The 70,552-nt window shown below is 49.5% G+C and overlaps 3 protein-coding genes across 3 annotated transcripts in view; 1 reads left to right on the top strand and 2 right to left on the bottom strand.

The window, feature by feature from the left end:
- Nucleotides 1-28,634: 28,634 nt before the first annotated feature.
- LOC311202309 (dnaJ homolog subfamily C member 9-like) lies at nucleotides 28,635-29,312 on the bottom strand (the record flags this gene model as incomplete). Its single annotated transcript, XM_084276877.1, has 1 exon — nucleotides 28,635-29,312. One exon carries the CDS (start codon nucleotides 29,310-29,312, stop codon nucleotides 28,635-28,637), a length of 678 nt encoding a protein of 225 aa, XP_084133003.1.
- Nucleotides 29,313-33,839: 4,527 nt separating this feature from the next.
- LOC311202158 (ATPase family AAA domain-containing protein 2-like) lies at nucleotides 33,840-47,027 on the top strand (the record flags this gene model as incomplete). Its single annotated transcript, XM_084276700.1, has 13 exons — nucleotides 33,840-33,843; nucleotides 34,139-34,234; nucleotides 34,338-34,449; nucleotides 35,701-35,833; nucleotides 36,069-36,184; nucleotides 37,424-37,598; nucleotides 37,869-37,957; nucleotides 38,299-38,458; nucleotides 38,937-39,027; nucleotides 39,465-39,779; nucleotides 44,862-44,923; nucleotides 45,543-45,671; nucleotides 46,977-47,027. The coding sequence occupies 13 exons, from the start codon at nucleotides 33,840-33,842 to the stop codon at nucleotides 47,025-47,027; spliced, it is 1,533 nt and encodes a 510-aa protein (XP_084132826.1).
- Nucleotides 47,028-61,224: 14,197 nt separating this feature from the next.
- LOC311202308 (olfactory receptor 14A16-like) overlaps nucleotides 61,225-70,552 on the bottom strand; it is a gene marked incomplete at both ends in the record, with an annotated part of 148,050 nt that continues 138,722 nt past the window's right edge. Inside the window, one exon of the mRNA XM_084276876.1 lies at nucleotides 61,225-61,997. Coding sequence (XP_084133002.1) covers nucleotides 61,225-61,997 — 773 coding nt within the window. The remainder of the gene's footprint in view (nucleotides 61,998-70,552) is intronic.

The following is a 70,552-nucleotide window of genomic DNA, read 5'->3' as shown; positions in this document are numbered from 1 at the left end:
TCAGGGCTCTTCCTTAGAATGTGGGGAGTGTGACACCAAGGGAAGGACAGGGGAAGGACACATGGTGGCCTCCCCTGGGTTGGGTGCAAGGAGTCAGCCATGCTCCATGGCCTTAAGGACAATGTGTCTTCCCTGAGGCCTCTGTGGCAGGGACATCAGCCACAGCCAAGGGGGCAAAGACCTATCAGGCACTTGTAGCCTGAATGGCACCCTTGGCCATCTGCACCACAGCCATCCCACACGGCCTCACCCCTGTACCTGGTTCTTTGTAGGCTGCAGGGATGCAACACGCTTTCCCACCTCATTATCACCTAACAATGTCCCTGCCTGTACTACTGTCTTTGTGTCCTCTCCAGCTGTTCCCACAAGCACAAAGCCACCAGCTCATCCACACTTCCTCCCAGTGACTGCTTGCACCACAGCATTACCCTCAGAATGACATTTCTTTATCCTCATGTCCACCCTGGCCTTCAGAGCCGTCAGTTCACATGGACTTCCTTTCTTACGTTCTTTCCACGTAGCACAAAGAGGGCTTCCCTCAGCCTCCCCTTCCCCAGGCTAAAGAAGCAAAGGTCTCTTGGCAGACTTTCCCTGACCACATACATGTTCCTCCTCATTCCTCCAGATCAGGGAGCCCCACACTGGGACTGACTGCTCCAGAGGTGGCCTCACCAGTGCTGAGTCCAGATGGACCAGAAGGGCCCTTGTCTGTGCAGCCACACTCCTCCCAGTGCAGCCCAATGTGCTCATGGCCAGATTCCTGTTCAGCAGCTCTGACTGCTATGGCAGCCCCTGCAATGCCCAAATTCTTCTCATGGTGTCCGGTTCTCCACCCATCATGTCTGAGCTGCCTTGATGTGTGGGTGTTGTGCTGGAACCTTTTCTCATGGTTTCACCCCAGGAGAGAGCTGAGCACCACGCAGCCGCGGAGGGAAAAGGAAACCAAAAACCCCTAAACCTCATGGGCTGGGATAAGGACAGTTTACTGGGACAGCAGAGAGAGAGAAACAACAACAGGATTTTGTAGCAAAATACACACAACTGCTGATGCACAGTGCAGTTTCTCACTGAACCCCACAGCTCTGGCCGCACAGCTCACAGCTGTCCTGAAAACACGTGTGTCCTGGAGCTGAGTTTTCCTGCCCCCACCACACTTCTTTATGCAGATCATGGTGTAATTTGAATGGAATATGCTTTTTTGGGCAGTTTGGGTCACCTCTCTTGGCTGTGTCCCCTCCCAGCTCCCAGGGTGCTCCCCACCTTCCCGTTACTAGTAGAGAATGAACAACAGAAAAGTCTGATTGCTTGGACACATCTAAAGCCTCCCTGTTACCAGCACTGCTCTCATCCTAACACCCAAACGTGGCACCACATGGGCTGCTAGAAAGAAAGACTAATGTATTCCTCCCAAAATTAGGCCACCTTTGTAGACAACAAGTGCAACACAATGGTGGGCTCACTCCTGTGCCCTTCCAGGCACTTGTGCACTCCCAGTTGACTCATTTCTGGAGCAGAACTAGAAAAAAGGCCTTAATGCTGTGCAAGCATTGCTCAGCAAAGAACACACATATTTATTTAGACTTTATGGCTTACAAATCACCAGAACTATGGGGGCCACCAACATGAGAATTAATTCCAGAAGCAGAGAAAATATGGGCAGGAGGAGAAGATCTCTTCTGCTTGGAAATCTTCCTGATGTTCCTGTTCATCCAGGTCCATTTGAAGGGAAGCTCGATTTTACTAATGGTTCACATGTGCTTGCTGATGGCTCCTTAACTTACGGTGCTTATAACAAAATGAAAGCAATAGGTGCTAAAGAACCTGGGACTCGATTGCTGATTGTTCAGCATGTTTGAAAGTGAACGATGTTATAGCCTGAAAATGACATTGTTAGGGCTGTTCCCATGGCTGGGAATACCCTGAGCCCCAAGGTTAATGGGGCTGTTAGTGGGCTACCTGGCGAGCTTTCAGGCCAGAAACCTTTTTCCGCCCTCGCACCTTTTGCCATGGAGCTGGTGCTGGACATTGAGCAGTGTCGAATGTGGACACTGTTGAAGCTGGAAAATTATGTTGGGCAGAGTTACACCCACTCCCATGGCTACAAAAGCCCTGACCCCCATGTTCCTGGTGCTGTTAGTGGGCTACCTGGGGATATGTAAGGCCATGAACACCTTTCATCCCTCACACCTTTAGTTTGGGATGTATTACTGGGCATTTAGCAGGTTCAAAGGTGGACGCTGGTATAGTCAGAAATGACAGCAAGCAATGTTAGGACCCTTCTTTTGTCTCTGAACACTCTGAGCCCTAAGGTACTGGGGCTGCCAGTGGTCTACCTAGACAGGTTTCAGTCCAGGAGAATCTTTCATCCCTGACACTTTTGTTAGGGATCTCTTGCTGTTCGTTTAGCAGTTTGAAGGTGTATGTGGATATAGCCCCAAAATGACATCAGACTGTTCCCTTTCTAAAGAAAACCTTGAGCCTCAGGGTTACGGGGGCTACTAGTGGGATACCCAGGAAGTTGAAGGTCAGAAACATCTTTCACACCTGAAATTTTGTCTTTGGGAGTTATAGCTGGACATTTAATATTTTTGAAGGTGGACACTGTTAGAGCTGGAAAAAGACAACAGGCAAATTTCATACCATTGCATTGTCTATGAAAACCCTGTGCCCCATGGTTACTGGGGCTGCTAGTGGGCTACAAGGGGAGTTTTCAGGCCAATAAGCATTTTATGCCCTTGCATGTTATGTTTGAGGTTTCAGCTTTACATTTAGTGTGTCAATGTTGGATGCTGGGAGAGCCCGTAAATGTCCACAGGCATGTTAGGACTGTTCCCTTGGAAAGGAAAGCCCTGAGCCCTAAGCCTACTTGGGCTGCTAGTGAGCTACCTAGATAGGTTTCAGGCCAGGAACTTCTTCCAGGACTCAAATCTTTTGCTTTGCAGCCCTACCTGCACATCTAGCACTTCCTAAGGTGGACACTGGTTGAGCCTGAAAACGATAACAGGAGCTTTTAGGATCATTCCATTGCATAGGAACCACACAATCATAGCGCCACAGAACGGCCTGTGCTGGACTCTTTCAAGGAGTTCCCTGTCATTCTTGAACTGAGAAGCCCAGAACTGGACACAACATTCCAGGTGCAGTCTCACCTGGGCAAGGGGGAGAAAGGCCTATCTTGACCTACTGAACACACCCCTTCCAATACACCCCAGGATGCCATTGGCCTTCTTAGCCAGGAGGGCACATTGCTGGCTCATGCTCATCCTGCAGCATATGAAGGGGGTCAGCTTTCAGAGGAGATTCTCTCCAAACCAACTTTTGTTCAGATAGATAGAAAGGTCACTTATCAACACACTGAACTTCTGAGAGAACTGTTTATTAGACATCTGAAAGACGGGAAGTTTTCCAGGTCTTGGCAGACACTGGAGAGCTGAGCAGCATTGAAATGACCAAAGAGCAAGCAGAGGTGGAAACCTGCTGAGAAAAGTGAAGTGCATACATGTCTCTAGGCTACTGAGAAGACAAATAACCCACCAAAATTCATACTAAATACAGACTGGTCCTAATGTGAGTTCCATGGCCAGTAATATGCCAAAGATGAGCTGCTTAGAAATATCCAGTCCTCAGTTTCCACATGGCATCCTTGAGCTCCTGGTTCCTCATGCTGTAGATGAGGGGGTTCACTGCTGGTGGAAACACAGAGTAAAGAAATTATGCTACCAGGTCCAGAAATAGGGAGGAGATGGAGAGGGGCTTCAGGTTGGCAAAGAAGGCAGTGCTGAGAAACAGGGAGACCACAGTCAGGTGAGGGAGGCAGGTGGAAAAGGCTTTGTGCCGCCCCTGCTGCGAGGGGATCCTCAGCACAGCCCTGAAGATCTGCACATAGGACACCACAATGAACACAAAACACCCAGTAGCAAAAGACGCACTAACCACAATGAGTCCAGTTTCCCTGAGGTAGGCATCTGAGCAGGAGAGCTTGAGCATCTGGGGGATTTCACAGAAGAACTGGTCAAGGGCATTGCCATGGCAGAGGGGGAGTGAAAATGTATTGGCTGTGTGCAGCACAGCACTGAGAAACCCACTGCCCCAGGCAGCTGCTGCCATGTGGACACAAGCTCTGCTGCACAGGAGGGTCCCGTAGTGCAGGGGGTGGCAGATGGCAACGTAGCGGTCATAGGCCATGACAGTGAGAATATAGTACTCTGTGGAGATTAAAAATAAAAGGAAAAAGAGTTGAGCCACACATCCTGTGTAGGAAATGGCCCTGGTGTCCCACAAGGAACTGGCCATGGATTTGGGAACAGTGGTGGAGATGCAGCCAAGGTAAGTAACAGAGAGGTTGAGGAGGAAGAAGTACATGGGGGTGTGGAGGTGGTGGTCACAGGCTATGGTGATGATGATGAGGCCATTGCCCAGGAGAGCAGCCAGGTAGATGCCCAGGAAGAGGCAGAAGTGCAGGAGCTGCAGCTCTCGTGTGTCTGCAAAGGGCAGGAGGAGGAACTGGCTGATGGAGCTGCTGCTGTTGGACATCTGTGTTGAGACCTGTCCAAGTAGAAAAAGCACAGGGAGAAGTTAGCAACTCCTCCTTGAGAAAAAACACTTCCAATTCTTAGAGAAGACCCTTTGATTTTCTTTTTGTATTCAGGAGGATGTTTGTCAGGTCCCTTTTGGGAGGTCTGCTTTGTGCTGACTTAAACGTGCCACTGCTGGGAGGAGGGTTGGTTGTGGGCTCTGGAGAACTCAGTCCTGCCTTGCAGCAGTAAGGAAGTAAAAGGAGTGTGTGATCCTGTGGATAGGATGGAGCTGAGGAGTGTTTCTTCTATCAGGACTCCCTGACATTGCTGCTGCAGTGCCAGTGAAACCTTCCCCTGAGTGCAGAGTTGGGAGAGCTGCTCTGTCCATCAGCCCTGCTCTCAGCTGCTCTGTGCTGGATGCTCTGTGATCACACCCTGCTGTTCCCTGCAGAAGAAACTGGACCCCACAGAGAGCTGAGGAATCCAGTCTCACAGGGCAGAGCTCCAAAGCCCTCCTGCGGTCTCATCCTGCCCAAGGAGGATCTCAGCTCCCCGCTCCCAGCCAGGGACACACAGGGCTCAGTGCAGCTGCCCACACACAGGTGATGAGTGGCATTGCCACGGCCTCTGTGCCGAGATGTCTCCTGCATGGGGCTCCTCTCTGGGGCACAAGAGTCCCTGGGAGAGCGGTGCCATTGTGGGAGGCAGCTGCAGCCCAGCAGGAGCCCCTGGGAAATCCTCAGTCCTACAGATGGGGGTCCTGGAGTGAGGGTCAGCACAGTGCCCACAGCTCCAACAATAAGGGACGTGCTCAGAGCCCCAAGTAAAGGTGGGACAAAGGCAGCAAGGACAGGAGGGGATACAGCAGGAAATGCTGCAGCAAAAGCTTTATGGTCAGGAACAGACAGACAGGCACTCAGAGGTTTCTCCTCATTGCTGGTCGGGCTGCCAAGGAGAAGACTCAGCCTGAAACCCTGGAACTCTGGGTGCAGAGTCTGTGCTGGGTGGCAGAAACCAGGGGGTGGGTGTTGTGAACTGTCAGGGAGATCCCAAATCCCCACTGCCAGGGCATTTCTGGGAGCAGCTCCTCCCTCCCTGACAGTGTCTCTGCTAACTACAGCTGTCCCTGCAGATCTTTCTTTTTGCCCATCTCACCTCCTGCTCTGTGCTCACAGACCTCATCCAACCTGCCCTGTGCTCAGCTCTGCTCTGCAGACCCCTCCTGGCATCAGGGCACTGCCCCAGGGAACCTCTGTGTGTGCAGGGCTCAGCCCAGGCTCCAACATCTTCATGAGAATCAAGTTTTCACTGCATATTCTCAAGGGGAGAAATAAGTTCTCATCTACCACACTCAGCACAGCCCACAGGAGAGGAAAAGTCAAAGCAAAGACTCTGCCTTTGGAGAAATATTCTCTTTGGCATTTCTCAAGGATCAGCTCTGTCTGGGAGCAAAGCTGACCCATGCAGCACTTTCTTACAGCAGAAGGACCTTACATTGCCCTTCCCTGGGTCACTGCTTCAACCCAGAGGTGCTGTCTATATCCCTGTGGAAAACCCAGAAGGCAGGCTGAGTGCTGACCCTGGCAGCAGCAGAGTCCCTGCCCCAGCACACAGACCCTGGGTCACAAGGACCCTGCTCACAAGGACAGCCCTAGGCACCCCTCAGCCATGCCCAGGAGAAGACAGCTGTCCTGCCCTGTCCCTCTGATGGGGCACAAGGGCATCCCTTCCAGGCAGCACTTTCTTGTCCTATAATCTATCTTCCTGACAGACCCCACACACTGTCCCATATCCCAGCTTTAGGAGATCCCTCCAGGAACAGAACCTGCATTGCTCTGCACCCACAGACATACCACGGACATACTCACAGGTATGGTGCTGAGGATATTTCTCCTCCAGTGAGCTCTCAGCATCTGTCAGTACTCTCAACCTCTCAGGTCTCCCCTTGATGCCTACAGGCAGTGTCCCCAGCCCTGTGTGCTTGGCAGAGGAGCTACTCTGTGGCAGAGCTGTCCCTCATCAGTGCTGTAATGTTTCATCAGCTCCCACTGTCCCAGGAGTCCAGCCCAGCAACAGCAGAGGAGCAGGTGAAGGCGTCACGTACTCCTCGGCTCCTCTGAGGTATTCCCGAAGCTCCAGGGAACCAACTTGGAAAGACACTGAAGTCCTCCCTGCCATCTGCTCTCTAGGCTGGGGAGAAATCCTGTCCAGCAGAGTCCTTTCTCCTGATCAAACACGAGCTGGTCAGAAGAATCACTTTTTCTTGTCTCCACATGAGGCAGGACCCCCAGACAGGGACAGGAAGGGGACTCTTTCCCCTTGGGGAGAGTAAGGAGTATGACAAGTGACTAGAGGCACCTCATCCTTGCTTTGCAATGAAACTGGTCATCAAAAACAATTTGATATCTGTTGGTCTAATACAAATCCTATGGGAGTTGAGATATTGAGGGAATCCAACCCTTTGTCTTGTGGCAGAACCTGGTTGCAATAACCAACCAGGAAGTTACCATTCAGTGTAACTACAGCAATCGGGTAGGAGCACGGAGATGCCATTTTTGGAACAATAATTAATATCAAATAATGAAATTAAGCATCCTTTGGGTTTAAAAATCATGATATATTTTGAAACTCCCTGTAGTTCCAATTTAAGACTCAAAGTGTAAGGCCCATTTGGCTTTAAATGTCATTACTGGATTGGTGGCCAACATGCTTATCGAAAATGACCAAACAATTGGAGCAGAACATGTTACATGGGTTATATACACCCTTTCTGGTTTTGGGCTGTTTTTTTGCATCCAGACCAGAGTGGAAACAGTTTGGGAATTAAGGTCTATTACGACCTCAGTCAGTATTGAGGGTCCATTGATGTTTCTATAGCAGGTGTGAGTAGCCAGTCCTGGGGAAAAGACAGGTGGACCCTCCAATGTGTCGTACAACATCTTGCACCTGCAGCCTAGAATCCTAAGGAATGGATTAGGGCTGCTCGAGACCCAGTCTATAATCTAAATCGCATTATTCGTCTACAAGCCATCGTAGGAATTATTACTGATGACACAGCTCATGCCCTCCTTCTATTGGACAATCAGGAGGCACAAATGTGAAGAGCAATATTAACACATCACATGGTTCTCAGTTACCTGCCAGCCAAAGGAGGAGGCATTGGTGGTAATAAATGATTCTAATTGTGGTTTGAAAATAGATGACAACGGCAAGATTGTTAAACAAACCACAGCCAGAATACAGAAGTTAGCCCATGTCCCCGTTCAAACATGGGAAGGCTGGGACATTGATATGTTGTCCTGGCTCCCCGTTGGGCCATGGGTTAAGCGAATCCTATTTTATTTGACATGTGGATTCACCACATTGTTGTTTTTACCACGTATTATTCCATGTTTTATACAATTGATTCAACATGTCGTAGCCAATAGGCAATTTGTAACTCCTGCTTCACCTGAGGGCGTTAAAGAAATGCCCAACAACACTGTCAGCAGTATGGATCATATTAAATAGGGTGTTTTTACTTGCCTTTGCTTAAATCTAGAACAGAAGTTTTGAGACCCCAACAAAACATGTGCCTTAGACTAAGGGGGTGTGGAAATCCATTTTCCTACTGTGTATGCCGACCCCAACCAGAATAGACCAGGGCAGCAGACCACATGAACCACAAAGGCCACAATCACTCTGCTTTGTATCACCAAAACCACACAGGTACCAGAATGCATAGATGTTCTGAATTGATAATAATAGAATCCCAGACTGGTCTGGGCTGGAAGGGACCCCAAGGATCATACAGTTCAAACCCCCCTGCCACAGGCAGGGCCACCAACCTCCAGGCCTGGAGCTACACAAGGCTGCCCAGGGCCCCATCCAGCCTGGCCTTGAACACCTCCAGGGATCAGGCATCCACCACCTCTCTGTGCAGCCTGTTCCAGCAGGAAGAGATTTACATTTTAAGAAGTAAAAATGCAATAGTTAATTGGATGTTGTTAGCTATTGTGACCATGCTGTCTCTTTTCCTTCTTCCTCTCTTTACCTCCTGTCATTCATGCCACCGTGGCGTAACATGAACGAAACAGCCATGTGGAGCCATAGGGTGGTCTAGGGGACTGTGTCAAACAATGAAGAGACTGTGTCAGGTGTTTGTCTCAACACTGCTGGAACATTACACCACCAGCTCTCACCACTGTCAGCAGTAGAGCAACGGTCAGACTGCAAGACCAGATGCATCCTGCCTTCCTGTGGACCTGAATGCAGAGCTGATTAAATTTAACCCAACCACTGTGCATGTGCCTGGACCCGGGGTCTGGGAGAGACAGGGGCCAGAGACCCCTGAAGACCACCTAAAACGTCCCAGTGATGGCATTGGGCAGACACACCACCACTGAGTGGAGGGTGCAGCTAAATAAAGTAGCTCTTGGAATATGCTAATTGATTCCTGGAAGGAGTGAATACAACACAATAAAAGAACAGAGGTGACCGACATGGAGGGAACGTTGCCCCACCAGACCTGAAGACATTGGCCTGACAGGACACTGCAGCTCCATGGTGGTAGATATCGCATTTCTTTCCCCCCCCTTCTCTTGCACACTTGTTGTTGGCCAAATAAAGTGACTTGACCCTTGACTTGGTTTTGAGTCTTAATTCTGTTCCTGAAAATTGTGAAGACCTGGTCATGACAAAACTCCTAGTTGGGAATTACTCAGGAGTTAAGCCCAGGTGCCCCCAGCCACCCAGAGCAACCTGAGGTCTTTTGGAGCACAATGGTGTGTAACCTCTGCCAAATTAGTCTGGTTTTGGATCCTGACAACTACTTGGGGAGGTTTCGGACCAGAAACATCTTTCAGCCCTCACACCTTTTCTTTGGGAGCTATTGCTGGACGTGTTGCATTTTGGAATGTGGATGCCTGTAGAGCCTGAAAATGACATCTAGCATTATTAGGACCATTCCCTTGACTAGGAATGACCTTAGCCCCAAGGATACCAGGGTTGCTTGTGGACTACCTGGGGAGGTTTCTGACCAGGAAACTTGCTCAGCCTTCAAACCTTTTGTTTGCCACCTACAATAAAGGAGGGATATTCTCCCTGGCCCTACTTATGTTATTAACTCTATAATAACACATAGCAAATTAATTAAATCTATAATTACTTAATTGTGACAGAGGATGAAGAAAAGGCTGAGGCCTTTTTTCCTCAGTCTTTAGTAGTAATACCATTTGTCTACTGATACCCAGACCCCTAAGTGAAAAGATGGGGACAGAAAGTGGATGGAATCCCCCAGGACAACCTGGACGACTGGCCCGCTGTCATGGATGGCTATGTGCTGTTTAGGAAAGACAGGCTAGGGAGGCGAGGTGGAGGAGTTGCTCTTTATGTGACTGAGCAGCTGGAATGTATTGAGCTCCACCTGGCTGTTGCCTCTCTAGGCGTGGCGACCTGGTTCAGGAACGGCACGGCGGCCACACTCTGGCCGCTCGGGCCATCAGCTCACAGACACCACCGTGGGGGACGGCAAATGGCGTTTATTAGTGAGTGGCACAGTGTTCTATAGCCGAGGTTTACGATGTCATTTCCGCCCGCTTACATCACCGGCTGCCTACTACTGGTTACCTGAGGAGAGGGGGGGGGTCCTTCCTTTCCGTACAGCCCGACATCTCCCGACCGCCAGGCCCTGACTACCAACACCTGGGGAAGGATGAACCATCCGTCGAGTGCTTGAGAGTTAAAATCAAGGGGAAAACTGGCATGGGTGACATTGTTGTGAGAGTGTCTACAGGCCACCTGATCAAGAGGAGCAGGTTGATAGCCTCAAGATCCCGGGCACTGATCCTCATGGGGAACTTCAACTATCCAGATATTTGCTGGGCAAGCAACACGGCCAGTCGTATGCAGTCCAGACAATTTCTGCGGAGTGTTGAAGACAATTTCCTGCTACAGATGGTGCAGGTGCCTACAAGGGGAGGGCGGGTGCTGGACCTTGTTTTCACTAACAAGGACGGGCTCGTTCGGGAAGTGAAGGTCGGGGGCAGCTTAGGACAAAGCCACCATGAAATGCTTGAGTTCAAGATCCTGGGTGGAGGAAGCAAGCCAAAAAGTAGGATAGCTACCCTGAATTTTGGAAGAGCTAACTTTGATCTCCTCCGCTACTTAATAGAGGCTATCCCGTGGGAGAGTCCAGAGAAGGGCTACGAAGATGATGAAGGGCCTGGAGCATCTCCGCTATGTAGAAAGGCTGAGTAAGTTGGGATTGTTCAGCCTTGAGAATAGTAAGGGGGAATCTAATTAAAGTTTATAAGTATCTGAAGCAGGGGATGCAGGGGGAATCAGCCTGCCCCTTTTCAGTGCTCTGTGGGGATAGGACAAGGGGCAATGGCTGCAAGTTGGAGCACAGGAAGTTCAGCACCAACATGCGGAAAAACTTTTTCCCAGTGAGGGTGAGGGAGCCCTGGGACAGGCTGCCCAGGGAGGTGGTGGAGTCTCCATCTCTGGAGATATTCAAGAACCGCCTGGACGCCTATCTGAGTGATATGTCCTAGGGAGCTGCTTTGGCAGGGGGGTTGGAACCGATCATCTCTCGAGGTCCCTTCCAACCCCTACAATTCTATGATTCTATGATTCTATGATTCTGTCCCTTGTAGTTCAGGGGCTGGAGCAAAACAAAACAATGATACTTTACATGAACATTTACAAGATGAGTATGTGTGAGGATCACAAGGACACATGAAGCAAAAGTTAACAAAATTAAAAATGCATCATAAATTGGTACCATCAAATTAATACATTCCCTTGTTTGTTGTGATTTTGGAAATGAAAAACCAATCAGCTTTGGAATATGCAATGCAGGCAGTCCACAGCTTTCCCACCCCATCACACATTGCTCAGCAAATTAAGCTTTAGGTGGGTCCCCAGGCCCTTGTCAAAACTGGCTGGAGTCTTCTTTTTTGTCATGCGCCATCATCATGGCAGAACTACTGGGTTCACTGGATTCCTTTTCTAGTACTTTCTGTGGGGAGGTGGGGAGGGAAAACTGCATATGCGCATTTCCAAAAGCACACAGTCAGGTGAAGCAGCACTGGAGCAGCAGAAACTGGCTGGCGTTGGTGAGGATGAGACCCCAAATTCCTCCTTGGTATTTAAATACAACGCGCCAGTTATTCCTTTCAGAGGCTTTTTCCTTCCCTCCCTCCCTCCCTCCCTCCCTCCCTCCCTCCCTTCCCTTCCGTATATCCCTCCTGTTTCTGGAGCTCTGGATGCCTCGATGTGCCGTCGCCTCCGCGTAACATCTTTTCTCCACGATGCTGAAGAGCAGCAGCTGAACTGGTGGAAGAGCTGCTGATCAAAGGGAAACTGAGGCAGGGAGCGGGAAGCTTTCGGGGTTGTCTTTTATCCTTCCCCCAGTTCAGGCACAGCGAGACTCGATACCGAGTGCAGCCTCATCCCCAAGTCGCGCTCTCAAGCAGGATTTTGGTGCTGCTGCTGGTGGTGCTGGTGCTGCTGGTGGTGCTGGTGCTGCTGCTGGTTCTGCTGGTGCTGGTGCTGCTGGTGCTGGTGCTGCTGTTCTGCTGCTGGTGCTGGTGCTGCTGGTGCTGGTGCTGCTGCTGGTTCTGCTGGTGCTGGTGCTGGTGCTGCTGCTGCTGCTGCTGGTGCTGCTGTTCTGCTGCTGGTGCTGGTGCTGCTGGTGCTGTTGCATCTGCTGCTGGTGCTGGTGTTGCTGGTGCTGCTGGTTCTGGTGCTGGTGCTGCTGTTGGTGGTGCTGCTGCTGCTGGTGCTGCTGCTGCTGGTGCTGCTGCTGCTGCTGGTGTCTCTGGCACCCCTGGGAGCTGCCTGCACCGTGCCAGGGAAGAGGGGGGATACGAGGAGGCTGCTGGGGCGCTGAGGGACGCCCCTCCGGCCAGGCCGAGGTCTGCGCTGTGACGCTGTTTCCGTTGGGAAGCCAAAATCCCCATCGCTGCCAGTTCGTGACCCAATCACTCCCCAGCCCCAGTTCTTGTTCAATGACCACGTAACAGCTGGAGGATCCCTCTCCAATCGCACGGGCAGCCAACAGTTCACCAAAAACCCCCTGGCATTTTTACCAACCACTTCCTTTCCTGTCACCCCCTCTCAGCCAGAGCTTTGCCCGAGTCCCTTCTTCTCATCCTTTCGGTAAGAACCTGAGGGGGAAATCACCTACCAGGCTTTAATACCTCAGGGAACAGTCCTAACAGTGCCCTATGTCATTTCTCAGCTCTACCTTCCTTCACATTCAAACATGCCAAACGTCCAGAAGCAGCTCCCAAAACAAAAGAGTGAGGACACAGAGACATACCTGGCCTGAAACCTCCCCAGGGAGCCCACAAGCAGCCCCTCTGGCGCTGCGGCTCAGGGCTTTCATAGCCAAACTCCTGTAGGTTACTTTGGAGTATTTTCATGTCACACAAACCAAACTTTGTTCAGCAGCAGCGCTGACATCTCACCAGGGCATATTCCTTCCCTGCACTGTCTCTTCTGCTCCTGCCCACAGGCAGTGAAAGAGCCAAAGGGGCACGGTGAGAGCCCCGGACCTGCCGTGCCCTGAGCGAGACCCAGGTATGTGGTTCTGCTGCTCTCATGGATCTGTGCCCCCCCTGCAAGGGATGAGGGGAGTCCTTGCGGGGATGGAATTTGTGGCTGCTCTGCAACATGTTCTCCTCCTGACAAAAGTGGGTTTTTATGACCTAATTAATCCTCCTACTTTCTCCCAGTGATGGGTGACCCAGCCTTGACCCTATGTGCAAGTTTGACTCAGTTGATGACAAAATGGGTTTCTCAGCAGTGCTGGAGAAGGTACCGGGGTTTCCCCAGCACCCCCAGCTGTGCGTGGCACCTGGGGACAACTGGCCCTGTCTGTGCCTGGGCGTACTGGAGCACAGGAGCCAGCAGCATCTGTGGGTGATGCTTTGTTCAGTGTGTATTGGGTAGAAACCAGTGGGCCAAAACCCTTTTGCCCAGTCAGACAGGCCTGCGGGGTTCTATATTTGGGGTGCTGACACTGTGGTGGTTTCCCCTTCAGCAGCTTTTGAGGCTCTCGGTGTGGCAGAGGTGATGCTGCCTTGCTGGGGCTGTGCTGGGTCCCCTGAGCTGCAAAACTCCCAGCTGAGATGGTCTTTAATGTGGGTAGGGGTGAGCAATCCTGTCCTCTTAGTTCCTCAGGGCTTTTGGATCAAAATTCCCCAGCTGCGTGTGCTGCTGTGTGTAGGTGCTGGGCTTTTCTGGCCAGAGGAGCCAAGAGGGAAGGTGTGTGTCACAGCGCAGGACAGGAGCAGAGCCTGTATTGGCAGGGACAGTGCCCGGGCTTCTGCAATTACGATGTCCTTCAGAAAAAGGGACTCTAGACATTTTTAATCTTCATGGGGATTTTCTGTAGAAGAGAAGGAGAAGGAACTTTGAACATCTAGTGCACATTTATTCTCTGTTATAAAACAGGACTCCTAAGAATGGCATGTATTAAGTGGGTAGTGTAAATACAGATTTGCTGCAATTTGATCATTCTGTGGCTTTCTGTATTTTCTGTCATATCCACCGAATTAAGATAGAAATTGCAGCCAAGTGTTGGATGGCTTTACATGAGCCCAGACTGTTCACAGTGATCCTGCTTCTTGCTTCTCTCCCTGTCAGAAAAGTGATGCTTGAACCTTGCCACCACAGTCTGTGTTTCCAGTGACCTGAAGTACAGTGTGATCTAAACCAGGACATGGGGAGAGCTGTGCACCTCTTCAAGGCTGGAAATAGTAATCACTGGCAATTGGCAGCCTTGAAGAGATGCAGAGCTTGTAACAGTGCCTGCGTGGCTGAAACCGTGCTGCCAGACAGCACCCCCACTGACATGGCTGCCAGGCAGCACCCCCACTGACATGGCTGCCAGGCAGCACCCCCACTGACATGGCTGCCAGACAGCACCCACACTGACACGGCTGCCAGACAGCACCCCCAATGACACGGCTGCCAGACAGCACCCCCACTGACACGGCTGCCAGACAGCACCCACACTGACACGGCTGCCAGACAGCACCCCCACTGACATGGCTGCCAGGCAGCACCCACACTGACAGGGCTGCCAGACAGCACCCCCACTGACACGGCTGCCAGGCAGCACCCACACTAACACGGCTGCCAGGCAGCACCCACACTGACAGGGCTGCCAGACAGCACCCCCACTGACAGGGCTGCCAGGCAGCACCCACACTGACACGGCTGCCAGGCAGCACCCCCACTAACATGGCTGCCACACCCCCTGTCTCGGGCTGTGCTGCTGCTCCTCGGGCTCTCACAGCTCCCCTCCCCCCAGCACAAGGTGTCTTCTTTCCCGGGCGGCTGTTCCATTCCCCACAGGAGGGGGGTGTTTCTCCCCCTCCAGCCTCTCCCCACCCCCGGCACCCCCTCTCCCTGCAGCTCCGCTCCCCCGCCCAGCCGGGGCTTTTGGTATCTGCCACAGCCTGGGCAGCAAGTCCCTGCCGGAGCCATCTGGGCCTCGTGTGGAGTCGGCAGCCCCAGAGCTTCAGCCCCTCAGTCCCCGGTAAGTTCACCCCTCTTATCCACCCCCTTTTCTTTGTGCTGGCAAATTCTTGTGCAGATTTGGCAGTGTGCCACCTGTCTGGAGGGTGTGAGCAGAGTATTTCCCTGCTCCCACCCGATGTGCAGTTTGTTTCCCTCCCCTGCAGCTCTGAGCTGAGCTCTGACAGAGCCTTAAAAGCTGCTGAACATGACCCAGACTGTTCTGCCTGAGGCCAGGGACGTGCTGATGCCTACAGACACCTGCCAGAGCCAGCTCAACTTTGGGAACCAAGACAAGGTACAGCTTGGAGATTTCTTTCTCCAAGTACATTTTCTGTGGCTACTTGAGTGTTCTCATTTCTTCCTCCTGTTCCTATTCCTCATATTCCTCCACTGGATATTGCTCCCCCTCGTATTCCTTCCTGTATTCCTTCTCTAATTCCATCTTGTATTCCTTCTCCTCTTCTTCCTCATCTTCCTTTTTGTATTTCTTCTACTATTTCTCCTTCAATTTCTCCTCCTCCTCCTCCAGCGCCTCATCCTCCTCATACTCCTCCTCCTATTCCTCCTCCTATTCCATCTTCTGTTGCCGCTTCTGTTCCTCCTCATATTCCTCCAACTCCTCTTACTCTGTATTGCTTCTTGGATTCTTCTTCTTCCTCCTCATCTTCTTCTTCCTCAGCCTATACCTCCTCATACTGTTCGTTCTCCATCCTGCACCTCCTCTTCCACCTCCAAGTATTCCTCCTCATATTCCTTCTCAGTTCCTCCTTGCATTCCTCCTTCTCCTCGTATTACTTCCTGTATTCCTTCCTATGTAACTCCTTGTATTCCTCCTCCTAGTCTTCCTCATATTCCTCCCTGTATAACTGGATAATTCCTGCTCCTCGTCCTCTTCTTCCTCATTCCCAAACTCTTCTTCCTCTGTACTATTTTCATCATCATATCATTACTCCTCTTGGATTTAGTTCCTTATTCGTATTCATGCTCTTATTCTTCATAGTCTGTCTTCCTTCTACACTTCCTCCTCCTCCTCCTTGTATTCCGTCTTGGATTTTTCTTCCTCTTCTTCCTCCATCTCATCTTCCTCCTGCTCTTCGGCCTCCTCCACTTACCTCTATTTGTCCTTATTATTCCTCCTAATACTGTTCATTGTCTGTGCTCCTCCACCTCCTCTTCCTCCTCATAATATTTTATGTATTCCTTTAGGAATCTTCTTTCTCCTCGTCCTCTTCTTCCTCTTTCCCAACCTCTTCTTCGTTAGTCTCATCCTCGAATTCTTCCTCCACTTACCTGTTTTCTTCCTTTATATTCCTCCTCCTACTGTTCATTGTCCGTCTTTCTCCTTCTCCACGTTCTCCTTCACCTCCAGTTGCACCTCCTCCTCCTTTTCATATTCCTTCTTGGATTCTTCTTCCTCTTCTTTCTCTTCTTCCTCCATCTCATCCTCTTCCTCATCCTCCACTTCATCCTCCTCCACTTACCTCTATTCGTCCTTATTATTCCTACTAATACTGTTCATTGTCTGTGCTCCTCCACCTCCTCTTCCTCCTCATAATATTTTTTCGTATTCCTTTCTGGAATCTTCTTTCTCCTCGTCCTCTTCATCTTTCCCAACCTCTTCTTCGTTAGTCTCATTCTCGAATTCTTCCTCCACTTACCTGTTTTCTTCCTTAATATTCCACCTCCTACTGTTCATTGTCCGTCTTTCTCCTTCTCCACCTTCTCCTTCACCTCCAGTTGCACCTCCTCCTCCTTTTCGTATTCCTTCTTGGATTCTTCTTCCTCCTTGATCTCATCTCCCTCCCTCTCATCCTCTACCTTGTCGTCCTCTACTTACCTGTTTTCTTCCTTAATATTCCACCTCCTACTGTTCATTATCCGTCTTTCTCCTTCTCCATCTTCTCCTTCACCTCCAGTTGCACCTCCTCCTCCTTTTCGTATTCCTTCTTGGATTCTTCTTCCTCCTTGATCTCATCTTCCTCCATCTTACGCTCTTCCTCGTCGTCCTCTACTTACCTGTTTTCTTCCTTAGTAGTCTTCCTCATACTCTTCATTCTCCGTCGTCCACAACTTCTTCCTCGTCCTCCTCCTCTTCTTCATGTTCCTCCCTGTGTTCATTCTTGGATTCTTCTTTCTCCTCGTCGCCTTCTGTGTCTTTCTCAACCTCTTCTTCCTCCGTCTCATTCTGCTCTTTGGATTTTTCCTCCGCTTACCTGTATTCTTCGTTAGTATTCCTCCTCACACTGTTCACTGTCTGTCTTCCTCCTCCTCCTCATACTGTTCATTGTCGGTCCTCCTCCAAATCCACCTCCTAATCCTGCTCTTCCTCATATTCCTCCCTGTGTTCATTTTTGGATTCTTCTTTCTCCTCGTCCTCTTCTTTCTCTCATCGTCCTCCTCCTACTCCCCTTCCTCCTCCTCTTACTCTTCTCTGTATTCCTTTCTGGAATCTTCTTTCTTTTCATCCTTTTCTTCCTCTTTCTCAGCCTCTTCTTTGTCTGTCTCATCCTCAGCCACGTTTTCTTCCTCCACTTTACCTGTTTTCGTCCTTAAAATTCCTCCTCATACTGTTCATGGTTTGCTTCCATCCTCCTCGCTTCCTCCTTCTCCTCCAGCTCCACCTCCTCCTTTTCGTATTCCTTCTTGGATTCTTCTTCCTCCTTTTCCTCATTTTCCTCCATCTCATCCTCCTCCTCTTCCTCCTCCTCCACTTACCTGTATTCTTCCTTCGTATTCCTCCTCATAGTGTTCATTGTCCATCCACCTCCTCCTTTTCATACTGTTCTTTGTCAGTCCTCCTCCAAATCTGCTTCCTGATGCTGCTCTTCCTCATATTCCTCCCTGTGATCATTCTTGGATTCTTCTTCCTCCTCGTCCTTTTCTTCCTGCTGCTCCACTTCTTCCTCTGCTTCATACTCCTCCTCCTCCTCATATTTCTTCTTTCTCTTACCTGGCTTCCTCCTTAGTATTTCACCTCTTATTCTTCATAGTCTGTCTTCCTTGTCCTCCACCTCCTCCTCCACCTCCACCTCCTCCTCCTCCTTGTATTCCTTCTTGGATTCTTCTTCCTCCTCTTCCTCTTCTTCCTCCATCTCCTCCTCATTCTCCTCCTCCACTTAGGTGTATTCTTCCTTAGTATTCCTCCTCACAGTGTTCATTTTCTGTCTTCATCCTCCACCACCTCCACCTGCTTCTCCTCCTCATATTCCTTCTTAGATTCTTCTTCCTCTTCTTTCTCTTCTTCCTCCATCTCATCCTCATTCTCCACCTCCACTTACGTGTATTCTTCCTTAGTATTCCTCTTCACAGTGGTCATTTTCTGTCTTCATACTCCTGCATCTCCACCTGCTTCTCCTTCTCCTTCCAAATCTGTCTCCTAATGCTGCTCTTCCTCATATTCCTCCCTGTGATCATTCTTGGATTCTTCTTTCTCCCTGTGTTATTCCCGTGTCTCCTTCTCGTCCTTCTGCTCCTCCACTTACCTCTTCCTCCATCTCCTCTTCATAGTCTTGCCTGTATTCCTTTTTGGAATCTTCTTATACCTCATCATGTTCTTCCTCTTTCTCAGCTGCTTCTTTGATTCTCATCCTCCTCCTCCTATTTATACTCCATTTTTCTTTATTCTTCCTAAATTTTTCTTTCTCATAGTGTGCAGTATCTGTTATCTTTCACTTCTGCATCTGCCTCCACCTCCTCCTCCTACTCCTCCACATGTAATTCTCTGTTTTCATTTCTGGAATCTTGTTTCTCCCTGTCCTCTTCCTCCTCCTCAACCTCTTCTTTGTCTGTCCCTTCCACCTGCCTCTCTTATTTCTTCCAGCCCTGTGCTTTTTTTAGTCTTTCTATTTGGATTCCAACTGCTCTTTCCAACATTGGGATCAAAAAGGTACAAGTTGTGTGACAGGGAGCCCTGCAGCGTGCAGGAGAGCACCCAGCATGCAGTGCACAGTGCGCTTCCGGACGTACCCGCGCTGTACATTGTACAGTGCAACACCATCCAGTGCAGTGCAGCGCCTGGAATACAACACAAAGTGCACTGCAGAGAGCAAGAGGACAGCACGGGACTTACAGCGCAGTCCCAGCCCGTAACATACAGACAGGGCAAGGCTACACCCAATGGGAAATACACTAAAGCCCCACAACACAGACAAGGTGATGTGTACAGTGCACACAGTGCCGGGCATCAACCTTCCAATACTCTCACACTGTGTGTGTAGATGTGTATATATGCCAGAGCAGAGATGGGTGCCGTAGCTGCCAGTGGTGCCTGGGGGCCCTGGGGTGCCCCCCACTAAGGGTGCCTGGGCTGCAGGGAAGGGCTGCTGCTGCTGGGCAGGCGGTGGGCACAGGTTACCCTCAGCCCCCCCCAGCAGTTCTTGGGGGCTGTGAGGGGAAAGAAATGTCCTGGCAAACAGGCGAGGGGCCTTTAAAAAATGCAGGGGCTGCTCAAATGGCCGAGAAATGTCTGGACACATTACTGTCCCTCACGAGGATCCCAAAAATCCAATCCCTGTGGCTTTTTGGGATGGCCTGGAGCAGATCACCGGAGCTGTTGGGGAAATCTGGGGTCTCTCCAGGAGTCTGAGGCAGACTGCCTGAGGGGCTCCCAATGCTCCCCGACACAGAGCTTCTCCTCGCTGTGCAACCAAAGAGGCCTGGCCACCCAGAGCTGCTCGAGTGGCCCCCACAAAGCCCTTTGACACACCCATAAGCAATCGACCCCCCACATCCGCCTTCTCTCCTGATCGTTCCTTTTGTCTTTTTCTCTTCACACCCTCCACCCACCCACCTCTTCCTCTTGCTCTTTCTGTTTCTCTTATTTCTGATTTTTTCTTCCTTCCGCCACCCCCCTTCCAGCTCCTTCCTCTGGCTCTTCCTTCATCTTTTTTTCTTGGGTTATTTCTTTTTCCCTCCCTACCTGCCCCTTTCTCCTTGTCTTTTCTTGGGCTTTTAGGACTGGTTTGGTTTGGGAATTTTTTCTCCCTGACAGTGAAAGGAAACAACAAAACACCCCCACTGCGGGACCACACGTGTCAGACACATCACACCAGACAGTGCCCACAAGAGACTGTACAGAGCACTAAAAAATACAGGCAACAGAATGATGGAAACTACAACAGAAAGTCCCCTGGGGAGCAACACAAAATACACTGAGCAATAGGATGGAGAAATGAACAGCGTGTGACACAGCACAGTGCAGACAGGACAGTGCACACTGTCCAGGGCAATACAGGCCCTGCTGCCTATACCGTGCCTACCTGACAATAACATAAATATAAAAAGATGTCTCTATATGCATTTAAATAATAATATATATATAAAACCATAAAGCATCAGGCAAGTAGACAGCAACACATATTTGGGCTCAGTGGTACACGCCACCCGCATGTCATCGATGCCTTCTGCTGTCTCCTCAGGTTTTGTTTTTCCAGTTTTCAGCTGTTTTTTTTTTTTTTAAATCTGCTGGTTTTTAGATTCCAGCTTGCCCCTTCCACCTGCCTCTTTTATTGCTTCCTGCCCTGTGCTTCTTTAAACCCTTTTATTTTTCTTCCAGCCTGCTGTTGCCATCTGCTGTTTCTTTGGGTTTCCCTCCCACCGCTTCCACCTCCAATGGTTTTTCTTTTTTGCCGCCTCTTCATCTCCTTTATTTTCTGCTGGCAGCTCCCTGCTCACACCTGCACTTCTTACTTTTGCTTTCCACCCACCTGCTTTCTTTTGCCTTTTAATTTTTAGTTCCTTCCTTCTGTTTATTCCTATTGTTTCACTTCCCCATCCAACCCCCTTTCCAGGAGTTTCCTTCTCATTTCTGGTTTTGTGTGGTTCATTTTTCACTTCCTCCCCTGCCCGCCCCCTCCTACTTTTCGTGTCTTGTTTGGTTTTGGATTTGTTTTCATATTTCTTTGCCTGATGCTTCCTGCTCGTTTCTTTTTCTTTTGAATTGTTTCATGTTCATTTTTTCCCCTGCCAACCCCCCCCTGTTTCCTGCTGTTTCTGTTCTCTCTTTGGTTTTCCCCTGGTACCTTTCCGGTGATGACAGAACTTGGGTGGTGCCGTGGCCAAAGGTGGAGCTGCCTATGGAGGCAGGTTTTTGCTTGTCCACTCCCTCCTGTGATGGAAGAAGCAGCTGCCTGGAGCCTTCTCCAGACCTGTGTGAGGGAGAGGGAGCGGTGATGGCTGGGGAGACTCGCAAGGACCACCAGCAAGCGGGTCCTGATGGCCAAAGGCCCCCAGCTCTTTCCTGAGCACGCTGGGAGTTTGTGTCTTGGCTCTGGGTACCCACTGAGCTGCTGCGACAGCAGGACGGGCTTGAAAAGCAGGGAGGAGCCTTGTTTGTGTGAGGTGACCCGGGAGAGCTGGGCACAAGGAGCTGGGAAATGCTGTGGATTCCCTGGGCAGGCGTCAGCCAGGCGAGAGCCGGCACGCTGCCCGGGCTTGCTGAAGCCCTGTGCCGAAAGCGCCCTGGGGACAGGGGTGAGGGGGATTCTGGCAGCGCCCGGCGTGGGCGATGCGGAAGGTGCCTGGGGGCCAGAGCAGAGCGGGGTGCCATAGCTGCTGGTGGTGGCTGGGGGCCCTGGGGTGCCCCCCACTAAGGGTGCCTGGGCTGCAGGGAAGGGCTGCTGCTGCTGGGCAGGCGGTGGGCACAGGTTGGCTGAGCCTGAGAGAGAGACAGGAGCGCTGGGCGGTGGGCAGCTCTGCTTCAGCCCCCAGGAGCGCAGTGTCCCTGGGCTGAAGGCTCGGGCTGGGTCCTTCCCTGGGGGTAGACGCTGTGGGGAAGGACAGAAGTCTGCAGGGGCCAGGGGGCCCCTGGGCCGGGCTGTGGCAGCACCATTGTCCCTGGTGATGGTTGGTTGCTAAGGACTCTCTGGAGTCTCCAGGAAGTGACGTAGGGGCTGTCTGTGCTCTGCCCTGCCCCATCCGCCTCCCAACCCCTCCCGAGCAGGGAAGGGGCTTGGGGGTGCCCTCAGCCCCCCCCAGCAGCTTTTGGGGGCTGTGAGGGGAAAGAAAGGTCCTGGCAAACAGGCGAGGGGCCTGAAGATCAGACCAAAGCCCTTGTCACTCCAGCCTTTAAAAAGTGCAGGGACTGCTCAGATCACCCAGAAATATTCGGACACATTATTGTCCCTCACCAGGATGCCAAAAATCTGATCCCTGTGGCTTTTTGGGAGCCCCTTGAGCAGACGACTGGAGCAGTTGGGGAACTCTGGGGTCTCTCCAGGAGTCTCCGGCAGACTGCTTGAGGGGCATGAGAATATCCCCAGCAGTGAGGAGCTTCTTGGGGGGCTCCAGAAACCGTCAGGGGCTCCCAGCAGCCACACAGCTTTTCCAGAGCAACTCGAGCAGCTGGCTGGCATGTTCTGGGAGATCTGGGGTCTCTCCAGGAGTCTCAGACAGACTGCTTGAGGGGCTCCCAATGCTCCCCGACACAGAGCTTCTCCTCGCTGTGCAACCAAAGAGGCCTGGCCACCCAGCGCTGCTCGAGGGGCCCCCACAAAGCCCTTTGACACACCCATAAGCAACCGACCCCCCACATCCGCCTTCTCACCTGATCGTTCCTTTTGTCTTTTTCTCTTTACACCCTCCACCCACCCACCTCTTCATCTTGCTCTTTGTCTTATTTCTGATTCTTTCTTCCCCCCTTCCAGCCCCTTCCTCTGGCTTTTCCTTCTTTTCTTTTTCTTGTGTTATTTCTTTTTCCCTCCCTACCTGCCCCTTTCTCCTTGTCTTTTCTTGGGCTTTTAGGACTGGTTTGGTTTGGGATTTTTTTCTCCCCGACAGTGAAAGGAAACAACAAAACACCCCCACTGCGGGACCACACGTGTCAGACACATCACACCAGACAGTGCCCACAAGAGACTGTACAGAGCACTAAAAAATACAGGCAACAGAATGATGGAAACTACAACAGAAAGTCCCCTGGGGAGCAACACAAAATACACTGAGCAATGGGATGGAGAAATGAACACTGTGTGACACAGCACAGTGCAGACAGGACAGTGCACACTGTCCAGGGCAATACAGGCCCTGCTGCCTATACCATGCCTACCTGACAATAACAGAAATATAAAAAGATGTCTATATATGCATTTAAAGAGTGATATAAATATATATATAAAACCATAAAGCATCAGGCAAGTAGACAGCAACACATATTTGGGCTCAGTGGTACACGCCACCCGCATGTCATCGATGCCTTCTGCTGTCTCCTCAGGTTTTGTTTTTCCAGTTTTCAGTTGTTTCTTTTTATCTGCTTGTTTTTAGATTCCAGCTTGCCCCTTCCACCTGCCTCTTTTATTGCTTCCTGCCCTGTGCTTCTTTAAACCCTTCTATTTTTCTTCCAGCCTGCTGTTTCCATCTGCTGTTTCTTTGGGTTTCCCTCCCACTGCTTCCACCTCCAATGTTTTTTCCTTTTTGCCGCCTCTTCATCTCCTTTATTTTCTGCATTTGACCTACCACTTCCACCTTCTTTCCTGATCGTTCCTTTTGTCGTTTTCTTTTTACATCCTCCACCCACCCACCTCTTCCTCTTGCTCTTTCTTTTTCTCTTTGGTTGGGTTCTTTTCACTTACCTGCCTCTCGCCCCTTCCTCTGGTTCTTCCTTCTTCTCTTTTTCTTGGGTTATTTTTTTTATTTCTCTTCTCCCTACCTTCCCTGTTCTCCTTGTCTTTCCTTGGGCTGGGTTTTTTTTTCTGTTATGGATTTTTTTCCCCATTTCCCCTTTCCCTGTCCCTTCCTCCATCTCTTTTCTCTATTTTTGTTTGGGGTTCCCCAACTTCTCCAACGTGAGTCCTTTCCCACGGGACTCCAGCTCTTCCCCAGCTGCCCCAGCGTGGGTCACTGCTATTGGGTGCAGTCATAAAATCCCAGAATAATTATCAGGCCCAGACTTCTCCATTGTGTCCTCCACAGGGTCAGAAGCCCCCCCTCTCAGCAAACCTGCTCCAGCGTGCATCTCTCTGTCCCTCACTCATCTCTGTGTCTCTGTCTCTCTCTGTAGGCCGCAAGTGCTGGCAGGGGCTGGATCCAACGTGGGTCACAGCAGCTCCTGTCTGTCTGCCCCTGCTCCAGCGTGTGGCCTCTCCACGGGCTGCAGGTGGGGTCTGGGCCTTTTCCCTGGGCTGTGGGGGCACACCCGTTCCACCATGGGTTTCTGCAGGGGCTGCAGGGGCATCATTCTCTCCAGCACCTGGGGTGCCTCCTTCCACCCCCCTCACTGGCTTTGGTGCCTGCACATTTTCTTACATCTTCTCACTCCCTTTTTCTGGGGGTACAAAGCAGCTGCTTGTGGGTTTTTCCCTCCTAAGTGTGATTCCCAGAGGAACCCTGACCATCACTGATGGGCTCAGCCTCCGTCAGCATTGACTCCAGCCTTGAGCTGGGTGGTGTTTGCTCTGTGGAGCCTGCAGAGAGCTGCTGGCTGCTTCTTGCAGCAGCCCCCTCTGCAGCCCCCCTGCTCCACCTGAACCCAGCCACACAAAACTACAACAAGCACTAATGAACTTTGCTATAAAATGAACGATGCCTCAGTTCACTTCTCTGATACCCAAACAGCTCCCAGTCAGTGAGCTCAGGTACTGTATTCGATCAGGGAAGAACAAATACCAGATGTGTTTAGAATATATTTCCTTTCCAGTCTTCACATCTCCCTTCTTGCCAAGTGTTTTCCTTTTGTCCTAGGAGCAGGTTGCTGTTGGGGTGATTCAGTGCTGTGAAACCTGACAGTCTCAGTGTCATTTATTCCCTTTCAGTGCTTGGCCTTCAGCTGGTGCTGGTTGTCTGCTCTCTGCCTCTGGCTGTCTGAGAACCTGAGAGGAGCCATCGATGGTGGGAGGATGAGTTCCTGCTGTGAAGAGGACAGTCGCTGTAGGAAGACCCTTACCTGGTGTCCGGTCAGTAGCCTTGGTGAAGTCTCTGCCTGTGTCTTTGTGCCATGTCACCTGTTCCCAGAGAATTGTACCATGGGGTTTAATCCAAGAGTTGGCTGAAGGGAAAACTCCAAACCAAGATCACAGCCCTTTTCCCAAGGTGCTGTGATTGGAGACCTGGAGAACGTGCTCCTTAGTTCCCAGCACCGTCTGATCCCTGTTCCTTCCTTGGTCAGCAGGTGGCTACTAGTGAGCTGGCTGCATTTATGGGACCACAACTTCCTCCTCAGGTGATGAAGGTCATTTGTGGGGGGAGATAATGGGAATCAATTGACAGCGGTGTAGGGGTTTACTGTGTGGCTCAGGCTTTGTTTCTTGAAGTACAGATTGGCTTTGAGTTGTCTCACCTATATCCTTATTCTACAGAAATCATTGGTTAACTTCATTGATTCCTTTGAATATAAAGAAGGGAGAGTAATGCTCAGCGTATTTATGTTCTTTCCTGAAAGTCCTTATCATGTTTTTTTGAGTCCAGGTCCATAGCCAGTACCCACTGTTTTAATACAGAGCCCATAAAGCTTCCCCCAGAGATCAAGGCACACACTGTCCTAGTTACCTATTGCTAATGGCCTGAAGGGGCTTTATACTCTCAGAGCTGCTGTAACTCCTTTAACATCAAAATCATCTTCTAAGTTACAAACAAAACCTAGAATTTTTTTAGGGTGGCTAAAACAAGCCCCTACAGATGCTTCTGCATTTTTCTGTAGCCTTTTGGTGTAGCTGGTTCCGTTGCTGAAGTTGTTCACAGCCTGGAGGCAGAAAACATTGACAAAAAGGTACCGTGACATTTGAGGAGCTGCATGAACAAAGGCCCCCCCCCCCAGAGTCTAATATGTCTGCTGCAGGCTGGGCAGTGTCCCTTGTGGCACAGTGTGACTCCTTTCTGGGCAGTCAGCAGGTCTGGTGCACTTGTGGTCCATGGAGACTGAGTGCCAGGTGAGCCAGAGCCGGGTCCGGGAGGGGTGAGAGGGCTTCTGGCCCATGGGTGGCAATTGCCAGAGGACTCAGTGTAGCTGGGAATGTCCGTGAGCTTCCAGAGCCAGGGTCATTTCTCCTGCTCTGTGGCTTTTTGGTTCTTGCTTGGAAGGAAAGAACAAAGCCGAGGTACACATGAGCTGACCCCCTTTCTGTTGCCAGCCATGAAGGTGCCTCTCGGCAGGGTTCTTCCTCCAAGGGAGCCACGTGTCTGGGCAGGGTCGTGGTCCATCCAGCTGTCTTGTGCATCTGTCTGTGAAGCTGTCTTTCCCTGGGAGCATTGTCTTTTGTACCCCAGTCTGCTGGCTGTCTCGTTCAGCAGGAATACTTGACAGCCGACGCAGCAGGATGTAACCACTGCCTGGCAAGTTGTCTGTACATCCCCAAGGAGCTGAGTGGGGATAAGGCCATTTCTAGCTGAAAGGACTCTAGGAAGGGCTGACCCCTTTCTGTCACTGAGTCTTTGCGCATACACACACACACAGACACACACACACAGACACACACACACAGACACACAGACACACACACACACAATCACAGAGACAGACACACACACAGACACACACACAGACACACACATAGACACAGACCGACACACAGACATATACACAGACACACACACACATACACACACACAGACACACAGACACATACACAGACACACACACAGACACACACAGAGACAGACACACACAGACACACACAGACACACACAGACATAGACACACACAGACACACACAGACACACAGACACACACAGACACACAGACACACACACAGACACACACACACTCTCTCTCTCTCTCTCTCACTCTCTCTATTTCAGGGGGTCCGTCTTGAGGTTTTTTCAATTTTCTTACAAGTGTGTCAGTACCTGGTGTTTTTCCTCCAGCATCTCTGCTCTGCTGTGACTGCTGGGTCTCATGGTCATCCTGGTGTGGCCCCAAGTGACTCAGCTGTGCTGCAGAATGTGTCTGGGCTTGAACTGCTGTTAAAATATCAGATGAGGGAAAAGCCTGGATGAGAACTAACAGTTTTCTTTTCCGTGCTGTGTCCTTGCTTACGTTGAGCAGAGTGACTGTTCTCTGTGTCTGTCAGGGACATCTTTCCGGTGTCTTTCTGGTCGGAGCTGTGCAGTCGTGTTGGGCAATTTGATGGGGACAGAGAGGGCTTTAAGCTGGGGACTGTGAAACCAGACCAGGTGTTTGGTGTGGCGGTGAATGATGCAAATATCCTTCTCTCTGCAGAAGGGCTGAAGGATTTGGTTCCCAAGGATATGCTGTCTGACATCAAAGCACTTGACAGGTCTGAAAGGGGGTGGGTTTGGCTGAGCAGTGGCAGCTGCAAGTCAGAACTGAACACGGCAGGGATAGAGCAGTGCGTAGGTGTAGTGTGTGGCCATGGTCAGCCGTAGCTGTCCTTACTGCCACGGGAGCTGATCAATCCACCACCTCTTGTCAGCCTGTTCCAGCACCTCACTACTCTCTCTGTAAAAAAACTTCCCTCTAATATCTAATCTAAACCTTCCTTCCTTTAGTTTTAATCTATTCCCCCTTGTCTTACCATTGTCTACCCTTTTAAAAAGTTGATTCCCCTTCTGTTTGTATGTTCCTCTCAGGTACTTGAAGGCCTGAAAAGAAAGAAGATGGAAGTCTTCTTCATGCTTTTAGCAGAAGAATGTAACACCTTATTTTTGCAAAGAGGAGGAGGGACATGGAAGTGGAAGCACGATTCATTGGAAACAAAGAGTGCCTGCAAATCTCAAATAAGATCACAGCACAACCCCAGCTCGCTTGCATCCCTCCTTGCTGCAACACTTCCCCCCCCCATGTTTAACAGCAATAGTATGTTCAAATCCTCAAAATGTGGGAGTGGGCTTAAATGATAACCCATTCCTGAATTTAGCATTTATCTACTAAAACTGTATCCTTTGGAGTAAGAGTGAAAAAACAGGCAACAGTGGATAAAGCAACATTGCATCAAAACAAAAGGACTGTTAGTTAGCAGATGCAAAGTACCTGCTGCAACTCCAAAGGTCAAATCCACAATTCAATGAAACTCTGATTTTCACACCGGACAAGCTGCATCTGAATGAATGTAACAGAGGTGGCAATGAAACATTTGCTGTACTAACAGCATCCTTTTAATGCCATTCCAAATTTCATAGACAGAAGGTCACAGCATAAACATCCCATTTCTCAAGAGACATTTTTTTCCCCAACATAAATAAAAAAAGAGAACATCAGCAACCAACCAAAACATTACAAGCAAGAATAGATAAAGACTGAAAAACAATGGGGAAATGACAATATTTTGTTATATAGCATACAACAAGCAATTCAAATAATGGTAAATAACTGATAATGAACATCAGGAAACACTGCAAATGTCACGGGGCTTTTTGCACCATGGGATCACATGAGGTACTGCGGATAGAGAGCACAAGGCATTAGTTGTCTAAGGAAGTCAGGATAAGCACTGGCTTCCCAGGCACGGCAGTGAAAACAGAATTTCAGGGAAGAATTTGAGGAATAACAAGGGAAGGAGACACTTCAGGGAACTCTCTTACTGACAAGTGGAGGAGACAGCACACAACACAGCCAGCTCCACAAAAATTTAATTATTTTTTCTTCTTTCCTCCTTTTTTAGCATTGTTGCTGTATTTTGCCTCCAGTTGTGCCAAAAAGTCCTCCGTTTCCATTTTTCAATGTTGATTTCTGCTTTGAATCAGCGATTTCACATCATCTTCTCCACTGAGGCCCGCTTCATTCTTCATCTTTTCTGCCTCTCCAGCTTCTTTTTCTGCCCAGCGTTTTCTTGAGACCCTTTTCTGCTTCGACTCTTCTACAAAGCCTCGGTGGGATGGGACTTCTCCGGAATCGATGGCGTTTTCTATGATTTTCCATATTCTGGGTTTGTCTGTATAGTCCAGGCACAGCCCAGACTCCATTACCCTGTCCATGTCCCCCTCAAAATCCACGTACGCTGCTTCAGTACCGGCCAGCTCTTCTTGAGAATTTTTATAGCTCTTTTCAAAGTCTTCAGTGTCTTTCAGAGAGACCTTCTTGAAGAGCAGCCGCCAGTCCTCCTGCCAGTCCCGCTCACCGCGAAGGGCCTCGCCCTCCTCATCCCCCGTGCCCTGCTCATCGTACACCGCGCGCTGCTCCGCGTCGCTCAGGACAGCGTCCGCCTCACCCAGGATCTGGAACCGCCGCGTCACCTCCTCCTTCGCATCGGGCTCAGCGCGATCAGGGTGGACGCGGAGCGAGGCGCGGTGGGAACCGCGGTGGATCTCCTGGGCTGAGGCCTCCCGGCGGACGCCGAGGACGCGGTAAAGGTCCGAGGAGCCGAAGGCAGCCTCGCTCTGCTCCAGCAGCCCCATCCCACTGCGGCGCCGGCACCGCCCCCGCCCGCTAAGAGCGCACCAACAGCCGCTGCTGTTAGAAAGTCTCTTAGTTAAAATGTCCTCATTTCCAAGTGCTGCATGTTCGGTCTGGCTGAACCTTGTGGACAGTACAAAGGACCTGGGTCCCCTGGCTAGGGGGGTGAAAAACCATTAGAGGGAAAATGCACACAGAGGTGCGTATGTGCAACATGCATGTCTGTATTTTTTGTTCTTGGGCACCGGTTTGCCTGTAGTTTGCTCTGCTTTCCCCAGAGGTACACAACAGCCCTGCTCTGGTTGTTGGCATTTTGATCCCATGTGTGTGCACGTGTGCGTGCGTGTGTTCTGTATAGCCCTCTCCCTCTCCTTAGATGCTCAGTCAAGCCACTAACTGGCCCTGAATGACCTGTCCTCTCAGTTACATCATGTGCAGACACAGATGGGCCCCAGGCCTATGGCCTCTCCAGTAGCTGTGCCTTCTGCCCACCAGCCCAGCCCTTGGCTCCGACCTCCCCAGACTCTCCTGTACGTGGCCCGGACTTGTGGCCTTTCCTGGTTCCCACAAGTGAAGCTACTTGTCATCTATGCTGGCCTGGTGTCTTAGGGATGGCACGGGCTGCAAGGAACTGCAGCCCCTTCTCCTGCTGCTGCCACTTGGAGCAGGACTCAGAACCACCATTACATAAATAAGCCAGGACAGACTAGTGATCAGCATCCTCCAGTGAGTCCTATTCCAGGCAGAGGCACTTGCTTGGACTGTTAGGTGATACTTGTGGCCCTGTGGGGTCGCTCACCCTGGAGCCAGGCCTTGGGCTGAGCAATGACCTTGCTTGGAGCAGGGCCGGGCTGCTCCCCTGGCACTGCACTCCTGGGGTGTCCCAGTAAAGAGACAGGTGATTGGAGTCGTCCTCGTCAAAAGGCCTGTCTCATGAAGATATGTCACCAAGTTTTCTGCCCTTTTCAGAGCGCAGATTAGCTTGGTGCACTCCCAAAGAAACTTTAGCTTGTGAACTGAACAAGAGCCCCCTCGTTGTCATCACAGCTTTCCTCGTGTAGTCAGGGTGATAGGTTCTCCTTGCAGAAATGCCAAAAGTTCAACAGTCATATAAAAGTTTTAGCTGGAATTGCCTTTGGTTTTGTAGAGAAATGCCATCCCCTGAAGGAAATTCTGTAATGTGCCTCTGAAGGGTGCAGACCTTGAGGAGCAGGCTGCTCAAGAGTGAGTCCCCGTGTAGCCGTGTGTTGCCCCCCTACCAAAACTTTGCCATGCAAATCCCATACACAGTTCAAGGAGGGAAGCAGTGAGAGAGGATGCTGTGTGGTAAATACTGGGCTGATCTTTCGTTGAAGCAGCAAGCGATGGAGCTTTTTGGCATTTGGGAGTTTAGCTGGAGCAGAAGGGGCTGGAATAATCTTGCCAATGAGCATAAACTTGTATATAGGAAGTTCCACCTAAACATCAGGAGGAACATCTTTCCTGTGAGGATGGTAGAGCACTGGGACAGGCTGCCCAGAAGTTGCGGAGTCTCCATCTCTGGCGCTACTCAGAGCCCACCTGGATGCTGTCCTGGGCAGCCTGCTGTAGGAGATGTGGCTCTGGCAGGGGCGTTGGACTAGATGCTGTGAAGAGGGCCCTTCCAACTCCCAGCATTCTCTGCTTCTGTGGTAAGTCACAATGGTCAGCGTGACATGTAGGTACGTGTCATAATAGAGCCTGATTGGGATTGGGCCTGGAGGTGCTCATTAGCATTCTGTAACTGCTGAGCAGGTAGGGTGTCCTCCAGTAGGTCCTGTAATCACTCAGTCTTAATATACCCTGAGTTGGTTGAGGGCTGGCCTTTTATTCTTCACAGCTACACCGACTAAGGGCCTGGAGCATATCCCCTGCGAGGGGGATCTCTCCTTCTCTGGAGATACTCCAGACCTGTCTGGACACCAACCTGTGTGACCTGTCCTAGGTAGGCTGCTTTAGCAGGGGAGGTTTTACACGATGATCTCTGGAGGTCCTTTCCAACCCCTACAATTCTGTGATTCTGTGTTTAAAAGGAGTTTTTTGGGAATAGGTTCTGGTGGCTGTTTAAGGAGGACGTATTTGGAAAGATGCTTCATGTGTAGAGAATTTGGGTACAGACAGTGTTCACACTGGCCCCTGGCATCTTCCTTTTGGATTGCCAGTTGCGGAAAGATCCTCATCTGAGAGGGTCTTCTGTGTATGTGCTGGGTGGGTTTCTGTGTTGCCTTGTGAATCAAAAGGACCACTTCACCTTGTGAATTTTGGTCGACGTAAGTTGCCCTCTAAATCAGCGTTCTTAGCATTGGAAGTGCCTTCATTTCGAATTAACTTTTCTTCCATACTTAAGAGTATTTTTATAATGCTCATTTGAGTTGAGACACTGAGGAAAGTTGGATGCAGCCAGAGTGGTCTTAGTGTTTCTGCCTGTCTTTCATTCTGCCAGTGACTCTTGGCTTGTGCATGCTATGTTCAGATGTTGATTTTGTGTACTGTTTTCAATGTTTTGGTTTGTATTTGCCTGTCCTTGCTCTTACATCAACTTTTTGTCTTAGTACTGCAGAAGCAGTTCAGCAGAAAGTGGACGACATGGGGAAGAGGCGCAGAGGACAAATGGGAGAAGACCCTGGGGTATTCCACAGCGTGGGCGCTGCTAATCTGTTCTGTTCTTTTTGTATAACTGGTGTAGTCCAGATAGGGAAATGAATTAGTTGTGATTTTAATTTAGCGGTTCCAAAACCCACTCTACTCTAAAAGAATGTGAGGTTTTGCCCCCTAATTGGAATGTAACATCTTCCTCTTACGGTTGGGCTACAGAGAGAGTCGTAAGGGTGGGTGGTGGAAGACTCTTCTTCAAGAGATATGAAATAGCAGTGTTATGCTGAAATCCATGTCTTCTACTACGCTTTCTGAACTGCCTTGTGAGTTTGAATGCATGCTCTTTGCATACAGCTGTTTCAGGGCTTGGGTTTTCACTTCACATCTTAGTTTTGCTCTATGAATTTAGGTTCTCCTGTCCTTTTGAATGAGGGGCACTTTGTTTTTGAAACATCCTCATAGGCTGCTTTCATAGGTTTTTCTTTAGATCTGAGTTACCTTTTTGTTTTTAATGAAAGCAGAATTGCAGGTAGTTTCATAGAATGATACAGGATCCTGAGGTGGAAGAGACCCCTAAGGATCAGCGAGTACATGGTCCCTCAAGTGCCCAGATGCATGTTTTATCTGCTAGACATTGTTTTTCCTAGGTTTTGCCTGGGTTCTTGGATTATTGATCTGTGATTAATTGATAGACTGGGCTTTGTATTCAAGTGTCACATGTACAAAGCGCCATTATAGAGCAGGAATTCTTGTCACTGCTCCTGGGTGCCAGTGCTGTACCTGTTCTCTCCTCCTGTACCTTACTTCAGTCGTTTGTCTATATGGAGCACGGTGATGATGTTACTACAGGGGCACCCGATAAAATACGCACGTCAGGTTTTCTACATGCCTGTGACTGATCTTTCTGGTTTGGGGGTTGGTTTTTTTCTTATTTAGGAGAACCTCAATGGGACCTCCAAGGGAAAGAAAGAAGTGCCAAGAGCTGGCAAAGAAATAACTGATGAGCAAGGTGGGATTGTGGCTTAGTTCTGGTTTAAGTTTTCTTTCCTATGCTCGAGCCAAAAGCCTTGTCCTAAACACTTGACACAAGCTGAACTGTGGGGCATTTTTAATCTCTTTAAAACAATGATCCGTCTTGCTATTGGCATTACAAGCTGTAGTCAGGGCTGCACTTCAGGGCTGTACTGTAGTGAGCTCAGAACAGGTATTCAGAGAGGAAAAAAATCATTGGGCTTCTCCAAAATGCTTCCAAGATAAAAGGCAGCAGATGGCTGTGCACAGGTGGGAATACAAAGAGAAGTTATTCCTCAGAATGAGGAAGAGCAATCTCACTACAACAGGAGCGTGCCAGATTCCCTGCTTGTGAGCAGCAGGGAGAGACTTCTCAGGAAGTAAGGCAGGTTGCCAGGTGTGTATGGAAAGCTCCTGCAGAGTGTGAAGATCAGCAGGGGAGAAGAGAGTGGTGTTCCTTTCTGTGTTTAGCTGGTGATTGGAGGAAGCTGCTGCCCAGGCCTGTAATTAGGAGCTGTCACTCCAGAGCTCAGCGGGCAATTAAATGAGCAATGAGGTTATTTGGTAAAAATGTAAAAGGCCATATTGACTTTATGCTTGGAGCGAGGGGGGAAATGTGAAGGTTTAGTGGGAATGATGGTTGTGATGAGGGCAGTCGGCCCAGCGATCCTTGTAGGAGATTTCTGGATGGGACAGAACGAGGCAAGAGGGTGCTTAAGGACAGGAAAGGATGTGGTGGTAGTTGAGCCAACCAGTGTTAGGTTTTGTGATGGACCAACCCTGCACCCCCACAGCGGAGCTCAGAGACACAGTGGCAGGAGGGGGAGCCCAAAGAAGACCCCAGCGGGCTGCTCCCAGGGCCGTCAGCCCATCCAAGCCCCACCTGCACAGGCCCAGACGAGCGCATGGGTACGCAATGGCAGGCACCCAAATCAAATGGAGGAGGAACAGCCACCTGGGCCCCTCCAGGGCTCTCCCAGCAGAGCAAGGGGAAGGACACGGGGAGCAGAAAAGCAGAGAAACTGAAGCCTTTGTGCCTCAAGCCTCAGCTAAAGAAGATGACAGAACTGTTGTTACTAAGACCGATGAGAAGCCACCCAGTCATCTCAGCAAGGACAGAACCTCTGTGTAGTGCATTCTGAATTTAATTTACAAGAGTACTTAAGAAGTTCAGTCTTATCTCAATGTACAGTTGTTCTGCCAGAAGAAAGTGTTGAGAAGGATGAAGAAGATACTCAGAAGCTTTATCACCTTCGAGAGAGGAGGAAACCTGTTGAGGACTATCAACCACCACTGAAAAGTAGGCTCTCTGCAGGGTTTTTCTTCAGAGCTGATTTCTTTCAGTGAGATGGTTTTGGAATGAAAATGCATACGGGCACTCAACTTCTCTTTGCTTTCAACAGAACCAAGGCAAAGTAAGAGCAAAGTTTCAGACTGCTCTTCAGATGCCAGTCAGAGGTCCCCATTTGGAAGTCCTCAAAGACTAGAAGACTCCTGCAGCCAAAGAACTGACAGGTTCGTGAATGTTTGGTGATGGTCCTTATTTCTCAGTAGTGCTGTCAGTGACACTGCTGACTAATGCTTCCAGAGGTTTTGGATTGGTGGGAATTAACAGATGAACGTTAGGATTACTGCTGTGGTAGTCCAAGGGTAGAAGGAAAGCAAGTATTGAGGGGGGAGGCCATACTTTTTATTAGCCATTAATTATTTGAAATGCAGCATTTGTTGTCCTCGATGAGGTGATTATGGAGGGTGGGGCTGAGATGATGTAACTGAAATTCTCTCCTTCTTGACTTGAAGCCAGAATGTCCCTTTGAAAAAACATTTTGCTCTCAGACTTTTTAAGCTTGGAGGATACCAGTTACTTTCCTAAAACTAATTTAGGAAGAGGGAGACCCTGTGTGGATTTACTTAATCACTCAAGTACTGATTTTGGCTTCTCTTTGGAATCAGTTCGTGTTTGAGTAGGAAACTGTCCTTCACCAAGAAAAAGGCTAAATGAAATTAGAAATTCTAAATGACCACAGTCATGACAGAGGGGGTTTGGATCCTGCAAGCAGCGAGAGCATGGAGCACGCTGTCTCTTGCTAGATATGAGGAGCACTTTGCTCAGCATCCTCAAGAGCAGACAGAGAAGGACGAGTTCATGAAACTGTCTTTTTAAACCGGTTTAGAAGGTTTGACTTTCCACAGAGTGGATATATGACATGAGGTGAAACTCCATTTCTATGTGTGTGAGAGAGAGAGGACACCATGAATCATTTGTTTATGCCATTTCTTTGCAAAACAGTTAAACATTTTACCTTCCTAAGAAACACGAAATTTCCCTGTCACAAGGGAAATCGTGTAACGGCTTTGAAATGAGATTCGTCAGGAGAACAATCGTCTGAAACTAATAGATCTCAAAGGAAATTCTGAGATGGAATTCATTTAAATGTTGATATTACTTAGTGTGTACTTGGAAGTGTGCTTTGGGGGGTTCTTCTATCACCCAAGTCATGGTCAGTTCACAGTCTGCATCTGTGGAACTCCTTGTTCACAGCTTGCATTCATCTGTGTGTTGTGTGGTCTGCCATGGATATTCGTAAGCGCTAAGAGTTGTCAGTTAGCCTGGCTTCATGTCTGGAGTGACCATTTTCCTTTGTTTACTCTTGGACATTAAATGTAAACCAATTTGAACAAATATTTACCTCTTTACGAGGTTGATCTCACTTAGGTGGTCTTCTGGGTTCACCTGCTGTCACTATAAATGTAAAAATCTTCTAGCTTCATGCTAACAAATGCTTTCCTCTTCCTCTCCTTCGTTCAAATCAGGTGCCTTCCACTAAACCTCAAGAAGGATCGAAGGAAAAGGGGAGCAAGTCAGGCTGATGTTGATCCAATGCAAACAGGCCATTCAGTAAGTAATGCTAGATCAGCGTGCCAGCGAAGTGTTTGCAGTGTTTCTGAAAGCTTCCAGTCACGTGCTGCCTATGGGTAACCCCCCTAATGGAAAGGGGGTTTACAGTTCTACTCTCAAGCAATTTGAAAGCTGCCCAGAGCTCTTTGTGCTGACACAGACTTTCTGATGGAACCTTGTCAAGGTCGTAGCTTTCTGTGATGTATGAGATGTGCTCTGTTGACTTTCTCTTTAGGTACGATTTGATGGTGTGGGTGGTCTTTCTGACCACATTTCAGCTTTAAAAGAGATGGTCATTTTACCGCTGCTTTACCCAGAAGTCTTTGAGAGATTCCAAATTCAGCCTCCAAGGTAACAGATACTGTGTACATTCTAATTAACCCATTTTCCTGAGAGTATTCAACTGAGCTATCAATATGTTTCCATGCTTCAAACTCTTCAGCCGTGTTGGTGGGGTTTCTTAGCAGTAGTAAAAAAGAATTTATTTAAAATGGGTAGAATCTGGAATCCAGGTGCAGCAAGGGCATCCTTTGTCACTGCCTTGCCTTTAAAAGGTGGGCTTGGGTGTTCTTGTTTTGAGTTCTAGGTACAAGCCAACTTGATTAGTTTACAAGCAGGAAGGAATACTATACCTGTAGTCAACTGTAATTCATTGCTTGCAAGTCCAGTGTTCTTTCTCAAGAGTCTTTTGTTGCAAGTGATCAAGTAAGACTTTGAGAATTGCAGCCACAGCGTTGCAGTGGTGGTTGTGGTTGGGGTAATATAAGAGTCTGTCCACTTTTTACGCTGCTAAATTAGTTCTGTGTTAGGAAATAAGTAAAGATGTAATTGTTAGCTTTGTATGTGTTTGGTCAGCAAAGTTCAGTCGTGCTACAGTGAAATATGACTTCAGATTCTTTGCTTTCAGTCACTTTGAAAGTATTACAAATAACAGAAGGAAAGTCTTCCAGGGTTTGGCTTCTTTATGCACTGAAATTCTTTTTGAAACAGCAACGTTTCAGCTGTTCTCACTGATGACTGTATCTGGAAATGCAGTTTTCTCTCCCAGCCTTAGACCTGCACCTTGTTTAGCATCAGCAATGCATGGTCTGGGAGACCAAATTCAGTAACTTAGAGCTTTTGAGGGGACAGTGCAATGCTTCACTGTCAAATCTTGCCTTCTGCGAGGACAAGCGTTTCAATGCAGCGTATCACTGAAGAAGGAACTGGTGATTCCCAAGTTATGCCAGTCTGGGATTTTGTGCTAAGGTTTATTCTTGCTTGGCTGTGCTGTGCTGTAACCTGCCCTGCTAGTTTGTGGGCAGTTTTGGAAGTGTCCTTCTGGGATGCAATGATGTGCTCTCAGGGTTTGTACATCTCCACTCTCCTCTCTATCAATTGCACTTCCTGCCTTGTTAAATTGCGTTGGAACCCAGAACTTCCATCTCTTTTTGCCTTCTCCCTCTTCAGCTGTTGCCGCTAGTTCTGGTTAGGAGAGAAGAGGTGTGTAGTTTCGGGATAGGGGTTGTAATAGGTATTTTTCCATTAGGGGGGTTATCATATGTGAATTTAATGGGGGTTTTGTGGGGTTGTGTTTTGTTTTCATTGCAGAGGCTGTCTGTTCTACGGTCCACCAGGAACTGGGAAGACACTGGTTGCTCGTGCGCTGGCTAACGAATATAGCCAAGGTGGCAGGAGAATAGCCTTTTTTATGAGAAAAGGTGCCGACTGCCTGAGTCAATGGGCAGGGGAAACTGAACGACGGCTCCGTGAATTGTTTCATCAGGTAAGGTTGGAATGTGCCCTGTGTTCTGTCCGAGGGGTAACTGTAAACTTCTGTGGTCAGTATTTTTAGGAAGAACTCCCTGCTTTTTCGTGTTTTGTCAGTGTTTCCTTTTGCACTGTGTTATTTAGGGGCATGAGGTCTTGACCTGTATTGGGAAAGAGAAATAGAGCAAATGAGAAAACCCTGCAAAGCAAACCCCTGTTAAAGGATTTCTTTCTCCTTAAAATAGTGCTTGCTTTATGATGTCAGGATCCTGTGTTTCCATTCTAGGCCTACCAGATGCGACCTTCAATCATTTTCTTTGATGAGATAGACGGCCTTGCTCCTGTGCGGTCCGACAAACAAGACCAGATTCATAGGTAGTGCCTTTTTTGCAGCTACATAGAAGCTGCTCGACCTCTGTGAAAAGAAGACCAGAACCTGTTTAACGCTGTGTCACGGGAATTGATCCTGCAAACCAGTAATTGCTGCTAAATTACAGAGTATTTTTCAACAAGAATTGAAATCAATTCACTAAGCTTGATAGGAGCACACGGCCTGTGTTAGCTTATTGGTTTCTTTATGTCTTCCAATGGGTCTTTAGCTAACCAGTGTCTCACTGATAAAAGCTTGTTCTTTTTGAGTCATCATTGGAGAAGACTGTGTAGAATATCAGAAAATGTTGTAAACCAGTGACTGGAAATTCTGTTTTTTCCCTTAGCTCTATCGTAACAACTCTTCTGGCCCTTATGGATGGCTTTGACAGCAGAGGAGAGGTGGTGGTAATCGGAGCCACCAACAGGCTGGATTCTGTAGATCCTGCTTTACGAAGACCTGGACGCTTTGACCGCGAGTTCTTCTTCAGCTTGCCAGATACGAAGGTCAGAATTGAAACTCAACCTTCATGTTGATGTGACAAAGTCCTTCTTGAGAACAGAACCAGGGTCACAGTGCGGTATTGCAGAGCAGTTCAGGTGAAAATCAGTATTGACAACTTGGACAAAGCCACGCTGCATTGGCAGTAAGGTCGGGTACTGGGTCTCTGTGATTGTATGTGACTCTGGCAGTAAATGTCTCAATTAACTATAAATTACTGCTTTCACATCTTGAAAAGGAAAGAAATGTTGTGCACACAAGCATTCCTTTTTTGCTAGGAAAAACTTTTACCAAGGCTGGTGCCAGAGTGAATGAACTTGTTTTCATTCCCAAAGACGTTCCTGTTTGTTTATGTACTGTATCCACCTAGACACTGCTCTCTATTTGTATTCATGTGAGGATCTGGGGCTTTTTGTGTTGGTTGGTTTGGTTGGCTTTTTTTAAGAGAAAACGTAGGACAAACCACAACCATTTTCTTTCCAGGCTAGAAAGGAGATTTTTGAGATTCACACACAACATTGGAGGCCTCAGCCACCAGGCACGTTCCTGCAAGAGCTCGCTGACAGATGTGTTGGTAAGTTTGAAAACAAAGTGAGCTTCTGCACGTGGCTGAGTCCGAAGGAATCTGAGCTTCTACCAGGCAGTACCCAGGCTCTTGCACCTTGCTGCACAGCGTGGCAGTGAGGCACCTGGCACGGCGTGGGAGAAGTGAAGAGATTCTTTTCTTTTCGTGAATGTTCTTTTTGTGTCTCTGAGAACGTTGAATGGGTTTGGGGCATCTTCCTCAGGAGCAAAGTTCTGATGAGGAGACTGCTTCCTAAGTGTGGGAGACCAGGCTGCGAGCGATGTAACAAAACTTGTCTGCAGCGCGGTGCCTCTTGAAGTGCTCTGTTAACCTGTGAATTGTTGGCTGCGTGCAAAGTCTTTCAGCACTGCACTTCAGAAGCCTGGGCTTTGACTGGTGTGCTGCCTGAGACTGATGTCCCATTTGGCTTTTGTCTTGTTTCTTAGGGTATTGCGGTGCTGACATTCGAGCCTTATGTGCTGAAGCTGCTCTCTGTGCTTTGCGCCGCCACTATCCTCAGATCTATGAAAGTAACGAGAAGCTGCCGATCGATGTTGCTTCTCTTGAAATAACAGCAGAGGATTTTTTTGTGGCTATGCAGAAGATTACTCCAGCTTCACAGAGGGCTTTGGCTTCCCCTGGGCGAGCGCTATGCCCTATTGCCAAACCACTGCTTGAAAACTCCCTCGCAAGGATTTTACAGGCCTTGCAGGGAGTATTTCCCCATGCAGAGTCTGCGCTACAGAAGGACCACCAACAAGGTACAACAGTAGCATTCACTTCTTTAACATTCTGCCAAAGCAAAAGCTGCTCATTTGTGCCATCACCATCCACCAGCCTCTCCAGCGGAATGGCAGCAGCACTGTGTAACAGGCAGGGGCACACCTTCATTGCAGGAATACCACACACAGTTTGTGTTCTGGATTCTAAACTGAAGTGTGGGATGGGAGCTGTGGATGACTTGCAATATGCAGTCAACAACAGCCTTCTCTACTTCAGCATCCTGTTTGTGGCAGTAGCTAACATCCTATTTCTCAGGTGTAAATATGGATCTAAGATTGAATGTACAAGGTAGCTCTTCAAAACATTTAACTAGGGGCAGAAGGGAAGGCTTCTAATGCCTGTCTGAGGAATGTCAGGCCCACAAGTCACGTATAAGTGGTTTAAGCTAAATACTGCTTTAGCTACCATGATTTCTAACCCTAGGGTTTTAGCCTGACTGGCTGTGGATTGCAGTGCACACTTGTACATGAGATCAGAGTGGTTTAGCACTATATACTCTGGGGCTCGGCTTGCCCAGCAGATGTGAGGTCCTGCCTATGACAGCCTCAGGCCTGAGCCGGTTTAGTCTGTCCGTTGGTGAGAGTCTGTAAAGTGATAAACTTGCTCCACCCCAGACAAATGGAGGTTTGTTAACAGCTATTATGCTAATCTCTGGAAAATATCCTACCAGGATCACCATCAACCTTTGAAGAAATGCCACCGCATAAAAAGCCCAGAAGAGAAGAGAGGCAGTTCCTCCATCCTAGAGGGTAACTGTTTATGCTGATCTTCAGACATTTTAATGTGCAGCTTGTATAAGCTAACAGCTGAAAAGTTTTCCTGTTGCCACTACTGTTGGGTCAGTTCTTTTTCTCAATCTCTGTCGCTGTGCTGTCCAGAGAAACCTGACCTGCTGAGCTTGGTTATGTCTCTGGGATCTTGGACTTCAGCCAGCAAAGGCACAACAGTGTAGCACACAACAAGGGCTCTTGACAAATGTATTTCGGGCTAGTGCAGAGTGATTACTAGGAAAGCCAAACACAATTCAAACAATGAGAAGGACTGTGTAAATCTTACACATACTTTGGGTACAGCTGTAATTTAACCAATCAATTGTGCACTTCAGATACGGGGAACGTGTTTCAGTGCCCACCTCAATTGTTTTTTTACTAATACTGTTCTCCCTTCCTCCCTCCCTCCCTCCCTCCCTCCCTCCCTCCCTCCCTCCCTCCCTCCTTCCCTCCTTCCCTCCTTCCCTCCTTCCCTCCTTCCCTCCTTCCCTCCTTCCTTCCTTCCTTCCTTCCTTCCTTCCTTCCTTCCTTCCTTCCTTCCTTCCTTCCTTCCTTCCTTCCTTCCTTCCTTCCTTCCTTCCTTCCTTCCTTCCTTCCTTCCTTCCTTCCTTCCTTCCTTCCTTCCTTCCTTCCTTCCTTCCTTCCTTCCTTCCTTCCTTCCTTCCTTCCTTCCTTCCTTCCTTCCTTCCTTCCTTCCCTCCTTCCTTCCCTCCCTCCTTCCCTCCCTCCTTCCCTCCCTCCTTCCCTCCCTCCTTCCCTCCCTCCTTCCCTCCTTCCTTCCTTCCTTCCTTCCTTCCTTCCTTCCTTCCTTCCTTCCTTCCTTCCTTCCTTCCTTCCTTCCTTCCTTCCTTCCCTCCTTCCTTCCCTCCTTCCTTCCTTCCTTCCTTCCTTCCTTCCTTCCTTCCTTCCTTCCTTCCTTCCTTCCTTCCTTCCTTCCTTCCTTCCTTCCTTCCTTCCTTCCTTCCTTCCTTCCTTCCTTCCTTCCTTCCTTCCTTCCTTCCTTCCTTCCTTCCTTCCTTCCTTCCTTCCTTCCTTCCTTCCTTCCTTCCTTCCTTCCTTCCTTCCTTCCTTCCTTCCTTCCTTCCTTCCTTCCTTCCTTCCTTCCTTCCTTCCTTCCTTCCTTCCTTCCTTCCTTCCTTCCTTCCTTCCTTCCTTCCTTCCTTCCTTCCTTCCTTCCTTCCTTCCTTCCTTCCTTCCTTCCTTCCTTCCTTCCTTCCTTCCTTCCTTTACCTCCAGTAAGAATAGGCAAATTTCAGCTACACTTGAGAGATACAGAGGTCTCCTAGCTACTTACACTTCAGATGTGCTGAAAATTGGGGTGGACGGGTGGTGAAGAGATCTAGAGACGTGTGTCCTGAGTGACAGTTGTTCTGCCCCATATCAGGTTACTGACCAGCTGGTGTCTGTGTATTTGAGCTGGACAGTCCCCCTGTGTGATTCAAGAGCTGTTGCTTCACCCAGACAAGCAAATAGCAGGATTGGTGGGATTTTGTAGGGGAGCTAGGGGATGAGTTGGTAAGAAAAAGGGTTTTGAAAGTCTTTCTGATCACAGAGCAGCTTCTTATTTGCTGGAACAGAGAGAGTCTTTACCAACAAAGGAGGTTAGGGAAAAGCCTTTGACAGCTGTGTGTCTATTCAGCTGTGTGTCTATTCATCACTTCACTCTGAAAGTTCTTTCCTCCTCCTTGTTCTAGAACTGCTCGTTACCAGCCAACGTGTGTGAGGCCACGGTTCTTACTAGTTGGAGAGCCAGGGTGTGGGCAAACTTCTCATTTGGCACCTGCAGTAATACATGCCCTGGAAAAGTTTCCTGTCTATACTCTGGACGTGCCTGATTTGTTTGCTGGCAACACATCATGGGAACAAACGTGTGCACAGGTATCTCCTCTTTTTATGCTCATGGGATTCACAAACTGTCTCTAAACTAGTAAAGGAAGTGACATTCATTGTTAATGGAGGTGGCCTGGTTTGGGTGTGCTGTTTGGTTTACTTCTGCCTGGAAATCCGCTTCATCAGCATCAGCCCTCATCTTTTCACGTTGGTATTTGCCTGTTCAGACTGCTCCAGACTCAACTGACTCAGATGTGTTCCTGCTCCAAACTGAAAATGGTCTAGTCTCCATCATGTAACCATTTACCCAAACTAAGCTGTCTTGAAGAAGACAGGGTTAGTCTTGTCTTTTCAGGCACACCTCCACATACAGCATGTACATTGTGAGGTTCCTTACACCAGCTCTGTTCCTGTCTGTGTAACAATGTCTATCTTTGAGTCAAGGTGAAAATTCTATCTTTGGGTTGGAGAGTTGTTCTGGGGGTGGTTTGGTTTTGTGTTTTGGCTTTCATGTACTCCTATTTGGTAAGAGCGTTTGACTGATCCCTGGTTACTTAGGAGCCTGTTCCAAATGGCTCAGTCTTCTTATCCAAGCTTTCATTTTACCAGGTGATGCAGGAAGCTCAAAGAAAGACACCAAGTATCATTTATATTCCACTTATCAACTCGTGGTGGAAAGCTGCTGGAGAGCCACTGAAAGCAACCTTTATACGACTACTGCAGGACATCCCATCATTTGCCCCAGTTCTGCTGCTTGCAACATCGGATGTGAGTTACACAGATCTCCCAAGAGAGGTATTGCCATCAATACTTTCCTTCTCTTTTTATTCAATTTCCTGTTCATCTGGAGCTCCTTGAAGCATTGGGGTACGAAACGAATGCATCCTGTTATTACTCGGGCACCCTGGCCAGGTCTCCTGAAATCTGCTTAGACAAAGCAATGCCAAAAGCATTTGTCTCCAGTGTTTTCTGACTAAAGGGATTGACTTTGACCCAACTTTTCCCCCCTTCTCACACACTCCTGCTTATTCGGCAGATCTGTCCGTTATCTTCAGACAAGAACTCATATGAGTTTAAGGTGGTTGGGTCTGAACATTAGTGAAGAATATGTAGTGCTGGCAATGGCACTGGGAAACCTATTTAAACTGAAAACATTTTTACTGAAAAGGGATGTTTTTACTGAGAAAGTAAGGTGGTCACGCTGTAACAATGGACTGTAACTTTGTATTTTTCATAGAAGTGAAAGCTTTACAGAGTCGATAGCTGAATTCCAGCTCCTGTTTAGTCACTTGTAAATCGATCTGTAGGCGTATTCCTTCACAAAATTCAGCAAGAGTCCATGCTGAGCATCCTAGACATATTTTGTCTCAAATGTGGGGTCAGCTTACCTAGAGGTGACTGTCATCAGATGCTTGCAAAGGGCAGGAAGACAACTCCTCACAGTGTGTCTTACTCAGGTGACAATTTAGAATTTAGACAGGTACTCATCTTCTGGGAATAGAGTCTGAGCATGTGTCGTCTTGTATCTGAAATACCTTTTCTCTTTGGGCTATAGATAAAAGAGCTGTTTATTTATCGAGACGAAGTTTTCAATGTCCAGTGTCCTGATGAGGGAGAAAGAAGAAGGTTTTTTGAAGACCTACTTCTAAATCAAGCTCCTGCACGTCCTGAGTCCGTAAGCAATGCAGGTGAGGATATTCTACATACAAAACGTGGGTACCTGTAAGTTAGTAGTTGTAGAGTTTTTGCTTTGTGGTATTTTTCTATCAGTAACTTTTCACAGGCTTGTCTTGGGGTAACATGGATTGAATGAGAGTTTCTGATGTGGTGGAACAACATAAAAATGGTCATGAAACTAAAAAAAAAGTTCTGGTGGGCAACATCTGCTTCTGAGAAGGAGAGTGTGGTGCTTCCTGAACATTCAGGCTTGAGAAAGAGTGAAATGCTGGGGTGCCAACGAGCACAAGGTTCTGAAGACTCAAATTCAAATGCTAAGTGAAAGGTCAAGCAGCTCATTTAAGCTGCTTTTGGATTACACTATTGATGAGCCTTCTTTGGTTCCATTCTTCCTGTAACACCTCTCTGCAGTCGGCACACAGTGTTTCTTGCGTAAGGATGCTGCCCCTGTAGTTACTGAAAGCCCAAGTCGTGTCTTTCTGCAGATGCTGGTGTTTTGCTCCTGCAGGTTGTTTTTCAAGTGGTACCTAATGGGAAAACAGCCTTTGACTTCCTTTTATTGTATGAGTATCTTCCCAGTAATGAGCAGCGTGAGTTAAAAAGCTGTACTTCAGGCAGTGTGGCCCCAGAGTCACCTGTTGAACAGAAGGCTTACATGCTCCTGTTTGCAGTGCAAGGTGTGTTTCCTAAGCTACATGACTTGGGAGTGAGTGTTAGCCTGCCAGACTGTCACGACAACGCCGGTGTATTTCCCCCCTGGCTGTACCCTGCCTTTCTCTCTAGTGCTTTTCTTGTATGCCCGAGTGCCTTCTGTTGATGGAGCAGTGACTTTGGCCAGAGAGAAAGTAAAAGTCAAGTGCTTCTCAGTGAAGAAATAACTGGTAACAGTTCTGTCTCTGGCCCTGCAGAGAGACTGTATTCCAGGATAATTCACTGACCCTGTAGCCCACCCAGAGAAGCAGAAATCCCGACTGAAGCAATTTGTGCCGTTCCAGGTGCCTTGGTACACCCTGTGACTGGTGCGAGCTGTTCTCGTGTCGGTAATGCAGCGGGAGTTCACAGAGGGCCAGGGACTGTGGCTGGCAGTGAGCTCAGAGTAAGTCGAATTTCAATGTAGTTAATATGGAAGTGGGACATATTCTTGCTACATGGACGGCTGTAAATTAAGCCCGTTGTTGAAAGGTGCCAGTGGAAACAATTTATGGGAAGGATGTAGAGTTTGTGGAAACATTCCACCTGTAACGGACTACGACTGTTGTGTTGCCACACGTGGTGTAGGCTGATGTTGGATCTTTGGGGGAATTAAGATGTAGGAGGCTGGCTTCTCTTCCTAATTCTTCATTTCAAAGGGCTTGTTTAAAATAGCCCACCGACCAGCCGCTTGTAAGGTTGGTTCTTTGTGTTGCAGCAGTTTGTATGATGGATTTAGGGGCTATTCTAAACTTGTTTCCATTTTCTCTTCAGCAACTGTTGACTTTAGCCACTGTGGCAACTAAGAACTTCACCGTCTCTCACTTGGAAAGACTGTATAATGGTCTTGCTCAGTGCATTTACCGGCATCGGGAAGATTACGACAGAACCCAACTAGTGCAGGTGATTCTTTCCTGTGTCTTACAGCACTTTCTATCACTGTTAAGCGAGCGTGAGTCCCGCCTGCGTGTGTGTGAGCTCTGGACATGGCACTAACCAGGGTGTTACTCTTCACTGCTTAGTTGCCTGTGTTAGAAGACTTTTCCATTTCACTCTGAGGCCATTTCTCCGTATTGCAAACCCCTTGTTGTACTTGGCAGAGTCGTTGGCAGTTTCTGCAGGGAATGGCTTGATCTGGAAGACAGTGGGTCCACCCCCACAGCCATCTCCAAGCAGTTAACCTCTGTCTGTCAGGAGTCCTTCCCACAACCTTTGTCGTGAGCATCTTTATTTTGACACAGGGGGAGATTCCTGCCTCTGACGTTTTAAAAATCACATTCTCTGATCCCTTCCTCTAAGAGAGGACTTCTGACTTGTCAGAACTCAGCAGAAATCGTCCAGAGGCACCCATGGTGCCAGTCAGGTGTTCCCAGCCTTGAGTCCATTTAGATAGGTTGGATATTGAGTCTTTAGATACAAGATCCTTGAATCCATTTGTCTTTGAGCTGCTTGTGCCTGAGAAGAGAGCAAATTCCTTCTACTTCTCAGCCTGCCTTGCAAAAGAGGAAGATCTGGTCTTTGGCCCTTGTCTTCCACATCTGACAAAGAGTTAGACCGGACGTTCTGTTCTGCCTATGCAGCCCTGAGGATGCTTTGGATTCAGGGATGCCATTCCTGACAAACAGGCCCATCTCTCATCCAGCATAGTGATGTGGCTTAGCATGGGAAGGGACGTGTTTCTGTTGCCTCGGGCTTGTGAGGTTTTGTGACTTCACTTGTAATGCTTAAATTAAGAGAGACTTGATTTCTTTGTTTCCTACTTTAGCTCTAACCAAAAAAACCCCAAGCCTCCTATTCAGAGTGATGCTGCAAGTCAGTCAGGAGCAAACTCTGTGTATGAAGAGAGAAGTCTTTAACAAGTAATGATTCAGGGTGCAGAAGGGAGCATTTCCAGCATTTAGTTGGGGCTTTTCTGGAACTGTCTCCTCTTTCTACCTGTTGGAAGCACTGTTGATACAGAGCCATGGTCCCGTGATACAGATCCACACTGTCTCTCTTGTCCGTGCTGACAGGATCCAAAGATACACGTGTTTAACATCCGTGGAAGTAAAGAAAGACGTGGAGGTGGTGGTAGCAGCACATGTATTTGCTAAATATTGCTAACAGTTGCATGTATGGACAGATTCTTTATTCCTGTGATGAATAAATAAGCAGGGTCCTGAAGCTCTTGTTCATGCTGACTGCTGGTTTGTCTTTTCTTCTTCCTAGGAAATGAAGAAAGAAATTGAAGCCTTCAGTCATGCCTTCCATCATGACTGACTTCAGCATTCTTCCACTCCGATGTTCTCTTCTGGCTGCACACTGTTCTTTGTGCATTCTTCAATAAATGTTACTTCCACATCTATTAAACAAATATATTGTAAAATTGATTAGGAACACTCAAAGTCCTTTAGCTGCTTTTGATATTTTCATCATTATCTAGAAGGCCCATCCTAAATCTTTGCCTGATCTTTCTGCACTGAGGGACTCCTGGTTTTCACAGGGAAATTAACCTCAAAGTCCAGGAACATCACTTAGTAAATCAAGGGGAAAGACTGGGCTTTTGATCACAGGAAACACTCTCCTACCAAAACACACAAGCGCTGTCTGAAGTCCCAGTCTGGGAAACCAGGAACAGATTTGCCTCCCAGAATCCCAACTGCAGTTTATGACAAGCAGGACGGCTGCCATGCTGGGCAGCAGAGTGACTGATCCTCACTGCAAGCCCAGCAGGCACCAATGCAGAACAGAGATCAAAGACTGACTGGGAAATATATTCCTACTGCTAGGAAAGGAAGGTCCCTCCTAAGCAAAGTCCTACTAGGGGATGTGGGCCTCAGGATTGACTGGTGGGGATGAAAGTTACACCAACTCCAGTGTCCAGAAACACAGGATTTAAAAGCATTTTAAAGTACTTCACTGCCACATAATTTGTCAGTTGTCAGATAACAGCATCTCTGGAGCCCTTTGCCATTCTGCTCTCCCTTTCATTACTTTTACACACCAACTGGTTCATAATTTTGTACATTTAAATCTAAAGTGGTGTCATTTACCAAAAAACACCTCATTGTAATATGAAAAAAAAAGGATTACTAATTCTGATAGTCAACAGAACCTTTCCTACATACAAAACCCATCTGTGAGTTCCCAGTCTGGGTAGAAAGTAGGTAGCAGGGGGAAAAATGTCCTGCACAATCAAATAGTCATTAATGGACTAAAGCTACTGAATCCCATCAGCAGGAGCTCATTTTGTCCTCGATATTAAATCTCTCTCTGTGCGCTCCATCTTCCCCAGTCTGCAGCTCTGGCCTCACTGCTGGAGCTCTACATGCAAATGATTTTATGGGTATGAACTGTTGCCCTAAGCTCAGAAGGATTATTCACAGCTACAAAGTCAAGCATGCAGATACACACACACAGGTATTTTCAAACCAGATGGGAAGTTCCAGGACAGGATTCTCATTGCCCTGGTTGCTGGTAGGGTTGGTACTTAACAGCAATCCTGCCTAAGAACACAGCTGTATTCAGTATCACCCTTTCTGGAACAATCAACAGTCTGAAGCCAAACACAACCGTTCTATTGCCTACTTTATCCTCTTCTTAGAAACAGGAATATTCTTTTACTGAGATCAGCTGCTTTCATGTGAGTAAAATACCCCATATCCAAAAAAAAAGCCAATCTAGCTCTAAAGACACTGGAAGTTGCAATAATCCTTCTTTTCCAAAGTAGTTTACTCTGATGCTTCAGTGTTTCTCATCTCGCAGTCACTACAACAAACACACTCGGTTTTCATCTTAGAATCCTCACAACACACCCCCTCCTTTCTGAGCTTACGAGCAGCACAACACAAACAGACCTTTTCCTTTTATTTTTTTCCTCACTTCAAGTGCAGGTTCTCTTCTGGTGTTCCAAATCCATCAACCATATCCCTGTCTAATATCCAAATCACTTTGCAATGCCAAGAGCAAGCCCGCATATGCGCTCTCTGTCCAGTTCTCATTTCTGGGACAAAACAACAGCACCTGAAATAGAGTAGGATATTTCAAGGTCCCATTTTCTGGCCATTTTCACCACTGACCAAGTGATACTGGGGACACCACACATTACAATACCATTTTAATCTATCCCTAGGCAGGGGCATCCCTCCAGATTTACTCCAGTTCTTTAAGATGCTTCCAAAGGGACAACAGAGAAAAACTTCCTTGGAAGAAGCGAAACCCATCTTGGTACCAAAAAATTATTTCCTAAACCAACGTTTCTTAGGCCAGAATTCCAAACTTTCAGATAGAAACCCAGGGATCTCTTCCCTGCGTTACCAATACAGCGTTTAGAAACAAAGCCATGCTGCTGCTGGATCTCTCTCCGATATGACTTACGCAGAGTTTAAGCAAAGAACTCACACTGCCTCCTGAAAAGCCTTGCTTTCCCCCATTTCTCTCCCTGTTAAGTGGACGATTCTACTTTATAGATACCATGGCTTCCCCTGGGGCAAGCCTTGAGGTTTCTGGGATCACACAGCCATTTTCAATTCAGGTCACCAGCCCAAGTTTCCCAAAAGAGACAAGGCTCAGCTGGACAAGCTCATCTTGTGGATTTCCTTGAAACAGCAGAATTTTGAATGCTGTGGAATTTGGTAGCAGTTACCCCAGGCGTAACTTCCTCACTGTCCTTTATAGCCCAGGCTCAGGTGTTCCCTCCCAGGGGTGACAAGTAACATGATTTGGAGAGGTGAACACAATCGACATGTGCATGTGCCCCTTTCTTGGGATTACCACACTTAGGGGTCTCAGCTTTGACAGTCAAGAGAACTGGTTCACCTGGGCTGCTCTGCAGCCACCGTCACCACCTCTGTCCGGCGGGTCTCAGCGTCGCTCTGCAGTCGCTGTCACTCCCTGCAGCAGCTCTCCAGCACACGGGACGTTTCAAAGATCACACCAGAGCTCAGGAATTGGGGCAGTTGCCCATCAATGCTGGTTTTCATCTCCCCAACAGCGCTCTGTCCAGACCCTTGACCTCAGTTTGTGATTCCTCCCTCCCAGCCTGCAGCCCACCAGGAAATGTCTCTTTCCCTCTCTGTCTCTGCTGTCTGGTCGTCTTCTTTCAATCCTCCCCTCTCTGGCCCAGAGACACTGGCTGATATTGTCTTTCCCTGACTGCCTGTCTGTCCCTCCCGGTCCCTCCCTGTCTGTCCTGCAGCCTGTTGCTCTGTTTCCCTCTCTCCACACATCTCTCTCCTGCTCCCTGCCCTTCTCTGTTTCCTGTCAATCCTTTCTCCTCCCCTCTGCCTCTTCTCTCTCTTTGTCCCCCCGTCCTGCTCTCTGGCCGTCCCTCTGTCTATCTGCTGTCCCTCTTGGGCAGGGGCAGCCCTGGGGAGGCAGCCATGGGGCCTGCGGGGGCAGGGCCGGCCTGGGGGACGGTGTCTCTTAACGGTCCCACTGCAGGAAGCAGCGGCCCCGCTGCGTGATGGGAGCTGTGGGCCAGAGGCTGCTGGGTGGCCATAATAGTTCCTGGGCATGGTGGGAGTCAGAGAGCAGAGGCTGCTGGGCGGCCATGGTGGTTCCCGGGGCATTGTGGGAACTGTAGGCCTGGGTCATGGGGCTACTGGGCGGCCATGGGGGTCTGGCCAGGCCCAGTCTCTGCTCCAGCTGCGACCAAGCTGAGCTGAAGGCTGGGGTCCCTGTGAGGCAGCAAGGCCCTTGGCCAAGCGCAGGGGCTTCTGCTGCCTGCTGGAGCTCCCTGCATGGGCAGGATCCAGGCAGCCGGGAGAGATTCCTGTCAGGAGCTGCCTGACAGATCCAGGCTGCTGCCGGGCAGGGGCAGAGCTGAACACTCCTTCTGCAAGGGCTGGGCCAGGGCTTTCAGGCCCAGTCAGCCCAGCCAGGGCTGGCAGGCAGAAGCCAGCGCTTCACTGCAGGCCTTGCTCTGAGGGCCATGGACATCAGCATGGGAAGTGTTTCTGAGACAGGCATCAGCCTGGATCCTTGGGCTCTGCTGCCTCTCAGCCCGAATGCAGCAAACCCCTGAGATGTGTGCTGTGTGCTCCGGGCAAAAGGGAGTTTTAAACACTTCCAGTTCATTCCAGTCTCAGTGTCCTCACTCTTCAAATACTGCTTTCAGGTCACGTGTGAATTTGCATGGCTTTAGTTTCCATTTTTGTTTCTGATGCTCTTTTATGTTTCACCGTTCACATACCTTGAGAGCAGCAATTTTACACCCGCTAAATAAAGCAGGTGGTGACTAGGGCTGAATCAAGCACTGCCACCTGGAAAGGGTTGGTAGGAGAATTGCCCTTCCACCATGATTCTTCACTGACAGACAATACCTTTGAAGATCTATCAGTCCGCTTGCGTGTATTTCAATTCCATGTGATGCACTACTATCCTACGGCACTGCTTCTACTGTGAGTTCCACAGAGTACCATACAGGATGTTCCAGAAAAGTCTCTGCTGCTCCCTTTACAAAATACACCTATCATTCCATCAAAAGAGTCTTGCACATCCAGCTTCAGCACCTTTCGCTTCTGGAACACCCTCAGTCCCTGTACTTCAGTGCACGGAGCTCATTCTGCCTGTGGTTCAGTTCTGGAACTCTGGGCTCTGTTGCCTTATGGGATCCAGAGACTCTGCCGAACAAGGACGTCAGCATTCCTCCTCTTCAGACCCTCCCAGGATGCCACAGCTCTTTAAGAACTTCCAGTTACAGGCTGTGCGCAAACCTCCAGGCTGGATGTTCAGGCAGCCAGACTGACAAAATAATCTATCCTGATTCCCCTGATGATTATGATTTCCTATGAGCTACTCTGAAAAACGCTAGTCATGCAGTAAAAGTAGATCCAGCATTCTGCTGCTCCTTTAAATTGAATTATTTTAGAATAATACTAATCTGAGACTGCTTTTTTTAGAGGCAAAGAGCCAGATTCTTAACGCAGCTAACACTGAATAACAGCAGAAGTTCCTTGTGTCTCTTTCCTCCTGTATGCCTTTAGAAGAGCTAAAATTAAAAAGTAATATATAAAAAAGCACCTGCTGGTTTCCCCTACTTCCCAGTTCTGTGCATGAAAAATCAGCTGTCTGCATTCTGATTGAGAAACTGGCTGCCACTGGCCTAGGCAGGTGGAGCCTCAGCTGGGTTACAAACTGGCTGGGCAGATGTGACGGTATGCTTCCCCCATTGCCCCCATGTTTTCCTGACTTTTTCCTGTTTATATGGATTGATTGGTAACCATTGGTGCTGATTGTGATTTCTGCATCTGTCTCACAGTTCAGGAAGACAGATAACAACACAATAGCCAAGGGTTATCTATGCTCATGTGCACACCAAACACTGGTCAGTGTCCACTGGCATATACGGGTGGTATGTAAATATGACTATGAGCCAATCATCTTACTCCATAAATAGTGAGCGGTCCAAGAGTCCTTTGAGCTCTCCTGAGATGACAGCGGGCTGCACGTCAGGATCTCCCCTTGAAAGGGACGCCTCTCAAGGTGACTCCTCGAGGTCGAGAGAATCCTTGCTGCGACAGATCCGCAACAGATCCTGGGTAAGTGAGATGGGAATAAGTGCACTAACATTTGTGATCTTGGCTAAGAAATAGAAAGGATTGATTGTACACATAATCCTTTAGACATAAACCGTTGACCAAGTCTGGCACTGAGACTGAATCCAGCCGCACCTGGGCTCTCCTCTCTGAGCAGGAGTTTAGAAAGCAAGGGGAGTCTTTCTGAACCTCGTGACTCAACGGGAGGGTCTCGCTGATAGATTCATCTGACCCTGTTCTCTGTGCACTAACTAATCACGATTACCTTACCATGGAATCTTAATCACTGTCACGTTTATTACCAAACACCGTTACAGCCTTTTGTTTTATATCCATAAACATATTATTGCCTCTCCCTTAAGAGTGAAGTGCATCCCTCTGTCCCACCTGCGACAGCCTCCTCCCCCCCCCTTCCCTGGCCTTGGTGCTTGCACAGCTCCTCACATCTTCTCACTCCCTTCTCTGGGGGCAAAAAGCAGCTGCTTGTGGGGTTTTTTTCTACTAAATGTGATTCCCAGAGGCACTGTGACAATAGCGATGGGCTGGGCCTTGGTCAGCAGCAACTCTTGCCCTCAGTCAGCCGATGTTTACTCCCTGTGGCTTGCAGAGAGCTTCTGCAGCCCCCCCTTCTCAGTCAGAACCCAGTCTGGCAATAATGCAACAATGTTTTAATCAGCAAAGCCAAGAACTATTCAGCGCTGAGCTGCCAGATGCTGGACTTTGGCTGCTGTTAACCTTCACTGACCAACCAGTGACAGACACTGACTGTCTCAGGAACACAAAGTATCCCTCACACCACAAACTCCTTCCTTCATTAGTGGGATGATACATAATATTACTGGATGGATTGATCTTTCATGTCTGGAGAACAAAAGGATTTGAGTGGTTGGGATGTGAGGGGAGTTTTGCACTCACCCCTTCCCCTCTGTGCCTCTGGCCTGCTCCCCGGCCCACGTGCCTCTCACTCAGCTCTCTTCCCCCTTTTCTCTCTCGCTGCCCCCTGTGCCGCTCCCTCGCTCTGCCTGTGTCACCCCATCCCTCTGCCCTCCTCCCGGCCCTTCTGCTCCTCTCTCGCAGCCTCGGGGCTGCTGGTTCACAGGCGGTTTCTTCCTGCACCCCGCTTTCCCCTGCCCCTCTGTCTCTTTCCCACTCGTTCCCTCTGCCAGCTCCTCAGCAGCATTTTCCTTCCTCCACTCCCATGTCCCAGCTCTCCCTGTGGCTCCAGGGCTGCTGCCATGAGCCCTGCGGGAGTGGGCCAGGGCACAGTGTCCCTGCAAGGGTCAGGCCGCGGGAAGGCCTGCCATGGGGAATGCTGGGAGCTGCAGGCCTGGGGCAGGGGCTGCCGGGCGGCCGTGGTGCTCTGACCATCGTGTGTAGTGCCAACCTGACACCCCTGGGGAGTGGAGAACAGAGGGGAGCATTTTCTGGGCATTTTGGGGGGTTGTTTTTGTGAGATCTCTGGGATCCACATGAACTTGAATAAGCGGGTGGGGGATAGAAGCATTTAAAGGGAAGCACCTGCTGACTGCCACCCCGAGGAGCAGCCGGGATCCACTTGCAGGCCTCTTTCCCACCACCCCGGAGAGAGCAAATCTGTCTGTATCTGCTGCAGACGTAACTCAGGGAGTCACACTGAAGCGCAGCACCTTTCCTAACCTCAGGTCTCACGTGGCAGCAGTCCTGCTGTGTAACACATCCTTCCACAGGCTCTTACAAAACAGAGAGGAGACGTGAAACCCACCCCACAATCACATCCTGCCCTTGCTTTATCTTCCCTGGAGCATCAGGACATCACCCTGCTGGGCGTTTTCCTATTAAAACCCTGAATAAGATATTTTTCACTTCCCATTTCCAACAAAAACAATGTTCTTTGTGCTTTTGCAATTGTGTACATGCTTTCTTTTCACCAACCCCAGGGAGCTGGTGGTCCCAGTAATGCCTTATTCCAGAGCCAAGTGCATGTTGCAGTTCAGTTACCTCACTTTGCCCTTGTGTCGCTTTTTGGTTTGTAAATTAGACACGTGTGTTTATAATGTAAATGAAACTTCAGGCTGAGGTCACGGGATGGAAGAAGTATTTATTTGTCTCACAGGTTGGAATGGAAGAGTATGCTCTTGGCAATAGCTGTCATGTGATGAATTTGGGGATGAGTATGTGACCAGGAGGGAGCATGGCCCGAGTTCTGCTCCTGCCTTGACAACAGACTGAGGTGTGATGTTGAGTAAATCAATTTTCTGCCAGAGTTTCCCTTCAGCAGTAGACAGAAATATTTCCTCCTGAGCTGGTTACGCACTGACCAACACTGACAACAGGAAGATCCATGAAGAGAAAGTGTTGGACTAAGTGGCAAACTGCTCTTTAATCTGCTCAGTGCTTTCTGGGTGTTCAAATGAGAAAGTAAAAACACTATGCAAAGATTTGCAAGTGTGTTGGCACAGAGAAAGGAAGCCCACCATCCCCTGGGGTTTGGAGCATTGTCCTTCAGGAGATTCGTGATGAAAGCTGGGGGCAGAAAGGGATTAGGAAGAGTCGGCATGAGTTTACCAACTGCCTGACCAACCTGCCTTCTATGCTAAAATTGCAAGTGACAGGAGATAGGACGAGGGGAAAGGGCACAAAGCTCTGCCAGGGCAGGTTCAGATTAGATGTTAGGAAAAATATTTCCACTGAAAGAGTTGTTGGGGCCTGGAACAGGCTGCCCAGGGAGGGGGTTGAGTCACCATCCCTGGATGTGTTTCAAAAAAGGGGAGAACAGGTACTTAGGAATATAGTTTAGCACAGGATGGGAATGGTTGGACTCGATGATCCTAAAAGTCTTTTGAACCTTGTGATTCTGTGATTCTGAGATGTCCTGATGCGGGTGGTGTCACTGCCCAGCTGGTCCAGTGGAAGAAAAGAGTAAGCTCTGCCATTGCCTTGAGTGTTTTCTCATCCCTCTGAAGCTCCTTTCAGTTATGTTCTCATGGACTGGCTCACAGAAGATATCACTTCACTTTAGGCCTTTGCCCAATAGTCCCAAGAATCAATACTGAAAGTGTTTCTGGGATTTGGATCATGTTTCTCTTTCTTTGGACACACCAGTTTACCCCTTCCAAATATGAGAACTTGTTGAGGGATTTTTTTTTTCTGAGGGGTTCTTTTCTGAGATTCATTGATTATTTTTCACCAGAAATGAAATTTCTCTCTCCCCCTTCCTGCCCTTGTCCCTTTCCCTTTCCTTTCCTTCTCTCCCTCTCTTTCTCCCTCTCTTCCTTTCCTCCACTCTTCTGATACTTTCTCTTTCTGTCAGCATAGTGCTTCCTCTGTGTTCTCTTCCTCTACCTTCTCCTCCTCTTTGCCCCACTGTTCCTTTTCCCGTCCAATTTCTTTTTCTGACTCAGCATCCTAGAAACCCTTTTTCTGAAGCAGTGGCATGTGTGATGACAGATCTTTTTCTATTCACATACACAGTGGGGCAAGACTGAGATTACACAGAGATTGTCAAGAAAAGCTTTATGGAGAAGGCATTGGAAGAAAGGACCAGTCACTGTCGTCTGAAGAGTCTCCACTGTCATCAGGTGGTGCCTCATTGGAGACTTCTTCAACAAGGTTGGAGGGGACGAATCCTCTGGTGCCGTCTGTCAGCTCGCCCACATACCACCCATCTTCATCCACATCTCCATAGATGTAAACATACTGTCCAGCAACAAGAGGAAGCTCCAGCTCAGGCCGCTGGTTGGGACCCTGGAAAGGGTCGTAGCTGTATTGAGCTATGAAGGCTCGAAGCTTGAACGGTTGTTTTCTCATGGGCTCCAGGAGGATGGACTCCTTGTCACGGGGAGCCTGGTGCTGCCTGGAATTGATACAGCTGGATCTTTCCAGCTGTTCCCATTTCTGGTACAGCTTCTGGTGTCCATTTTGCATGCCCAACAGGACATTCAGGGCAACCAAGCAGGCTTGAAAGCCCTGCAGGATTTTTCTGTATTGCCTGAGTAGCTCAGCCTCAGACCTCCACAAACGCCTGCCTTTCCTCGGGAGCAAGAACATTGTCCCCTTTGGCTCCTTCTGCAGCTGTGGGCTCCTTTCTGCCACTTCTCTCTCAGCTTCCAGTTTCCACTGGGCCTCTTCAGGCTGGGTGGGAACACAGATGTTTCCTTGGGTGGCAGAGTCTGGCTCCCCTGACACTGATGTGAGTTGTCCAAGCTCTCCCATTTCTCCATCCTGCTGCTGAGGAACCGGTGCCATGCAGAGTTCCTCAGCAGAGCTGTGGATGGGCCGTGGCACTGGAGTATTGCCCAGGTGATCCATGGTCTGCTCCAGGTGCCTGGACTTTTCAGCCAGCTTCATGGCAAGGGCAGCGACTTTAGCCCTTGTCTGCTGCAGCTTCTCTACCTCCTTGCCTGCTTCTGGAGAGCCATCCTTTCTCAGCTGGATAGTCTTCATCTCCATGTCACTCCCTTCCTTCTCCAGGTCTTGGAGAAGTCGCTGCAGGCAGCTCTTCTTCTCCAGTAGACGGCTGTGTATGCTGCCAGGCAGCACCAGGTCTTCCCCCTCTGGCACCTGGAGCTGAGCATCTGCCACAGCCTTGCCTGTTGTGAGGTGTGCAGGGTTCTGGCTTTCCAGCAGACTCTTCTGTGGTGCTGCCAGGGCCTGGGGCTCCTTTCTGCCAGAGGAGCAGGAGCTCTGCTTCTCCGCATCTCCCTGCTGCCCAGAAGGGTCCTCGGGCTGGGCCACGCCAGGGGAGGTGAGCAGCTCACCCTCGAAGCGCTGCAGGAAGAACAGGAAGAGTTCCCTCTCCAGCCGCAGCTGGTTCTGGAGGATGCGGATACGGGCGGGCTGGTTGCCATCCCTCTCCCACGGGAGCTGGCTGACGACATCCCGCAGCTTGCTGAGGGCCTCCCTCCTGCCCCTGATGGGCCTCACCATCTCCTCAGCCAGGGCCTGCTGCAGGTGGCGAGCCCGGCGAGTGGCAGTGCTGCACTCCTGCTGCAGCAGCGCCTGTGTCTGGCGGAGCTCAGCCTCCTTCCAGCGCTGCAGCTGGCGGGTCTCTGCCACCCGCTGCCGCTGGTCCAGCTCCTGCAGCTGGTGCTCCGACAGAACCCGTTGCTGCTCCCACTGGGACTCGAGCCGTTCCGCCAGCACCTGCGTGGCCTCCTACAGAAGGGATGGCTTCCACCACATGCCCTAGAGAACTTGACCAAGGCACCTCCTGGGTGCCAGTGGCTTTGCTGCCAGATGAAACCAGACCAAGCTGGCTGGAAGCGCCATTCTCTCCTCTTCACCTGGGATTTGTTGTGGGGTTTTGGGGAGGGGCGTGTTTGTTGTCACACGGGTACAAACCCTGCATGACTTGTGGCATATACCTTCTCTAGTCTCTCTCTAGAGCATAGGGATGCCTTCTCCTTGGAGCTGGGATACTGCTCTGGAGAGGTGAGGAGTAGGGCAGGTTGTCTTTGGAGTTGCTGGACCAGTTTCTCCACTGGTGAGGCAAGGGAAGGAGCAAGACTGTTTTCCTGTTGTTGGAGTCCGACTGCCAGTTCATTCCATGCTGGTGCTGCTTGGCTTTACAGTCTGTTCTTGACAGTGACTTGGTGTACAGACATGGTGGCTTTGTGCACCCTTACACCCCGTGGCTTGGGTCCATTGGGCTTCATCAGGATGGGTGGGAAACTGCGCCTTGTCCGGGTTGTAATAAAGCATCTCTGGCACAGCTCATTGTCTCAGGTACTGGATCGCTTTCTCCACAGCAAGCCATTGGATTGGCTGACGTAGAACATCTTCACCAAAGGGATGCCTTTCCCTCACACTTGAAGTGAGTCTCCTCCAAAAGCTGAAGAGATTTTGACTTTTTCCCAGTTGCCTTGTCAGTTCCTCCTTCCTTATCCAGGGATCCCAGCTGCTTGGCCTCCCTGTCGGATGATTCCAGGCTACTGGCCTCCATATCCCAGCATCGGAGCAGCCAAGTGGGAATGTCCTCACCTGAAAGGTGGAAGGAATCCTCTCAAATACTGATTCAATGAAATGCAGTAATGCTGAGTAGATTCATAGAGATGTAGCTTAGGAGACAATTAATTAATATCACTTTAATAGAAGAAAAATTTGTGTGTTTTGAGAATAGATCTGGTTTGGATGTTAGTAGAATATGGCTGTAGCTGTGTGAACTCTTTTGTGAGAGCAGCTACAGAATTTAACCCAAACAGTGTATCAGTCTTGAAGATAAAGGAGTGAAGACAGGGGAGTCATAAATGAGACCAACGACCAATTATCAGCTATAAAGGGTTATTAATGAGGTTGTGCAGGAATGAGTTTTAGAAACTATGGAGGAAACCGTAAAGAACATGTGCTGAGAGAGAGGAAGACATCCAGCCTTCACCCCTGAAGACCACCAGAAGACCCCCTAAGTGTCCCCGAGTGTGCTCTATCTGGGAGGAGTGAATGTGAATGACTTCCTGGAAACAATTTGCGTGACCCTGTCTTTTCTTAGAAATTTGAATGAATTCAGCCCTCGGCTGACCCTCAGCTCCTCGGGCAAGGGGCTGGGGGCATGTTGATGGCCAGCGCCGGCTCCTCTTGGTCTGCCAGGCAACACCAGGAGATGACGTTGCCCACGAGGTGGCAAGTGGTTGGCTGCCCCTTTGCACTGTCACCCCTCGACACTGTGATGTCATCACACGTCACACTCACCCCTACTACAGATCGGGGCATCGTGGCCGTGGGGCTGCCAGAAGCCCAAGACCAGCCGTGGCAGCAGGAGCCATGGCCAGGTACTGCCGCAGCCGCAGCCGCAGCCACAGCCGGAGCCGGAGCAGACGACGGCAGAGACCCCGCTCCAGGCGCTCCGGGCAGACACACGGCCGGAGAAGGCGGAGGCAGCCAGCTGCCAGCCGCAGGCGGCAACGCCGAGGTAGGCGATGGAAACGGGGGCCTGTTCCCAGGCGCCGTGGGACGTCCTGGGGCTGTGGGCAGTGGGCGATGGAAGGGCGGCCGCGCAGCAGGGAGTGGGGCAGGGGACTCACAGACTCCCTCTTCCCCAGGTGGCCGCTCTGTCCTACGCCGCCGCACCCGCAAGCAGAGGATGAGGCGGCGGCGCAGGAGGAGGGCACCGTAAGCGCAGCGTCCGCACCCTCCCGCGCAGGACCCTTCCAGCCGTCGATGGACCTGTGCCGGGGAGGCGGCAGGCGGTCCCCAGGAAGCGGGGGCTGCCTGCCCCAGGACAGCACAGCCTGCCAATAAACTAAACATGGCTCCTCTATCGCTGGGTCTGATCTGGGGGCTGGCAGCCGTGGGCTGCGCTGGGGCTGAGGGGCCTGGGCTGCTCTGAGCTGCGCTCTCAGGGAGGAGGGGAGAAGCTTTGTGGGGAGGGGTCTTTGGGAGAAACCTGCTGCACCAAGCTCTGGCCCGGGGTCAGGAGGGGAGGACAAGGACCAACGTGGTGTCCCCACGATGACCACAATAATGGTAATGGTGTCAGGGTGTGAGCTCCAGGCTGCTGGGGCCTTGAGAGTGGCCACAGGGGGCTTCTGGCTCAGCTCCCACTCTGCCTTAGGCCTGGCCCAGGAGCCTTGGGCCAGGCTTAGACCTCACCTGTGCTTCATGGGGTAAGGCTGGGCGCAGCGGCTGCGTGTAGTGGGCCTGGGATCAGGCCCATAGTGTCGGGGCACCCCCATGGGAGGCAGAGACGGGCCCTACATGTGCAGGCTGACAGCAGAGCCCAAGTCTGGCATGTCGGGGCCTTGAAATCCAGCTCATGGGGCCAGTCCTGGGGCTTAGAAGAGAGACTGGAGTCCAGTATGTCGGGGCTTCAAGCTGGACTTGGGGCTCAGAGCCTGTCGTAGCTTTGTGGAGCTGGGTACTGGTAAAGAAGAGGGGGGCTGCAGGGGTGGCTGCTGCAAGGAACAGCCAGAAGCTCTCTGCAGGTCCCACAGAGCAAACAACAGCTGCCTCAAGGCCAGTGTCCTGGTTAAGGCCAGTCCAGAGTTAACCTCCCCAAGCAGCCAGCACTGGTGAGCTGAGTTAGCCTGGGCTAACTCATAACTGGCGAGTCAGGGAGTGATTGGTAGAACCCGCTGAGTGTAATTGGCCATTATTGTTCTACATTCACGGTGATTCTTGTCAGTACATTGTTCTTATCTAAACCACAGGGGCTCTGTCTGTCTCTGCTGTGGGAGTGAGCAAGTGGTGTGTGGTGCTCAGCCACTGTCTGGAGCTGAACCACGACAAGAGGCCTGGGAGTCAGCACTTGGCATTGCTGCTTTATCAGACCAAGCCAGGGTGTCCTCAGCATCAGGGTTGCCTGCGCTTTGCCCATGTTTGTCCTCATGGTCTCAAGTTGTCTGCTCTAATGAGCCCATGGGGAGCAGACAGATTTCTCTGACAACAAACAGCAGTTCAACATGACCCTTTTTAATAAACATGGAATCTCTCTCCTCATCTGCCTGCTACGGCCAAGCAGCATGTGAAGGGGGTCAGCTTTGAGAGGAAGTTCTTTCCAAGAACAGTCCTTGATGGACCAAAGAGCAAGCAGAGGTGGAAAACAGTGATCAAAGTGAAGTGCATATGTCCAACTAGTCTGCTGAAAAGATGTCCTTAGGCCTGGCTGTGTCATCAGGAGATGTGGAACATGAAAGAGACAGAATGGCAGTAATGAAGGTATAGGGGAAGGTGAGAATTTCTTATACCTGCATTGGTAAATTGTATATAAATGTGTGAAATAATTGTGGCCCTTTGCAAGCAAACAAGAAGCAAAGAGAGCACAGCTCATCATTACACAGTGTCTCGGTACAAGAAGACATGGAGATATGTCCTAAGGAGTGGTAGGAATGTGGCCCATGTTAATAGAGCTTAGACAAAACAGACTGAAAAGAAAATAAAACAACTCAAAACCTACTAAATCCAAACTGGTCCTAACGAGAATTACATGGCCAGTGATATACAGATGAGGATAAGCAGCATATTGCTGCTTAGAAACATCCAGTCATCAGTTTCCACATGGCATCCTTGAGCTCCTGGTTCCTCATACTGTAGATGAGGGGGTTCACTGCTGGTGGAACCACCGAGTAAAGAAAAGATGCTACCAGGTCCAGAAATAGGGAGGAGATGGAGGGGGGCTTCAGGTAGGCAAAGAAGGCAGTGCTGAGAAACAGGGAGACCACAGCCAGGTGAGGGAGGCAGGTGGAAAAGGCTTTGTGCCGTCCCTGCTGCGAGGGGATCCTCAGCACAGCCCTGAAGATCTGCACATAGGACAACACAAAACACCCAAAACCTAAACAGATACCAAGCACAATGAGTCCAGTTTCCCTGAGATAGGCATCTGAGCAGGACAGCTTGAGGATCTGGGGGATTTCACAGAAGAACTGGTCAAGGGCATTGCCATGGCAGAGGGGCAGTGAAAATGTATTGGCTGTGTGCAGCACAGCACTGAGAAACCCACTGCCCCAGGCAGCTGCTGCCATGTGGACACAAGCTCTGCTGCACAGGAGGGTCCCGTAGTGCAGGGGGTGGCAGATGGCAACGTAGCGGTCATAGGCCATGACAGTGAGCAGACAGTACTCTGCAACAATCAAAAATGAAAAGAAAAAGATTTGAGCCACACATCCTGTGTAGGAAATGGCCCTGGTGTCCCACAAGGAATTGGCCATGGCTTTGGGAACAGTGGTGGAGACGAAGCCAAGGTCAAGAACAGCAAGGTTGAGGAGGAAGAAGTACAAGGGGGTGTGGAGGTGGTGGTCACAGGCTATGGTGAGGATGATGAGGCCATTGCCCAGGAGAGCAGTGTCGCCGTTCACGGCGAGGCGACCTGGTTCAGTAACGGCACGGCAGCCACCCTCTGGCCACTCGGGCCATCAGCACGCAGACACCAATGTGGTGGACGGCAAATGGCGTTTAATGGTCGTTACAACAGCCTTATATAACTTACATTCATGACATCACTTCCCCCGCTTACATCATAGGCTTAACACTATTGACTACCTGAGAAAGTCCTGAAAAGGTCCTGGAAGGGTCCTAGAAGGGTCCTAAAAGGATCCTAGCTTTCTGTACAGCACGACATCTTCCGACCGCCAGACCCTAACTACCTACATCTCCCCCACCTTTATGCTTACTTCATCTACTGAAAGTGCAAAGTGGCTTACAACACTGATAGCTTATAGTAATGATAGCTTATAACACTGATAGCTTGTAATACTGATAGTACAAGGCACACTAGGTAAAGGATAGAGGTAATTTGGATAGTAGTTTGTACTAAGGACAACTACAAGATAGTAAAGATAGTACTTATAAGTTGCAGTCTTAAAGCATCTGTTGGTTGTCTAGAAAGAAAATGTTAACCTTCTCTAACCAACTCTTGACAAATGATGTGAGCTTGTTGAGTATACAGGGTCCGAAAATTAATGCTATTATGACCATTTTGATAGGCCCTATTAGAGTAGCTATTAGGGTGGTCAGACACAGTGAATAATTAAACCACGATTCCAAACATTGTGATGGATGATGAACAAAAGGCTGATGTACTGAATGCCTTTTTTACCTCAATCTTTAGTGGCAAGACCAGTTGTCTCTCCATTCCCAGACCCCAGAGTGGAACGATGGGGACAGGAAGTAGACTGAATCCCCACTAAGACCTGCAAAGGTCAATGGATCTGGATGGGACACACCCAAAAGCACTGAGGGAGCTGGCAGAAGTGCTCCCCAAGGCACTTTCCCTTATTTACCAGCAGTCCTGGCTGACCAGGGTGGTGCTGCCTGACTGGAAGCTGGCACATGTGACACCCATCTACAAGAAGGGACAGAAGGAAGAACTGATAAACTACAGGCCTGTCAGCCTGACCTCAGTGCTGGGGAAGGGGATGGAACTAATCATCTTGAGTACCAGCATGCAGCACATGCAGCACACTCAGGTGATCAGGCCTGGTTAGCATGGGTTTAGTATGTGCTTGAGGAAGCTGATCTCCTTCCATGACAAGGTGACCTGCTTAGTGGAGGAGGGGAAGGCTGTGGATGTGATCTACCTGGACTTCAGTGAACCCTTCATCACAGCATCCTGCTGGAGAAACTCGGCGCTCATGGATTCGATGGGGATACTCTGTGCTGGGTTAGAAACTGGCTGAAGGCCGGGCCCAAAGAGTTGTGGTGAACGGAGTTGAGATGAGAGGAAATGGTTTCAAATTGCTCCAGGGGAGATTTATTTCTCATATCATAGTTCTCATATCATGTTTCTCATTCATCCCATTCCTCATGCAGTATCCCCAGGCCTTGTGTGACCCTGACACTATGGAATGATGAGCTGTGCTCTCATGTCTGCCTGCAAAGAGCAACAATTTTTCCTTTATTATTTTTTTAATTTATGAACAATTTACAAGCACATCTTCATCAGCTGAACCACTTGACTCCTTGAATCACTTCACAACTTGGGAATTTACAGGAAGTGTCATACTCATCTTGCCCTATATCTGCATTACCCCGTCTTTCTCTTCACCTCCCTCATCACTGAGGTGTTTCCACCTCTCCTGGTGATATGGCCATGCCCAAGGACACCTTCTCCAGACTACTCTGATGTGTGCACTTCACTTTGCTCAAAGTTTTCCACCTCCACTTGCTCATTGGTCATTCAGATGCTGATAAACTTTGAGCTTCAGAGAGTTGGAAAACATCTCATCTTTCAGAAGTCCAATGAACTGTTCTGTCAGAAGTTCAGGGTGTTGATAAGTGACCTTTCTATGTATCTGATTGAAACTGTTCTGGGAGAGAATCTCCTCTGAAAGCTGACGCCCTTCACACGCTGCTTGGCCATAGCAGGCAGCTGAGGAGAGAGATTTCATGGTTATTAAACTGGATCATGTTGAACTGCTGTTTGTTGTCAGAGAAATCTGACTGTGCCTGTGAGGAAAAGTGCTGGGAGTCCCAGGAGGCCAGTGAGGGAACTGCTGGTCTTGGGCAAGAGCAAGGTTCTCCATGCAGGGTTGGATCTCAAGAGACTGCTTTTCCTGCCTGTCCAGATCTCTGTAGGAGACCCATATCCATCACAGAATGCTGCTGTCACTTCTTCTATCAACTGAGCCATGGCAGAAAATACCTGTGACTGGAAAAAGGTCCTCCATGGGAAATTCCTTTGACATCTTCATCACTAAGGACCCAACTAAAATCCAAGTAGTTGTAGAAGTTTTGAGTTTTTTAAATGAAAGTGACTAGAAGAGACAAAGGCCTTTCTTGATGTTAACAAGCCCCATGGCATCTTACATTCAAATTACATCAGATACGAAGTGGAGAATGATGAAACCTCTCCAGAAGTTTGAGTCAGGAGTAATGCCCAAAGTACCTTGAAGCACTAACAGGCCCCACTGGGAGCCATTCCTGACAAAGCCCTCCCAGGGGCTCGTTAGAGCAGACAACTGGAGGCCATGAGGACAAACACAGGCAAAGCGCGGGCAGCTCTGATGCTGAGGACACCCTGGCTTGGTCTGATGAAGCAGCAATGCCAAGTGCTGACCCCCAGCCCTGGGCAGGGAGATCCTGACCCTCACCTGTGTTGGATGGTTCTTCCTTTATGATGTGGGGAGTGTGATACCAAGGGAAGGAGAGTGGTAGGACACATGGTGGCCTCCCCTGGGGTGGGTGCAAGAATGCAAGGATGCTCCATGGCTGTGAGGACAATGTGGCACCTCTGATGCCTCTGTGGCAGGCACCTCAGCCATAGCAAAGGGAGCAAAGATCTCGTTTCTATCAGACCCATGCAGCCTGGCTGGCACCCTTGGCCATCTGCACCACAACCCATGACACACTGCCCCACACCTGTGTCTGTTTCCCTGTAGGCTGCAGGCCCTTCCCTACCATTTTCCCACCCGACAATATCCCTGCATATAGTGGTTTCTCACCCACCAGACGAGCTGTTCCCACAAGCACAAAGCCACCAGCTCATCCACACTTCCTCCCAGTGACTTCTTGCACCAGAGCATTGCCCTCAGAATGACATTTCTTTATCCTCACGTCCACTCTGACCCTCAGAGCCACAGTTTCATGTGGCCTTCCTTTCTTATGTTCTTTCCCTGTAGCACAAAGAGGGCTTCCCCCAGCCTCCCCTTCCCCAGGCTAAAGAAGCCCGGGTCTCTCAGCCTCTCCACACAAGACCCCTAACTGTATCTTGGCAGACTTTCTCTGACCACATACGTGTTCCTCCTCATTCCTCCAGCCTGGGGAGACCCACACTGGGACTGACTGCTCCAGAGGTGGCCTCACCAGTGCTGAGTCCAGATGGACCAGAAGGGCCCTTGTCTGAGCAGCCCTATGTGCTCATGGCCAGATTCCTATTCAGCACCTCTGGCTGCTATGGCAGCCCCTGCAATGCCCAAATTCTTCTCCTTGTGGCTGGTTCTCCACTCATCATGTCTGAGCTGCCTTGATGTGTGGGTGTTGTGCTGGAACCTTTTGTCATGGTTTCAACCCAGCCAAGAGCCCAGCACCACGCAGCCGCTCTCTCTCTCTAAGAGGATGTGTGTGTAGGGGGGATTGTGGGCAGGGGGAAGAAGGGAGGGTAAAGGAAACCACAAACCCCAAACCTTGCAGGTTGGGATACGGACAGTTTACTGGGACAGCAGAGAGACACAAACTGTTGACGTACAATGCAGTTTCTCACCAAATTGCACAGCTCTGGCCATACATCTCAGAGCTGTCCTGAAGCTGCTCAGTCCCCAAAAATACACATCCTGGATCTGCAGGATCCTATCCTCACCAGCTTCTGTCCTTACCTGAGCATGACATAATTGGATGGAATACACTCTTTGGCCAGGTCGGGTCACCTGACCTTTGTTTGTCCCCTCCCACCTCCCTGGGCAGCCCCCACCTTCTCCTTTGCAGGGAGCATGAACAACTGAAAAGTCATAGAATCACAGAATCACAGAATCATAGGGGTTGGAAGGGACCTCGAGAGATCATCGGGTCCAACCCCCAAAGTCCTTGATTGCTTGGCAACAACCAAACCATCCCTGTGTTATCAGCACTGCTCTCATCTGAACTCCCAAACACGGCATTCCACCGTCTGTAAGAAGAACAAACAACTCTATCCTAGCCAAAACTAGGCCACCCTTGTAGACAACAAGTGCAACACAACAGTGGGCTCACTCCTGTAGTCAGGATAATCCCCTCGGTCAGGTATGGTCAGCTGAGCCTGTTCTGTCCCCTCCCAGGCAATTGTGCACTCCCAGTTGACTCATTTCTGGAGCAGAATTAGAAAAAAGCCCTTGATGCTGTTTCAGCTCTGCTCAGCAAAGAGCAAACACATTCATTTAGACTTACAAATACAAACCACAAAATATGGGGGCCACCAACATGAAAATTACAGGTCAGGAGGAGGAGATCTCTTCTGTTGGGAAATCTTCTTGATGTTCCTGTTCCTCAACTCCCAGAGTTGCTCAAGGCCTCGTTGAAAGGAAGCTCCATTTTGTGTGCAGTTAATCTGTGCTTACCGATGGCTCTCCAACGTTTGGTGCCTCTGATAAAATGACAGCACTGGGTGTTAAAGAACATGAGAAATTAAAAAATAAAACCAAGAGATGCTTTCTAAATGACATAAGAGTGGGCCACTGGTAGAAGCCTCATGTTCTCGCAGCCTGCTCCTCTTTGTCTTGGAACAGAACCACAGTTGCAGGTGCCAGAGGGTCAATATTGGAGGGTTCAACCTCTCCAGAAGGCTTCTGGAAGACAGTGATGATATTAATAGAATCACACAGCCACGGACTACCAGGTAGGAAGGAAACTGAAGGATCATCTGATCCAATAATTTTTGGCAAGCGCTCAGTCTCCAGAAAAGCACCACACACACCAGCTGGCCCTGCACCCCATCTCACTGAATCTTATAAACCTCTGATGTTGGGGAATCCATCACTTCCCATGGGAGATTATGCCAAAGGCTGCTTGTTCTCAGGGTAAAAGATTTTCCCTGTGTCCTGTGGGAATGTCTCCAGGAGGAACTTGCACCCATTATTGCTCAGCTATTTCTTGTGAGTCCTTCAAAAAACAGGAGTCTCTCCCTTCTTTGTAGACAGCCTGTAAGTACTGGGACCTATTGATGAGGTGTCCTTGTTTTCTGAAGGCTGAAGAAAAGCAGCTCCCTCAGCCTTTCCTCAGATGCCAGGCTGCCCAGGCCTTGGGCCATCTTTGTGGCCCTTCTCTGGACCTTCTCCAGCCTGGCCATAACTTCACCCAGTACTCCAGGCATGGCCTGTCAAGTGCTGAGTAGAGTGGGACAGTGACTTCTTTATGTCTGCAGGTGATCCCCATGCTGATGCACCTGGGAGTCGTTTGCCTCAGCATTTCTCTGTTTATTCCTAGTGAGCTGCTTGTTCACAAGAACCCCCATGTACCTTTCCACAGAGCTCTTCTCCAGCCAGGTGGATCCCAGTCGGTGCTGCACTCCTGGATTATACTTTCCCAGCTCCTACACCCCACACTTCACCTTACCCATTCTTTATTCCATGTCTTCCCACGGGGTGGCAGCCCCTTCCCCAGTGTCTGTATCCCCACTGAGTTCAGTGTAACCCACAAACTTCATCCGGGTTAACTTCATTTGGGTCAAACTTCACGAACCTTCTTCCAGTGCACGACAGCAGGGCAGGAATGTGACTGCCTCACAACTCTTTTGTATATTTGGAGTTGTTCTTGGTACTACTACTTGTGGGGAGAAGTTTACTGAGATTTAACAAGGGCAAGTGTAGGGTCTGGCATCGGGGGAAGAACAACCCATGTACCAGTATAGGTTGGGGACTGGCCTGCTGGAGAGCAGGGTAGGTGAGAGGGACCTGGGGTCCTGGTGGACAACAGGGTGACCATGTGCCAGCAATGTCCCTCATGGCTAACAAGGTCAATGGCATCCTGGGTTGTGGTTAGTAGGTCAAAAGACATCCTTCTCCAGCTCTAGTCTGCCCTCACGACTCTTTGGTATCTGTGGGGTTGTTCTTGGCACTACTACGTGCAAGGAGAAGTAATAACAAGGGCAAGTGTAGGGTCTTGCATCTGGGGAAGAACACCCCCATCTACCAGTATAGGTTGGGGACTGGCCTGTTGGGGAGCAGCCGAGGTGAGAGGGACATGGGGGCAACATGACCATGAGCCACCAAGGTGCCCTCCCGGCTACGAGGGCCAGTGGCATCCTGGGGTGCCACTATGAGGGACCAGCAAGTGTGTGATTTGTAGGTCAAGAGAGGTCCTTTACCCCCTCTCCTATGCCCTGGAGAGACTGTACCTGGAATGTTGTGTCCAGTTCTGGGCCCCTCAGTTCAAGAAGGACCGAGAACTCCTTGAAGGAGTCCAGCACAGGGCCAGCAAGATGGTTAAGGGAGTAGAACATCTTCCTTACAAGGAAAGGCTGAGGGAGCTGGGCTTCTTTAGCTTGGAGAAGAAGAGAGGGAGGAGTGACCTTATTCATGTTTAGAAATACGTAAAGGGCGAGAGTCAGGAGGACAGAGCCAGGCTCTTCTCAGTGATGGCCAGAGAAAGGACAAGGGGCAACGGGTGCAAGCTGGAGCAGGGGAAGTTCCACGTGAATGTAAGGAGAAACTTACTCACTGTGAGGGTGATGGAGCCCTGGGACAGACTGCCCAGAGAGGTTGTGGAGTCTCCTTCTCTGGAGACATTCAAACCTGCCTGGATATGTTCCTGTGTGATTTAATCTAGGTGATCCTGCTCTGGAAGGGGAGGTTGGACTAGATGATCTTTTGAGGTCCCTTCCAACTCCTAACGTTCTGTGACTCTGTGGTCCTGTGATTCTTACCCAAGGGAACGATCCCAAAAGCTCCTGTTATCATTTTCAGGCTCTACCAGCGTCCACCATGAAAACTGGTACAGCTCCAAACAAAAGCTTTGAGTGCTGACAGATGTTCCTGGCCTGAAACCTCCCCAAGAGGCCACTAGAGGCTGCAGTAACCTTTGAGCTCAGGGCTTTCCTGGCCAAGGGAATGGTCCTAACTATGCCTGATGTCCGTATTTAAAACAAATAAAGGTCCAGCAATAGCTCCTAAAGAAGTGGTTTGAGGGTAGAAAGTTATGTTCCTGTCCTGAAACCACCCCAGGTAGCCCACTAGAACCCTCAGGAACCTTGGGACTGATGACTGTCCTTATGAAGATAAGTCCTAAGAGTGGCTGTTGTAATTTTCAGGCTCTACCAGCGTCCAAGTTCTGAACTGCTAAACATCCAGCAATAGCTCCCAAACAAAAAGTGATAGAGCTGAAAAAAGTTCCTTGGAATGAAACCTCCCCAGGTAGCCAACTAGCTACCCTAGTAACCTTGGGAATTGGGATTTGCTTGCTAGGAGAACAGTCCTAACAGTGCCTGATGTCATTTTCAGACTCTACCAGCATCCACATTTGACCCTGCTCAACATCCAGCAATAGCTCCCAAACAAGAGTTGTGAGGGCCTAGTAATCTTCCTGGCCTGAAACCTCCCCAGCTAGCCCACTAGCAGACCCAGTAGCCTTGGGGCTCACGTCTTTCAAAGACAACAGAATGGTCCTAATAGTGCCTGACAACATTTTCTAACTCTAACAGCATCCAGCTTCAAAACTGCTAAACCCCCAGCAATAAATATCCCCCACCTCCCACCCCTCACACCCCCCCCCCCCCCCGAAAAATTAGCGGGCTGAAAGATGTTCCTGCCCTCAAACCCCAGTAGGTAGCCCGCCAGATTCTCCAGTAGCCTTGAGACTCAGGTCTGTCCTTACCAAGGTAACAGTCCTAACATTGTCTGACATTATTTTCAGGCTCTAACAGCCTCCTTCTTCAAAACTGCTAAATGTCCACTAATGGCTTACAAATGAAAGGCTCAAAGGATGACTGATGTTCCTGACCTGAAACCTGCCTAGGTAGCCCACTAGGAGCCGCAGCACCCTTGGGGATCAGGGCTTTCCTTGCCTAAGTGAACGGTCGTAACAAGACCTGATGATATCTTCTGTCTCTAACAGCATCCACCTTCAGCAATGCTAAGCATCTAGCTATAGCTCCCAGTCAAAAGGTGCAAGGGCCTAAAGATCTTCTTCCTGGAAACCTCCCCAAGGAGCCCAAAAGATGCCCCAGTAATGTTGGGGCTTAGGGCTTTTGTAGACAATGGAATGGTGATAACAGTGCTAGACATCAGTTTTCAGCTCTACCAGCGTCTAGTTTTGAAACTGCTGAACATCCATCACTAGCTCCCAAACAAAAATTACGAGGGACTAGTAATCTTCCTGGCCTGAAGCCTCCCAGGGTAGGCCACTAGCAGGCCCAGTAACCTTAGGACCCAGTACTCTTGCAGCTCAGTGCTGTCA

This window comes from Gallinula chloropus (assembly GCF_964237585.1).
Source record: "Gallinula chloropus genome assembly, chromosome: 29".
Lineage (NCBI taxonomy): Eukaryota > Metazoa > Chordata > Aves > Gruiformes > Rallidae > Gallinula > Gallinula chloropus.
Note: the sequence above shows the minus strand (reverse complement) of the source record. Positions and strands in the feature narration are given on the sequence as shown.